Source organism: Chiloscyllium plagiosum, unplaced genomic scaffold (genome assembly GCF_037043375.1).
Source record: "Chiloscyllium plagiosum isolate Xiang-an unplaced genomic scaffold, Cpla_swu_hap1 HiC_scaffold_35, whole genome shotgun sequence".
In the NCBI taxonomy this organism is placed as follows: Eukaryota; Metazoa; Chordata; class Chondrichthyes; order Orectolobiformes; family Hemiscylliidae; genus Chiloscyllium; species Chiloscyllium plagiosum.
The window spans coordinates 31,185,726-31,257,814 of NW_028270173.1; the positions used below are offsets into that span (position 1 = coordinate 31,185,726).

Genomic DNA, 72,089 nt, shown 5'->3' on the forward strand with positions numbered 1-72,089 from the left:
GGGAGGAGTGTATCAGCAAAGTGAGGCAGAAACTGGGCAGATGGAAGATACGGTCGCTCTCCATCGCGGGAAAAAACCTGGTCATCAGGTGTGAGGCACTGTCATTGCTGTTATACGTGGCACAGGTCTGGCCTATTCCCAGAACCTGTGCCGCTGCAGTCACCCGGGCCATCTTCCAGTTTATATGGAGGTCAAAGATGGACCGGGTCCGAAGGGACTCACTGTACAAAGATCTAGGCAATGGGGGAAAAAATACACCCAATGCCACCCTCACCCTGATGGCCACCTTTGTGTGTGGCTGCATCAAGCTGTGCGTGGATCCCCGGTACACAAACACCAAGTGTCACTACGTACTGAGGTTCTACCTGTCCCCGGTGTTGCGAAGGATGGGCCTGGCCTCGCTGCCGCGGAACGCTCTGAGTAGTTGGACCGTTCCGTATCACCTGTCCTTCGTGGAGAAGTTTATGAAGAAAAACACCTTTGACCACAAGTCCATCAGGAAGAGGTCAGCACGTAGTGTCCTTGAGACGCTTCGGGAGAAGGAGAGGGTGGATCCTATCGAGCGGTTCCCTGAGCAGACTGTCAAAGCCATTTGGCAGAATGCCTCATCGCCAGAACTTTCCAACAAGCACCAAGACATGGCTTGGCTGGTGGTGAGAAGGGCTCTGCCTGTGAGATCCTTTATGCACGCCCGGACTCTCAGCCGCACCGCACGCTGCCCTCGAAGCGGCTGCGGGGGGGGGGACGAGACTGTCACACACCTCCTTCTGGAATGTGCCTACGCAGAGGAAGTCTGGAGAGGAATGCAGTGGTGTCTGTCGAGGTTCGTCCCGAGCAGCGCCGTGACGCGGGACTCCGTGCTCTACGGTCTGTTCCCCGGGACGCACACCGAGACGAACATCAACTGTGCCTGGAGGATCATCAACTCGGTGAAGGACGCTCTCTGGGCGGTCCGAAACCTGCTGATCTTCCAGCTGAAGGAGTTGACCCGGACTGAGTGTTGCAGACTGGCACATTCCATGGTCCAGGACTACGTGTTGAGGGACGCGCTGAAGCTTGGGGCAGCTGCCGCCAAGGCGCGGTGGGGAAAGACCACTGTGTAAAGTCTGCCTGCCTAAAGAAGAACAGGGGGCCCATGTCCAACCGTACAGACCATTAAAGTATTTTATGAATAAAGTATATTTTTGAAATAAAATAAAATGAGGTTCTGATGCTCGTGTTCAGCACACGGTGCTTTCAGAGTGCTGTGGAGAATAGGACCATAAGACCCAGAATTTATAGCAAAGGTTTACAGTGTCATGCAACTGTAATGATATATTGAACAAACCTGGATTGTTGTTAAGTCTTTCATCATTAGAATATTTCAATTCATTAATATGTAAATCGCAGAACTTCTTTCAAGTCACCTTTTCAAGATAACTTAAGGTTTCATAACAAATGGTGATAACTCAGCTCAGACAATGCATTAAAGGTGTGAGGTTAGTGTCTGTCTGTATCCCAAACTTTCCTGAAGAAGGGCTTTGATTCTATTTCCAACATGGAATTTACAAAACATACATGTATTGACTGCCTGCAGATTGTGCATTTTTTGAGCAAAATAGAATGTATCTGCAAATATAATTCTACCAATATAACTTCACCCCGTAGACTAATATGTGTGTGTGTGTGTGAGAGAGAGAGAGGGAGGGAGGGAGTTGGTATGTGCATGTGAGTGGGTGAGTGTTGGCATGTGTGAAAGCTTGGTGAAAGTGTGTGTGAGTGTGGGAGGTGTATGTTTCTGTGTATGAGAGAGAGAGTGTGTATGAGAGAGGGTCTGAGTGACTGTGTGAGTATGTAAGAGTGTGTGTGTATGTGTGCTTGTGTGTGAGGGAGAGTGTGTAGTGTAGTGGGGTCACCTGTAGTGTGACATGAACCCAAGGTCCCAGTTGAGGCCATCCCCATGGGTACCGAACTTGGTTATCAGCCTCTGCTCGGCCACTCTGAGTTGTTGTATATCCCAAAGTTCACACTGGAGGATGGTCACCCGATGGTCTGAGGCCACATTTCCCTGACTGCTGAAGTGTTCCCCAACTGGGAGGGAACACCCCTGCCTGGTGATTGCTGTGCGGTGTCATCTGTTGTTGTAGCGTCTGCTTGGTCTCACCAATGTACCATGCCTCGGGGCATCCTTGCCTGCAGCGTATGAGATAGACAACGCTGGCCGAGACAAAGATTGGGATACAGCCAGACCTGCTACGTACACGGTGGGTGGTGTCCCCACGTGTAATGGTGGTATCCGTGTCCACACTCTGACATGTCCTGCAGGGTTCCCATGATAGGGATGTACAGTGTTGTGGTCGATGTTGTCCTGAAGGCTGGGCAGTCTGTTTAAGGTCTGGTGGTTGTTTAATGGTGAGAACTGGAGGCATAGGGAAGGTCTTGGCGAGATGCTCATCCTCATCGATAACATGTTGCAAGCTGTGAAGAACACGGTGTCATTTTTCAGCTCCCAGGAAGTACTGAACAACGAAGGGTACCCTGTTGGTTGCAGCTGGTATCTGTCTCCTGAGGAGGTCATTACAGTTTCTCGCTGTGGCACATCGGAACTGGCAGTCGATGAGTTGATCATCGAACCCTGTTCTTTTACGAACATCCTTGAGCACCTTCAGGTGTCCGTCATGTTCCTCCTCATCTGAACAGATCCTGTGAATGTGTAGGGCTTGTCCATAGGGGATGGCTGTTTTAATATGTTGTGGGTGGAAGCTGGAGAATTGTAGCATGACGAGATTATCTATGGGTTTGGGGAGAGTGGGATACTGAGGTCCACATCCTTGATGGAGATACATGTGTCGAAGAATGAGACAGCTACTAAGGAGCAGTCCATGGTCAGTCTGATGGTGGGATGAAACCAGCAATTGGTGTTTTGTTTATGATTTACAGCATCCAAAGTTCTTTCAGTTCCCTCCATAAACTGTCTGCCTTTCCACCCATTTTTATGTTGTCTGTAAGTTTGGTGATGGTACATTCCCTTCCTTCCTCCAAGTTGTTAATAGAAACAGCACTGACCTCTGGAGAACCCCATTGGTTACAGGTCACCCACCTGAAAAAGAAGCCCTTATCTCCACTCGGTGTTTTTTGCCCAATAGCCAATTCTGTAGCCAGGTCAATGTGTGCCAATGTGCTTACGCCCCAGGAAGACCCCTCTGTAAGACAGGATTGCCCTATTTCTACATCAGATAATTAACCAATTCTCCTCAGAAAGCCACAACTGATCAAGCCTCCTGTGTGATCTCAGGCAATGTATTCCAGATCCGAACCACATGTGCTGTTTCTCGTGTCAGCATTGCGTGTTTTGCCAGTGGGGATCCCCAGTCTTCATATTAAATAGACATCATTGGAGAAAATGTGGGAAATATTGCACAGAAACCATAGAGTCCCTACAGTGTGGAAGCAGGTCATTAGGCCCATCGAGTCCATACTGACCCTCCAGGGAGCATCCCAACCAGACCCACCCCCTACCCTATAACCCTGCATTTTCCATGGCCAATCCACCCTAACCTGCACACTATTGTACATGGGGAGAATGTGCAAGCTCCACACAGACAGTTGCCTGAGGGTGGAACCGAAACTAGATTCCTGGTGCCATGAGGCTGCAGTGCTAACCACTGAGCCACCGTACCACCCGTGTTTCCATATCATTGATTCAGGTTAAGGAGCTGCCACAGCCAGGAAATGATGTCAATTTCGGACTTTATCCTGTGGAGTGTTGGGGACAACAAATGGGCATCTTTAAATTTGGGAAGGAATTTGAAGAAGTGGGCATGCAGAAACCATTCCTGTTTTCCAGAGGAAACACTTACAATTGTTGGATGGGAATGAGCATGGAACTTTGGAGGATTGGTTTCCATGTCGTGTTGCAGGTAGGGAATTCCCCACAGAATGGAACGTTTGAAGCAGTCTCCATCCATCCCTTTGACAGCAAGTTTGATCCATTCGTGACATAGAAGGGAAAAAGAGCGTGGCTTGTTGGGGAGGCGATGGGATATTGGGACTAACCACAGCTCAGGAGATGTTCTGAGGTGCAGGTTCCAATCCCATTGCGACAGATGCTGGAATTTGAATCCTAAGAAATCAGGAATTCCCTGTCTTTAAAGTTTAGAGTTTTAGGTATCATTGGTGAAAGGGACTGTGGGGATAGTGCGAGTAAATGGTAACTGTTCAATCAGTCATGGCTACATTAAATGGCAGGATAAATGGTCTGCTGTCCCTGTGTCCCTGGGGATGAGAGGTGGTGATCAAAACAGGAGCAGGTACATTGAGGTGGACTGACAATAACGTAGGAGAATGTGAGGACTGCAGATGCTGGAGAGTCAGAGTTGAAGAGTGTGGTGCTGGAAAAGTACAGCCGGTCAGGCAGCATCCGAGGGGCAGGAGAGTCGACGTTTCAGGCATAAGCCCCTCATGAGGAAGGGCTTTTCGCTTGTTTTTGGGCTGGACCTTCAGCCGAACCTAATGTGCAGTGCAGGGGCTACTCCAGCAGAGGGAGGCAGTGATCCATCTGCTGGGGTCTGTGGAGCTGACCGTTTTCCAGCATTAAGGAAGATATTCACCCCAGCTGCCTGCACAGTTACAATGGTCCCCTCACAAGGTAGCAACAGGAGTCGACCATTCAGCCTGTAGATGCTGCCCCACTGCTCATTTAGGTCATGGTTTTTCATCATTTATATCAATGATGTGGATGTGAATACAGGAGATATGGTTAGTAAGTTTGCTGATGATCCCAAAATTGGTGGATCCTGTCTCTCTCTTTCTTTCTCTCTATCCCACCCATCTCCTGATTTACAATCCATACAGAAGACAATTCTGTATTTGTCCAGCAGAGGGAGCATCCTTGAGGGTGTGAGTGAACTTCTGCCATTTTGCTCTGGCCAGTCCCATGTTTATTGAGCTTTCGTTCACTCACCCCACATATACCCCTTTCAATCATCACTTCCCCCCTTTCACATTGTTCCATATCGCAGTAACTGCCACGTGATTGTCCCTACCCTACATAATTCCTACACTGGGGGGGGGGGAAGGCAGCTGGGAATGCGGTAGGTCGATGAAGGTGGAGGGTGAAGGTGACAGAGTGGAGCGTGGAACAGTAGGTGGAAAGGAAGATGGACAGGTGCGACACTTTAAGAAGGGCGGTAAAGACAAGCCAGGGAACTATAGACCCGTGAGCCTGACCTCGGTGGTGTGCATGTTGTTGGAGGGAATCCTGAGGGACAGGATGTACATGTATTTGGAAAGGTAAGGACTGATTAGGGATAATCAACATGGCTTTGTGCATGGGAAATCATGTCTCACACACTTGATTGAGTTTTTTGAAGAAGTAACAAAGCAGATTGATGAGGGCAGAAAGGTAGATGTGATTTATATGGACTTCAGTAAGGCATTCGATAAGGTTCCCCATGGGAGACTGATTAGCAAGGTTAGATCTCATGGAATACAGGGAGAACTAGCCATTTGGATACAGAACTGGTTCAAAGGTAGAAGACAGAGGGTGGTGGTGGAGGGTTGTTTTTCAGACTGGAGGCCTGTGACCAGTGGAGTGCCACAAGGATCGGTGCTGGGTCCTCTACTTTTTGTCATTGACATAAAGGATTTGGATGTGAGCATAAGAGGTACAGTTAGTAAGTTTGCAGATGACAAAATTGGAGGTGTAGTGGACAATGAAGAGGATTACCTCAGATTACAACAGGATCTGGACCAGATAGGCCACTGGGCTGAGAAGTGGCAGATGGAGTTTAATTCAAATAAACTCCATTTTGGGAAAGCAAATTTTAGCAGGATTTATTCACTTAATGGTAAGGGCCTAGGGAGTGTTGCTGAACAAAGAGACCTTGGATTGCAGGTTCATAGCTCCTTGAAATTGGAGTCGCACCTAGATAGGATAGTGAAGAAGGTGTTTGGTATGCTTCCCTGTATTGGTCAGAGTATTGAGTACAGGAGTTGGGAAGTCATGTTGCGACTGTGCAGGACATTGGTTAGGCCACTGTTGGAATATTGCGTGCAATTCTGGTCTCCTTCCTATCGGAAAGATGTTGTGAAACTTGAAAGGGTTCAGAAAAGATTTACAAGGATGTTGCCAGGGTTGGAGGATCTGAACTATAGGAAGAGGCTGAACAGGCTGGGGCTGTTTTCCCTGGAGCGTCGGAGGCTGAGGGGTGACCTTATAGAGGTTTACAAAATTATGAGGGGCATGGATAGGATAAATAGACAAAGTCTTTTCCCTGGGGTTGGGGAGTCCAGAACTAGAGGGCATAAGTTTAGGGTGAGAGGGGAAAGATATAAAAGAGACCTAAAGGGCAACTTTTTCATGCAGAGGGTGGTACGTGTGTGGAAAGAGCTGCCAGAGGATGATGTGGAGGCTGGTCCTATTGCAACATTTAAGAGGCATTTGGGTGGGTATATGAATAGGAAGGGTTTGGAGGGATATGGGCTGGGCGCTGGCAGGTGGGACTAGATTGGGTTGGGATATCAGGTTGGCATGGACGGGTTAGACCGAAGGGTCTGTTTCCATGAATAGGAAGGGTTTGGAGGGATATGGGCTGGGCGCTGGCAGGTGGGACGAGATTGGGTTGGGATATCAGGTCGGCATGGACGGGTTGGACCGAAGGGTCTGTTTCCATGCTGTACATCTCTATGACTCTATGACTCTATGACAGTGCAAGATGGAGGTGCTGAGTTGGAAAGTTGGATCTGGAATTGGAGGGAAATGTGGAAACTGGTGAAATCGACATTGATTCTGTGTGGTTGGAGGGTCCCAAGGCAGAAGATGAGGCATTCTGCCTCCAGGCGTCGGGTGGCCAGAATTTGGTGGTGGAGGAGGCCTAGGACTTGCAAGTCCTTGTGGGAGTGGGAGGGGGAGTTGAAGTGGTCGACCACAGGGCGGTGGGGTTGTTTGGTGCAGGTGTCCCAGAGATATTCCCTGAAACATTCCGCAAATTGGCGTTCTGTCTCCCCAATGTAGAGGAGACCGCTTCGGGAGCAACGGACACAACAGATGATGTGTGTGTGGAAGTGCAGGCAAATCTCTGCTGAATGTGGAAGGATCCTTTGGGCCCTTGGACAGAAGTGAGGGGGAGGTGTCGGCGCAGATTTTGCACTTTGTGCGGTGGCAAGGGAGGGTGCTGGGTGTGGAGGGTGGGTTGGTGTTGGGGTCATGGACCTAACAAGGGAGTCGCAGAGGGTATGGGACGGGCAGTGAATGCTGGGCCCAGCCAGCAATGCCCACATCCCATGAGAGAGTGAAATAAAATTGAGACTAAGAGGTATCCAATTTAAAAAAGTAATGACGGGAAAGTGCTTCCATCAAAGTGCTGTGAATTCATTAGCCCAGAGTGTGGTGGATGCCAGGACATTGATTCACGTTAAGGAGGAGATAGACAGATGTTTAATGAGGGATGGGTTGAAGGGATATGGAGAGTGGGCAGGAAAGTGCAGTTGAAGCCAAGATGAGTCCAGCCTTGGTCATATTAAATCAAGGGGTTCAATTGGTTAGTCCCATTCCCACTTCTTGTGTTCCTACATTGTTCTGTTAGTGTGATGCCTTCAGTAATAGCAGGAGAAGGTGACATGGAAGGGAGAGAAAGACAGTTGAGATCTAGGGGCAGCACTGTGGCTCAGTGGTTAGCACAGCTTCTGGATCAGTGGTGCTGGAAGAGCACAGCAATTCAGGCAGCATCCGAGGACAGGCAAAATCGACGTTTCGGGCAAAAGCCCTTCATCAGGAATAAAGGCATAGAGCCTGAAGCGTGGAGAGATAAGCTAGAGGAGGGTGGGGGTGGGGAGAGAGTGGCATAGAGTACAATAGGTCAGTGGGGAAGAAGATGAAGGTGATAGGTCAGGGAGGAGAGGGTGGAGTGGATAGGTGGAAAAGGAGCTGGGCAGGTCGGACAAGTCCGGACAGGTCAGGGGATCGAGTTGCTGGAGGTTAGAAGCTAGGATGAGGTGGGGGAAGGGGAAATGAGGAAACTGTTGAAATCCACATTGATGCCCTGGGGTTGAAGTGTTCCGAGGCGGAAGATGAGGCGTTCTTCCTCCAGGCGTCTGGTGGTGAGGGAGCGGCGGTGGAGGAGGCCCAGCACCTCCATATCCTCGGTAGAGTGGGAGGGGGAGTTGAAATGTTGAGCCACTGGGCGATTTGGTTGATTGGTGCGGGTGTCTCGAAGATGTTCCCTAAAGCGCTCTGCTAGGAGGCGCCCAGTCTCCCCAATGTAGAGGAGACCGCATCGGGCGCAACGGATACAATAAATGATATTAGTGGATGTGCAGGTAAAACTTTGATGGATGTGGAAGGCTCCTTTGGGGCCTTGGATAGAGGTGAGGGAGGAGGTGTGGGCACAGGTTTTACAGTTCCTGCGGTGGCAGGGGAAAGTGCCAGGATGGGAGGGTGGGTCGTAGGGGGGCATGGACCTGACCAGGTAGTCACGGAGGGACCAGGGTCTTTGCGGAAGGCGGAGAGGGGTGGGGAGGGAAATATATCCCTGGTGGTGGGGTCTGTTTGGAGGTGGCGGAAATGTCGGCGGATGATTTGGTTTATGCGAAGGTTGGTAGGGTGGAAGGTGAGCACCAGGGGCGTTCTGTCCTTGTTGCGGTTGGAGGGGTTGGGTCTGAGGGCGGAGGTGCGGGATGTGGATGAGATGCGTTGGAGGGCATCTTTAACCACGTGGGAAGGGAAATTGCGGTCTCTAAAGAAGGAGGCTATCTGGTGTGTTCTATGGTGGAACCGCTCCTCCTGGGAGCAGATACGGCGGAGGCGGAGGAATTGGGAATACGGGATGGCATTTTTGCAAGAGGTAGGGTGGGAAGAGGTGTAATCCAGGTAGCTGTGGGAGTCGGTGGGTTTGTAGAAGATGTCAGTGTCAAGTCGGTCGTCACTGATGGAGATGGAGAGGTCCAGGAAGGGGAGGGAGGTGTCAGAGATGGTCCAGGTAAATTTAAGGTCAGGGTGGAAAGTGTTGGTGAAGTTGATGAATTGCTCAACCTCCTCGCGGGAGCACGAGGTGGCGCCAATGCAGTCATCAATGTAGCGGAGGAAGAGGTGGGGAGTGGTGCCGGTGTAATTACGGAAGATCAACTGCTCTACGTAGCCAACAAAGAGACAGGCATAGCTGGGGCCCATACGTGTGCCCATGGCTACCCCTTTGGTCTGGAGGAAGTGGGAGGATTCAAAGGAGAAATTGTTAAGGGTGAGGACCAGTTCGGCCAAACGAATGAGAGTGTCGGTGGAAGGGTACTGTTGGGGATGTCTGGAGAGGAAAAAACGGAGGGCTTGGAGGCCCTGGTCATGGCGGATGGAGGTGTAGAGGGATTGGATATCCATGGTGAAGATGAGGCGTTGGGGGCCGGGGAAACGGAAGTCTTGGAGGAGGTGGAGGGCGTGGGTGGTGTCTCGAACGTATGTGGGGAGTTCCTGGACTAGGGGGGATAGGACAGTGTCGAGGTAGGTAGAGATGAGTTCAGTGGGGCAGGAACATGCTGAGACAATGGGTCGGCCAGGGTGGTCAAGCTTGTGGATCTTGGGAAGGAGGTAGAACCGGGCAGTGCGGGGTTCCCGGACTATGAGGTTGGAAGCTGTGGGTGGGAGATCTCCTGAGGTGATGAGGTTCTGTATGGTCTGGGAGATGATGGTTTGGTGATGGGGGGTGGGGTCATGGTCAAGGGGGCGGTAGGAAGAGGTGTCCTCGAGTTGGCGTTTGGCTTCAGCGATGTAGAGGTCAGCTCGCCAGACTACCACTGCGCCCCCTTTGTCCGCTGGCTTGATGGTGAGGTCAGGATTGGAGCAGAGGGATTGGAGGGCTGCGCGTTGTGAGGGTGAGAGGTTGGAGTGGGGGAGGGGGGTCGACAGGTTGAGGCGGTTAATGTCCCGGCGGCAGTTGGAAATGAAGAGGTCGAGGGCAGGTAATAGGCCAGCGCGGGGTGTCCAGGTGGATGCAGTGTGTTGGAGGTGGGCGAAGGGGTCCTCGGAAGGTGGGCGGGAATCCTGATTGTGAAAGTAAGCTCGGAGGCGGAGGCGACGGAAGAATTGTTCGATGTCACGGCGTGTATTAAATTCATTGATGCGTGGACGGAGGGGGACGAAGGTGAGTCCTTTGCTGAGGACTGATCGTTCGTCCTCAGTGAGGGGGAGGTCTGGGGAGATGGTGAAAACTCGGCAGGGCTGGGAGCTGGGAGCTGGTGTGGGTGTAGAGCTGGGAGTGGGGTCGGAGCCAGTACCTGGAGTGGGTGTGATGGTGGGGGGAATGGGGGTAGAGTCATGAGCAGGGGTAGCTGCCTCACAACGGCAGGGACCCGGGTTCAATCCCACCCTCGGGTGACTGTCTGTGTGGAGTTTGCACATTCTCCCCGTGTCTGAGTGGGTTTCCTCCAGGTGCTCCAGTTTCCTCCCACAGTCCAAAGATGTGCAGCTTAGGTGGATTGCCCATTGTGTCCAGGGATGTGCAGGTTCGGTGGATTGGCACAGTAAATTGCCCAGAGTGTTCAGGGCTGTGGGTTAGGGTGGATTGGCCTGTGTTAAATAGTGCACAGTATCCAGGGGTGTGCAGGATGGTGCATTAGCCACGAGGAGGGCAGGGTTAGGGTTGAGGATGGGTGTGGGTAGGATGCTCTTTGGAGGGTTGGTGTGGACCTGTTGGGCCGAATGGCCTGTTCCCGCACTGTGGGGATTCTATCTCTTCCCTAAATACACAAAGATTAATCTTGGTCTGCCCCATTCCCGGGGACGCTGTGAGTTGCGAGCAGAGATCTGTTTAAGCGACAGACCCAGGGATACAGAGGTGTTCAAAACGGCACCATGAATTCTCTATCATGTGGCCTCTCAGTGTGATATACATGAGCCTGTGTAACAGAGGGAAAGTACAAACCCGCTCATCTCCATGCTCTGACTCAAAACAGCAAGCAACCAGCTACCAGTCCAGGCCCCACACTCTGGGCAGTATTCATAGAGTAGAATCCTCACAGCACGGAAACAGGCCATTCAGCCCAACAAGTCCACACTGACCCTCTGAAGAGTAACCCACCCTATTACTCTACATTTACCCCTGACTCATACACCTAACCACATCCCTGAACACTGTGGGGTAATTTAGCACAGCCAATCCAGCCTAACCTGCACATCTTTGGACAGTGGGAAGAAACCCACACAGACACGGGGAGACTGTGCAAATTCCACACAGCCAATCGCCCGAGGCTGGGATCGAACCCGGGTCCCTGGTGCTGTGAGGCAGCAGTGCTAACCACAGGACCATCGTGCTGCAGACTCAGGGGTGGGTCTACAGAACTGTCTGCCCCAGGCTGGGACTAGCCCACACACAAAACAAGTAGTGGCTCTATTTTGGTGTCCAATAAGAAACAATTTTCCTTTCCAGCTGTGACTCCTCAATTATTACAGAGAGCAAAATGGGCTGTCGCAGATTAACAATTCACTTCAGTACAGGCGTTGGAGGTCATGTTGTGGTTGTACAGGACCTTGGTTAGGGCCCTTTTGGAACACTGTGTTCAGTTCTGGTCTCCCTGCTATAGGAAGGGTGTTGTGAAACTTGAAAGGGTTCAGAAAAGATTTACAAGGATGTTGCCAGGATTGGAGGATTTGAGCTACAGGGAGAGGCTGAATAGGCTGGGGCTGTTTTCCCTGGAGTGTCACTGAGTGTATGGAAAGAACTGCCAGAGGAAGTGGTGGAGGCTGGTACAATTACAACATTTAAAAGGCATCTGGATGGGTATATGAATAGGAAGGGTTTGGAGGGATAAGGGCCAAGTGCTGGCAAAAGGTACTAGATTAGGTTGGGATATCTGGTCAGCATGGACAAGATGGACTGAAGGGCCTGTTTCTGTGCTATACATCTCTATGACTGTACGACTCTAATAGCGAACATGGTTAAACCATTCAGTTATTCATATTAATCTGACAGTTTTCGCACAATTAGGTTTCTTTGGAACTAGACCGACCAGTCTGACTTGGCTGTGTGAAACCTGCCAAACAAACAATTCAGAGAGAAATGCGAATTATTGCAAGATTCGGGAACATGGTTTAATCATTCAGTCATTGCAATGCATCAGTTCAAATAACTCAATGAATGTAATGCTCCAAAAAGCAAGGATTCTCCTCAAAATGAATCAGTCAGACAGGATTGGAATGGGGTCTGAGTTAATTTGCAAAGAGCATTCAAACCCTCAATGAAATGTCTGCCTCCTTTTGTAATGGGAGAACATTCTCAGTTGATTCCCTGGAAACATTATCGTTACAGAAGTGAAGGTGGGACGATATAGATTTGTACGAAGAGTAAATGATTGTGTGCCACGTCACATAGAGACAGGGGAATCCGGTTCTGGTGCTGCCTCACACTTGGTGCTGCAGCTCCCACCTTTAGAAACCCAGCAGTGAAAGACCGACTGGGCCTGTCGCTGGGTCCCTTCAGCGAGACACAGCACAAACCCGGTGGGGTTTCGGGTTGGACACTAAGCCGGTTCTCGGGCTGGTGTCCAGGTCGGTCACCCCTGGTGGGGCCTGGAAGTGGAACTTCTGCAGCAGGGTGGTGAAGAACAGGAAAAGCTCCACTTTAGCCAGTGCCTCACCAGCACACACCCTCCGACCTGAAAAAGAACAGGGGACGGTCAGTACCTCACCCACACACACAGACACACACACACCAACACACACAGACACACACACACACACACACACACACACACACACAGACACACACACACACACACCCATACACACACAGACACACACAGACACACACACACACAGACACACAGATACAGACACACACACATACACACACACAGACACACAGACATACACAGACACACACACACACAGACACACACACAGACACACAGACACACACAGACACACCCACACAGACACACACCCACACAGACACACACACACACACACACACACACAGACACACACACACAGACACACACACATACACACACAGACACACACACACAGACACACACACACACAGACACACAGATACAGACACACACACATACACACACACAGACACACAGACATACACAGACACACACACACACAGACACACACACAGACACACAGACACACACAGACACACCCACACAGACACACACCCACACAGACACACACACACACACACACACACACACACAGACACACACACACAGACACACACACATACACACACAGACACACACACACACACACAGACAAACACACACACAGACACTCACACACACACAGACACTCACACACACATACACACAGGCACACACACACAGACACACACACAGACACACACCGACACAGAGACACACGCACAGACACACACACACACACACATAGACACACACACAAACACACACAGACACACACACACACTCACGCATACACACTCACAGACACACACATACACACACACACTCTCACACACACACACTCACACACATACACTCACACACATACACTCACACACATACACTCACACACAGAGACACACACACACTCACATTCACACACACAGACACACACACACACAGACACACACATACACACACACACTCACACACACAGACACACACATACACACACTCACAAACGTACACTCACACAGACACACACACCAACACACTCAGATCCACACTGAACCCCCCCCCCCACACACACACACAAACAGACACACACACATACACACGCACAGACACACACACACACACATGGTCCGTTCATAGACTCACCAACAGACTCACCAACACACACACACAAACTCACACACAGACACACACATCATACACTCACACACAGACACACACACACCAACACACATAGGCATACACACCAACACACACACACCAACACGCACACAAACACACAGACACTCACACACACTCACAGACACACACACACAGACACTCACAGACACACACACACAGACACTCACACAGACACACACACAGACACACACAGACACACACACAGACACTCACACACACCAACACCAACACAGGCACACACAGGCACACACACACATCAACACACAGACGCACACACAAACCAACATACACACACAGAGCAACACAGACACACACACAACACAGACACACACACACCAACACACGCACACCAAAACAGATATACACACAGACACACACACACCAACACATACACACCAACTGACACACACACCAATGCAGACACTCACACACCAACACACACAGACACACACAGACACACGCACATACACACACAGGCACACACACACAGACACAGACACTCACACATACACACAGACACATACACACAGACACACACACGCAGACACACACACTCACAGACACACACACACACACCAACACACACAGACACACGCACACAGACACACACACCAACACACACACAGACCCACACACACACACCAACACACACATATAGACCCACACACATACAGACCCATTCACATACACAGACCCACACACACACTGACATACACACACACCAACACACAGAGACACACACACACCAACACACACAGACACACACACCAACACAACACACACACACCAACACACACAGACACACACACACCAACACAACACACACACCAACACACACAGACACACACGCACAAACACGCACAGACACAGACACACACACCAACAAACACAGACACACCAACACACACAAACGCACACACAGACCCACACTGAACCCCCCAAACACACACACCCACTCATACACATCGACCCACACACACACACACAGACACACACCCACACAGACACACACACAGACACACACACACAGAGACACACACACACAGACACACACACATACACACACAGACACACACACACAGACACACACACACTCACAGACACACACATACACACACAGACACACACCCACCCACTCACACACACACACAAACAGACACACACACACACACACACTCACACACAGACACACACATACACACACACTCACACACACAGACACACACATACACACACTCACAAACGTACACTCACACAGACACACACACCAACACACTCAGATCCACACTGAACCCCCCCCCCCACACACACACACACACACAAACAGACACACACACATACACACGCACAGACACACACACACACACACACACACACACACATGGTCCGTTCATAGACCACCATCTTCCAAACCCCCATCACTGAAACCATCCCAATGGTCACCAACTGCAAGCAATTCCATTCCCACAGTGTGTCTCTCCATCCCTGTACAGACAGAACCCGAACAGCTGGGAGTACATTCGGCCCTTCAAGCTCTTTGCTCATTCACCCCACCTTCCCAAACCTTCCCCATTCCTATCCATTTAACTCAGATCCAATAACTTGGTCCTGAATCTACTCAATGACTGAACATCCACAGACCCTCAGGGCAGGGAATTCCAAAGCCACACCCCACTCTGAGTGAGAGAACATTGTCCTTCTCCCCATCCTAAATGGACACTCCTTTACTGTGAGGCTGTCCATTGAACAGAAATGATGGAGTTTAATTCAGACAAAGGCGAGGTGCTGCGTTTTGGGAAAGCAAATCTTAGCAGGACTTATACACTTAATGGTAAGGTCCTAGGGAATGTTGCTGAACAAAGAGACCTTGGAGTGCAGGTTCATCGCTCCTTGAAAGTGGAGTCGCAGGTAGATAGGATAGTGAAGAAGGCGTTTGGTATGCTTTCCTTTATTGATCAGAGTATTGAGTACAGGAGTTGGGAGGTCATGTTGCAGCTGTACAGGACATTGGTGAGGCCACTGTTGGAATATCGCGCGCAATTCTGGTCTCCTTCCTATCGGAAAGATGCTGTGGAACTTGAAAGGGTTCAGAAAGGATTTACAAGGATGTTGCCAGAGTTGGAGGATTTGAGCTATAGGGAGAGGCTGAACTGGCTGGGGCTGATTTCCCTGGAATGTCGGAGGCTGAGAGGTGACCGTATAGAGGTTTAAAAATTCTGAGGGGCATGGATAGGGTAAAATAGGCAAAGTCTTTTCCCTGGGGTTGGGGAGTTCAGAACTAGAGGACATAGGTTTAGGGTGAGAGGAGAAAGATATAAAAGGGACCTAAGGGGCAACCTTTTCACCCAGAGGGTGGTGCGTGTATGGAGTGAGCTGCCAGAGGATGTGGTGGGGGCTGATACAATTGCAACATTTAAGAAGCATTTGGATGAGTATATGAATAGGAAGGCTTTGGAGGGATATGGGCCGGGTACTGGCAGGTGTGACTAGATTGGGTTGGGATATCTAGTTGGCATGGACGGGTTGGACCAAAGGGTCAGTTTCCATGCTGTACATCTCTATGACTCTATGACACATCCCCTCTCCAGGGCCTGAAGAATTATCCATATTTCAATGTCTTTAAGGAATAGAGCACTGAGACCCTGTTCCAGGAGACAGCTCAGTGACTCTCTCTAAGGTAACTTTACCCTTCCTTGGGTGGAGAGACCAAAACTGTGACTGAGTGTGGTCCCACCAAACCCCAATGGGATCGCAGGACCTGTGGCACCTCCTGAGCCGAATTAATTGACATTACTGGTCATAGCCTTTGTATTTAACTTCCCTTTTCTTTATTCACTCATGGAACATGAACGTCACTGGCTGGGCCCAGCACTTATTGCCCATTCCCGATTTGTCCCGTTGGGAAGGTGGTGGTGAGCTGGCTTCTTGAAACTCTACAGTCCCTCCGAGCCACTCACCATCCTGACCGTAAGACCACGAGAAATAAGAAGTGGAGCAGACCATTCGGCCCCTCGAGACTGTTCTGCCATTCAATGGGATTATGGCTCATCCCACATTCTTCACATCCACTGGCCTGCTCTTTCCATCTCCACATTCCCTTCAGCGTCGCTGGCTCAGAATCGTGGCGTTCCCTCCGTAACAGCATTTCTCTACAGCGCATGGACTGCAGCGGGTCAAGACACCAGCTCACCACCACCTTCTCAAGGAGTGACTCGGGAACGGGCAATAAATACTGGGCCCAGCCAGTGACACCCACATACCGTGGATGAAGTAAGAGCCAAATGGGGGAGCTCAATCTATTGTGAAAGTTTGGAGCTCGCTCCCAGTTCAAATCAGAGCTGGCTCTCCACAGTCAGTTGCCTCATTTCAGAAATGGGAATATTTTAGTAACGGAACACACGGCCCCTTTTACAACCGGTTACCTGCGGAGAAAGGCATGAAGGCGTCTTTCTTCACAAAATTCCCATCAGTATCCAGGAAGTGAGCTGGGTTAAACTGGTGGGGCTTTTCCCATTGGGTTTTATCGTACAGCACCGAGGTCAGTAAAGGAATAACGTACGTTCCCTGAAAAACACGGAAAGCCATTCTGAATGTGTTACTGTGCCTGCGTTTAATGGAGAGTGAGTCATGCAGGATGTGGAAAACCCAGTTTTCTCCCTGATCCTGTTAGTTTCACTAGACACCTCAGGTTATAACGGGCTCCACCTTATTGTCAAATGTAACGGCTCATCCCCACGATTAAAGAAACTCAATTCCTAAAATCCAAATTGCTGTTTGGCCTGCAGTGGGACATATTTACCTGCGGTGGAGGCTGGGTAGATTAGTGCACAGGGCCCTGCTGCTTGCTGACAGAAGGAACACGTACACAGATTGTGCCGTTCAACTCAATGAAATAGGTGACTGCCTCTCTCCAGTTCACCCTTCAGGGCAATCATAGTCAACCTGCCCAGTTTTAAACTTAAACAGAGCTTGGCAGTTAAACGCCAGTCATCATTAACTGGTGCATTTGCTTTGACCTCTGATAATCAGAGTCTACTGGCCAACCAATCAGCACTCTCCTCTCATTCATTACCAATAATGTCACCCTTTACATTGACATCATCCTGATGAGTGCAAAGTGTTTGTAACAGGATTGAGAATCAGACAGCACAGTTTAACCACATTTTGAAAAAAGCATGTATGAGGTGCGATTTGACGCATTTTAAAAAACACAAGTGTGAGGTGAGATTTAAAATCAAACCTCTTCCCACAGTTAGTGACTGGGTTTGGAATGAAGTACGGTCAAGGCAGGGTCACATGAGGCATTCAGGAGAGCACTTGATGATTATTTCAATAGGACCAATGGCTTATGGGGGAAAGGCAGACGTTTGGTTCTGTCAAAACACTAAAGAGAGCTAGTACAGATGAGATGGGAGAAATGGCCTCATTTTTCACCGTTGAGGTTGTGTGATGGGAACCTTCTATGTGACTTTTTATGAGCAATTCTCAACATTGAAATTCCCCCTTTTAATTTGTTTCCTTTCTAACTCAGTTCCTGTATTTATTCAGAAAGCACCATAATATTATTACCATGGCAACAATGTTCCAAGTAGAACTCTTCTTCAGGACCGGGGGTGGGGGTGAGGGGAGCTGCAGATAAAGGTGGGGGGGATGTGGAGGAGGGTTTTGGGTGGGAAGTGGGCCGGGTAGCAGGGAGCAGTGGAAGGGAGGGGGAGGGTCTGGGAAGGGAGGTTGTTTGAAATTGGAGAGCTCAATGTTGAGGCGAAGGATGATGGACATGTCGGAGAGGGTATGGGAAGGGGAATTGAAATAGGCGGTGGTTGGGAGGTCAGGTTGGCCAACTCCAACTAGACCCAACCCCAAGAACATCTCCCCCTCCTCACCCCTCTCTGCCCTCCGGAAAAAACCGTTCCCTTCGGCAGTCCTTGGTTTGTGCCATTCTCCCCACCAACATCTCACCGCCACCCCACATCCAACCCACGGTACATCCCCTGCAGGCGGAAAAGGTGCAAAACCTGCTGGTACACCACTTTCCTCACCTCCCTCCAGGGCCCCAAACAGTCCTTTCAGGTCAGACAGAGGTTCACCTGCCTCTCCTCCAACCCAGTTTACTGCATCAGGGCCTCCCAATGTGGTCTTCTCTACATCGGGGAGACCAAATGTAACCTTAAGGAACTGTTCACTGAACATCTCAGCTGCAGGGGCCGACCTGACCTCCCAGTCACCGCCCATTTTAATTCCCCTTCCCACTCCCTCTCCAATATGATCATCCTCAGCCTCCTCCATTGCCAGCCCACAAGTTGGAGGAACAGCACCTCATCTTCCACCTGGGCAGCCTACAGCCGGGAAGACTCAACATTGAGTTCTCCAATTTCATTTAACCTCCCTCCCCATCCAGCTCACTTCCCAGCCCCTCCCCCTCCCTTCCATTCCTAGGATCGACCCTCCCTTCCGCCTACCAACTGGATACATTCCTCCCATCGACCAACCAGATCGTGCCCTCTCCCTGTGTTCACCTATTCCTACCTCACCACTCTGACCCCCATCTCCCACCCCACCCCCTCACTCCCACCCCTAGTCCCAAAGCAGGGTTACACCCGAAACGCCCACTTCCCCACCTCCTGGTGCTGCCTGACTTGCTGTGTCCTTCCAGCCTCCTGTTTGTTTACTTTGGTTTCCAGCATCTGCAGTTTCTTTTGTCTCTAACAATGCTCCAAGTGGCACAAATTGTGAAAAGTAAGCCTTGTATCTCTGATACCTTTGGAAGGAAATACCCTCTGAAATGCGTGTCCTCGGTTGTCGAATGAGGAAGGTTCATGGGGACAATGTTGGCAAATCTCTGGATTTCGTGAATCACAGCCTCAGTGTAGGGCATGTGTCTCTGGTCTTCTGTTCTCGGGAATCGACTAGCTCCTATCACCCGGTCAATTTCATCTTGAACTTTCCCTGAAATAGACAAAAGGTAAAGATCTTTGGATGGAGGGAAACAGTTTACAGCAGGATGAACTGAAGTGGAGAACTTTGTGTTGTTGAGTGACATGGAATGGGCTCTATCAGTTCCGTTGCCAGTACATTCCCCTCTCAATACTTTGCTTCATCAACTCTGACAGGCACAAACATCAAACTGCCCCAAACACACAGCTGATGTGATACCACCCACTGTGTGCTAACCTCCAAGGTCAATTTTTATTGTTCACTACTGAGGACAATTTGACAATCTATTTAAAATAATTCCATGCCACTATTCATATTTATTACCCTTGAGAAGGATGCGATTGAAAGTGCTTATTTGTCGAGCCGAAATTTCCACAAAATAAGCGTTGGGCAGGAAACTCGGCAGGGTCAGGATGATCCCAGGAGGGACATCCCCTCAACCGAGATCGAAAGTATAACAAATCCATCCAAGAGGCCCATCCCCTCTGCAGTGACCTGTTTATTGGGATAACTGTTCACCTCAACCTACATAAAGCCTTCTTGCCTTCAGTCCAATTGGGAATCAGACAGTGAGGTAATTATTTACCCAAGTGAATCAGACTGACAGAGCATCTGCCAATTCTGTTGGATTCCCGATGTCCCTGAGGGAGGCTTTGTCTCTCTGTCAGAGAGCGAGAGAGGTCTTGAATACAACTTGTTCGAGGCTTATCAATGTTCTGTCTCCACATTCCATGCTGTTGGTTCCCCTTGACCACAACGATCCACAAGATTGGAAGATTCACTGTGCAGCTACTGGGGTGTTCACCTGGGCTTAAACTAAGGTAAATTGTGATAAATTGGATAATTCTCCGAACATCGATCCAGGTATGGAGCTCAGTGCTGGACTGCAAGGCTCCACCTAGAGGGATTGGTGTGTAGATGCAGGAGTATGACTGTGCCACACTGTTAACAGGTTACAGCTCTGCTCTCCTTCAAACCTGCACTCCCAGGTCTAGCATTTTCTCTGGTGCTTAATAAAGTTTTTGTGCTCCAACTCCAGGGCAGAAATCAAATACAGAATTTAAAATGTAGATTGGTGAGATGTGTCAATATTGATTTTGCGTCTTTATGTACGTCACCCTGGGTATCATCCCAGAACCTGCAATGAAAGTTGTCTCCTCTGTGCCCAGAGGTGTCACCTTGGGCTCAAGCTCAGGAAGACTCCACGTGCTGGCTCACTAATGATCAACTCTTTCTGATCACAACCATTGGAGAGGTTTCTGATTGAGATGGCCAATATCATGCTGAGCCCAGAGCTGTTTCAGTATTGCTCTTGATGGTCACTGGGTTCCTGGCTGACAATGTCTTGTTTTATTCTCAATCAGATTGTTACAGGGATCAGTATTTTACCCCGAGGGGAGGGTGGGTTTGAGCACCAGATGTAGATATGAAATGCCATGTGCCAAGACACTCATGACAGGAACAAACCTCCCTCAGGGAACATAAAGGACTGACAAAAACAAAACAAAGGAGAGTAGAGCCCAGGAACAGGCCCTTCGGCCCACCAAGACTGTGCTGACACGTGATGCCTTTCTAACTAAAACCCTTTTGCCTCTACGTGGTCAGTATCCCTCTATTCCCTGTCTGTTCCTCTATTGTCGAGATGCCTCTTAAACGCTACTATTGTCTCCGCCTCCACCACTTCCTCCAGGCACTTACCACCCTCTGGGTAAAAAAGACTTGGCTCTCATATTTTTGTTAAACTTACCCGCTTTTACCTTAAATTGATGTCACCCAGGAACTGTCATTAAGGACTCCATTTATCCATGCCTTTCATAATTTGTAAACATCGATCAGGTCACCCCTCATCCTTTGAAATTATAGTGAAAACAAACTGAGTTTTTCCACTGTCTCCTCATGGCTAGTGTCCTCTACACCAGGCAACATCCTTATAAACCACTTCTGAACCCTCTCCAAAGCCTCCCCGTCCTTCTGTTAGTGTGGCGACCAGAATTGTACACAATATTTCAAATGTGGCCTCACTAAAGTACCACACCACTGCCACATGAGTTGCTAATTTTTCATCCTCCATCCCTGCCCAATGAAGGCAAGCACGCCCAGATGTCTTCTTGACCTCCGTATCAACTTGTGTTGTCACTTTCAGGGAACTGTGGCCCTGCACACCAAATGCCTCGGTATGTTGGTGCTACGAAGGTTTCTGCCATTTACTATGTGCAGTACTTCCCTCCGGCATTAGATCTCCCGAAATGCATCACCTTCCATTTGTCTGGATTAAACTCCATCAGCCATTTCTCCACCCATCTCTCCAGCCAATCTCTATCCTGCTGAATCCTCTGACAATCCTCCTCGCTATCCACAGCTCCACTGAACTTTGTGTCATCCACAAACCTATCCATCAGGCCATGTCTGAATTCCCCTCCCAACCATTTATATACATTACAAGCAACAAGATACAACTATACAAGTAATAATATTAGATTAGAATCAGATGCCATTTTAGACACAACCACCAAACTAACAAACACAGAGTGAAGGATTCCTTACTCTGGATTTCTGGGTAGTTTACCATCAGAAGAAGTCCCCAGCAGATGGTAGTGGAGGTGGTTCCTGTGCCAGCACCAAACAGGTCAGTGATTGTAACCACGATATCCTTTTTCTTACTCTCTAAATCTTCACCTCCCAGCTCCTTCAAGACAAAATGAAACAAAGGAGAGTGTGACGCCTCCTTCAGGAAAATATCCAGATCTGTCAATGTCTGGACAGGGGTCTGTGTTCCCGAGGATAGTGATCCTTCCAGCCTCTGGTCATGAACGTCACGATGACAATGACAGACTTGGCAGATGGAATACAATGCAGGGAAATGGGAAGTGGAGGGAGGAGAAATACACTCACTCATGGTCAGGCTTTGGGGAGGCAATAGACTTCACGAATTTGAAGGTGGAGGGACAGGTCGAGAAGTCCTTTAAAGTAACTTTATAGCTTTTGTAGGTCAGAGTACATACATCAGGAAGTTAACCCACACCGTTCTGTTTTATACACAAATATATACAAAAATCTGGTGAGGCCTCAGCTGGAATATTGCATCCAGTCGTGGTGTCACACTTTCGGGAAAATGTCAATGCTGGGGGGGGCGGGGACGCGTGGGTGCAGGACAGATTTACTGAAGGGGAGAAGATCAAGGGGAGATTCGATAGAGCCGTTGGAAATCATGAATGGGTTTGACTGGATAAGTAAGGAGAGACTGATTGCAGGAGCAGGGTGGGTCAGGGACAAGTGCAGTCAGACAGGCAACAAGGAACACTCTAGTGCAATGTGATGCTGAGTGACTGGAATTCCTGACACAGACACAAAGCCACGTTCACACGAGAGTCGGGGATATACTTGAAGAGAAATAAGTGACAGGACAGTGGAGAAAGAATAGGGGAGTGGGATAGCTCTACCAGGAAGCAGCCATCGATATGATGGGCCGAGCGACCTTCCTCTCTGCTGTATCACCCTACAATTCTCTGAAGGAAAGTTGCCTCTCCTGTCTGAGTTCACCATTAGGTTTCAATTCACAGCAGAGATGAAGGGGCTGGACTTAATGAATGTGGGGTTTAAATTCATTAAAGAGATTGATTTTCCAGTCAAAATGAGAAGAGTGTAGCTCCAAAGCACTGAACAACAGATCCAGGTGTAATTTCAAGGGCAGTGTTCGGGGAAAATAATGTGTAAAATAAGGAAAGACCTCTCCTCAGTTATATTACTCATGAAACTTTCCCTGATGACTTTTGCAAGATTGAAGCTCACACACCATCAATGCTATATTCTGGACACATTGAGCATCCACATGATGTCATGAGCACTACGATGAGATAAATAATCAGATACAGTGAGCGCTTGAAGCTACACATTCGTAGTTCCATCCAGAGAGTAGGGGCAGCACTGAGCGACATATTAACAGATGTTTAACACAGAATCTTCCTCCATCACAACCCACAAAGTCCTGGTGTGGAGTCTGAAATCTGGGGAGATTCCCCTTACTGCTGAAGAGGTGTGTCTCTGTACCTGCTGATGCCTCAGAATTAAGGCCTCGCTGAGTGTCTGGATGCTGTTCTCACTCAACGTCTCTTTGGCAGCTTTGAAGAAACCTTCAAAGATTTCATGCATCTTCACTTGATTTTGAATAATCTTCCTGCGGCTCGGAATCAGAAATCCCAGAGATGGGTAAGCGTTGTACAGCTGGATTGGAACAAGAACATAAGGATCAGGCCTTTGTAGGATCCAGTGATTGCTCCTCCATGGTCAGTGCAGCAACTACTTACCTTCAGTAATGCTCCATGGGAGATAGGAGATTGTCATGGCAACACCACACTTCCTCTCCTCTCCTCAGTGCCCCCACCCCAACCCACCAACCCTCCAAATTTTATGTTTTTATTTGAGTGCTTTGGTTATCGTCCAGGGTGGCCTATCCGCAATCACCTACTATACATGGATTCCAAAAATCAGATGCAGGTCAGGCCAGCAGATTTCCTCCAAATTAGTAGACCAGCTGGGCTTTTCTTGCCAATTATATTCATCATTATACTTTTAAATCCAAATTTGTATTGTTAAAACGAATTGAAACAGTAGGATCATGTTCAGTGCCAGGCCAGGTTAATTTTGTCAGTGCTGAAGGAGGGCCATTGGACCTGAAACTTTCTCTCCACAGAGGCTACCAGATCTCCTGGGTCTTTCCAGCAACTTCCCAACCATTTTCTGATTGCCAGCACCCCCATTGTTCTTTGCTTTATTTTAAAATAGTTTTCCACGTTTATTTTCTCACCAAAAGTTTTCCAGTTTAGCCCACGTAAGCCTGTCGCACATATCAGCATTTATGACTGAGACACAATGTTAGCAAGAGTCTTCAACCTGTAACAAGTCAGGTGCGGAAATAGTCACACACACCAAATTGCAAATGACCTCAACACTCAGCCTGAGTACAATACCACAAAACGACAATTACATGTATTGGGGCTGTTCCAATCAGTCTCGTGTTCTCATTAACCATGTTTGTTAGATGGAGAAATACTTCATTGTTATAATCAAAACGGTCTCCAAATATGATGGAACAGATGATATTGCTCACAGCCAAATATATAATCTGTGCAGTTTCAAAAGGCTGACCTGTGAATAAACACAGAATTCCATTACAAAAAGGCCTCTAAACAGTAATAATACTTCAGTCATTGTCCTCTTTTACAAAGCACAAGTTACTCGTATAAAACAAAGAACCGCGGAGGCTGCAAATCTGAAACAACAACAGAAATTGCTGGAGAAACTCAGCACATCTGGCAGTATCCCTGGAGAGAAAGCAGAGTTAGTGTTTTAACAAACAACAGTACATTACTGGAACAGGCCCTTCAGCCCATCGAGCCTGTACCGATGCATGAAACCTTTCTGAACTAAAACCCTTCTGTCTCCACACGCTCCATATCCCTCTATGCCCTGCCTCTTCAGGAATCTGACCAGTTCCCTATTCAATGTTCCTGGGTCATTGCTGGGTCACACAGCTGTACAGGGTCACTGCTGGGTCACACAGCTGCACAGTATCATTGCTGGGTCACACAGCTGAACAGGGTCATTGCTGGGTCACACAGCTGTCCAGGGTCACTGCTGGGTCACACAGCTGTACAGTGTCATTGCTGGGTCACACAGCTGTACAGGGTCATTGCTGGGTCACACAGCTGTACAGGGTCACTGCTGGGTCACACAGCTGTACAGGGTCACTGCTGGGTCACACAGCTATACAGGGTCATTGCTGGGTCACACTGTTGTGCCGAATTACTGCTGGGTCACACAGCTGTTTAGTGTCATTGCTGGGTCATACAGCTGTACCGGGTCATTCCTGTGTTGTTCAGCTGTGCAGGGTCATTGCTGTGTAACTCAATTTGCTCACCTCAACATTCATGCTGGGGCACGCAGCTGTACAGGGTCATTGCTGGGTCACACAGCTGTACAGGGTCATTGCTGGGTCATGCAGCTGTACAGTGTCATTGCTGGGTCACACAGCTGTACAGGGTCATTGCTGGGTCACACAGTTGTACAGGGTCATTGCTGGGTCACACAGCTGTACAGGGTCACTGCTGGGTCACACAGCAGTACAGGATCATTGCTGGGTCACACAGCTGTACAGGGTCACTGCTGGGTCACACAGCTGTCCAGGGTCATTCCGGGGTCACACAGCTGTACAGGGTCATTGCTGGGTCATGCAGCTGTACAGTGTCATTGCTGGGTCACGCAGCTGTACAGAATCATTGCTGGGTCATGCAACTGTACAGGGTCATTGCTGGGTCATGCAGCTGTACAGTGTCATTGCTGGGTCACACAGCTGTACAGGGTCATTGCTGGGTCACACAGCTGAACAGGGTCATTGCTGGGTTACACAGCTGGACAGGGTCATTGCTGTCTCACACAGCTGTACAGGGTCATTGCTGGGTCACACAGCTGTACAGGGTCACTGCTGGGTCACGCAGCTGTACAGGGTCATTGCTGGGTCACGCAGCTGTACAGGGTCATTGCTGGGTCACACAGCTGTACAGGGTCATTGCTGGGTCACGCAGCTGTACAGGGTCATTGCTGGGTCACACAGCTGTACAGGGTCACTGCTGGGTCACAGCTGTACATGGTCATTGCTGGGTCACGCAGCTGTACAGGGTCATTGCTGGGTCACACAGCTGTACAGGGTCATTGCTGGGTCACACAGCTGTACAGGGTCATTGCTGGGTCACACAGCTGTACAGGGTCATTCCTGGGTTGCTCAGCTGTTTAGGTTTGATGTCTCCATTTCTAACCTCCCATGTGGTATCTGCTTTGTCTCGCTTCATCAGTTTTTTAAACCATTGTTGTTTTGATTTCTTCCCAAAACAAACAAAGCAACAGCTTATAAAATAGTAATTACTGTTCCAAAGATTCGAGGAAATCATCTCCAACACTGAAATATCTCCAATATGGAGCAGCTGTTACAGCCACAATTTTTTCCCGTCCTCCACCTCAGGTTACACAGAATCCTTCAGCTTAAAATGACTTGGCAGCGGTGGGACTCAAACCGACATCTCTGAAGAGACTGGAGTGTGGGAGGAAGAAATGTATCATTATTTAACATCACTGAATCAAACTCCTGGAATTCCCTCCATTAGGACATTGTGGGTCAACCTACAGCATGTGAACCGGAATTATTCAGGTAGACAGCTCACCATCTCCTTCTCAAGAGGCAACTAGACACGGGCAAAATGTTGCTGGCAGTCAGCAGTGCATGCCATGCGTAAAGTTTTGAACATATAGCATGGTCTCAATTCTCACACTGGCTGTGATTGCTATAAAAGTCCCACCTTTTCAATCTCATCCCTTACCTGAGGCATGTTTAAGGTTAAACTCAGGACCAGTCATGTCTACTCAGTGAGAGAGAGGACGACGGTGATTTCACCTGTCAATTATGTCAGACCAAGTCGAGGAGGAACAAACAGATCTTAGGGGTGAAATGGACCAATGGCTTGAACAAACAAATGCCTAAATTGACCCGAGAGTTGGGAAGAGCATGAGAAAGGCTGTTAATGCACCATCGCACCTAACTTTTAGCAACCACCATCCGCACTGAAGGAATGGAAGTAATTCAGTAAGCTTTGTGCAGGAGCAGACAACCAGACACAGACCATATTGTGTCCGTGCTTACACACCAGAGTCTGGACTCAAATTACCTTCAAACTCCCTTACCACTGCACCAGTGTCACACCGTGTTGTGTCCTGTGGGAATCGGTGTGCACGGACCAGCCCACATTTTATAATAAGAAATCCCACAAGGAGGCTTTGTATTGTCTCCAAGTTGTATTGGGACCTGGAACCTGAGGGCCCCCAATGGGCCACCCCAACAGTGACTGACCTGGGAGTCTCACCACTGCCATAGCTCAGCAAGTCTAGGTACCTCGACACCCACATCTCTGCCGTATACACGAGAGTCTTTGGCACCAACACGTGGAGACGATGGTCAAAGGACCAAAGTGGCAGAGTCTCTGCTGATCAGGCAGGACCGAGTTAAACTGAGGGGAAGCATAGTCCTGAACCTTCACATCAGCAGCAGCATTGGTATGTGGATGCTGCCCTGGAACATTCTCTTGAAGTTGGTGTTGGAATCTTTTATTCAAGTGAAAATCTTTTCTGTAGATGTCAATTTCGAGGGAACCATGAATCCCAGCATGTCATGACCCACCAAGCACTCACCCTTGTGACTCTCAAACACATTGACAAGAAAGCTGGCCTCTTCACTGATCCTGTCTTCAATGGATTTCTTGCCCATGCCAAAGCCTCGGAGAGCTGAGATCACAAACTTTCGGTTCTCCCGCCACAACTTCCCGTCACTGAATATCACACCTGAAAGTGACACACGAAAAGCTGATCAAATATTGTACACGGGTTCTGCTGTGAGTGCTGCCAAACCCCAGGTTTCTAACACCCTTTCCTTTCCTGAGAATTACACCATTCTACAACCAAGAGGAAGGTCATTGTATCCATGAGTGCTCTTTGGGGGAGTGAGCTCATTGGTCTGACTTCACAAAATTCCTCTTGATGTTGTCATTCTCAATTCCCCTTTAGATGTTGCTGTTGACCCTGCTTCTAGAACCATCCCAGGTACTGCATCCCAAATGATAATGAGAGCCGTAAAACCAAATCTCATCTTCCCTCTGATTGGTTTTTGTAACCAAGCAGCCTCTTTTGGAGTCGTCTGTCCAATTCTGGTCTCCCTGTTGCAGGGAGGATATAGGCTGCAACGTTTTTCACTGGAGTGTGGGAGGTTGAGGGGTGACCTTGCAGAGGTTTATAAAATCATGAGGGACATGGATAAGGTGAATGGCAGGTGTCTTTTCCTCCCGGGATGGAGGATTTCAAGGCAAGGGGCATATTCTTTAGATGTGAGTAGAAAGGTTTTAAAAAAGACATGGGGGCAGTTGTTTTATACAGAGTGCGGTTTGTGTGTGGAATGAACTTCCAGTGGAAGTGGTAGAAGTGGATATAGTTATAATGTTTAAAAGACATTTGGATAAGTACATGAATAAGAAATGTTTGGAGGAATGTAGACCAAGCGCAGCCAAGTGGGATAAGTTTAGTTTGGGATTATGTTCAGCATGGACTGGTTAGACCAAAGGGTCTGTTTCAGTGTTATATGACTCTATGATCTATGTTTATCAGTTCATATTTTAGGTTGTCCCACTGTAAAATGTGCCCTTTTTATTTGTTGAATTAATATTGACCAGCTCGAATATATCACATGAAGATTAATGTTCTGGAGCTTGAGCAACATTTATGGAGTGAGACAAATTGTTGATACAGGGGATTGTCCCAGGTATTCAATGACTCCCATTATATTGAGGGAGGTGAGGAAGAAATGCAGTACCTTGAGACAGCAAGGTATTGGCAAGTGGCCAATTGGCAGGAAATAAAAAGTAGGAAGGTAACAGGGTCTGACTGCCAACCCAGCAGCTTAACCAAGGGAGGGGTGTGAGGTCTGTTAGCAGCTCGGGATCTGATCGCTGCCATTTAATATGACAGCAGGAAGCTCGAGCGAATTGGGGTTTTGAATGAGATGTCGAAGTTGCACTATGTATTTCTGTGGATGTGAAATGTAATGATTTTAATTGCTAGTAGCCCTCCTCTCATGCAGCACAAGTTTTGGTTGACAATACTTTGGCATTTTCTAGCACATTGCAAGAATTCAGATTGACAAAATGTGTGTTTCTTCAGCAAAACCAAAGGAAGTTATGTTGAAATTTAATAAAACATTTGTTTGGCTTCAAGTATTCAATTCTGAGCACCACATTGTTGGGAAATGCTTGAGCGAAGGTCACCATCAAAGCTGGTGTTGTTCACCTTGCAGAAGGGAAGGCTGTGTCAGCTTTTGGATGGAAATATCCAAGATCATAAGGGATCTTGTCAGAGTCAATGAAAAGATACTGTTTCCCATTGGCTAGAGGACTGAGAATCAGATGGCACAGAGCTCATAGCATTGGCAAAAGAAACAAAGAGGGTTTTTGGTGATGATCAGAAGTGCCTGATCAATGGAAATTCAATGGAAGTTTTCAAAAAAGATTTGAATAAGTGCCTGACGAGGGAAAGACTTTTCAGGGGTGCAGGGAAAGGGTAGGGGAGCAGAACCATTTCAGTTGTAATCACTGATAAACAGTGGCCTAACCCAGGAGTATTGGGAATGAGAAGCTTGGGTATTGATAATTGAGGGAAGTAGTGGCTAAAGGCTACAGTTTAATTCCAGAACATTTTGTGTCACTTTAACCAGCATGATCGGGTGAGCTGAGTTGAAGACAGAAATGACCAAAGAGTAACCCAGAGATGAAAGAGGGAAATTACCACTTCGGAATGAAATTGCGTCATATATCGGTAAGTGTGGCCTCCCAGTGAATTGATCAGCGTGATTCACAAGAGCTTCTTTCACTGCATCGTAACCAGTCAACACCACTGCCTTCAGTGGGCCGAGCTCCACTGAAAATACACTGCCATATTTCTCTGCAAGCTAACAAAGAGAGATTTATTTCATTAAGGTTTCATTTCTAGTCAGCTGTAGCACAAGTCAGGGGCGAAAAATGAAGGAAAGAATATTATTCCCCAATTCCTAAGAATTTGATGCCCATCTGTGTTTTCCCTTCAGAAGGTGGTGGTGAGCTGCCTTCCTGACCCACTGCAGTGCAGGTGGGTAAACCTTCAATGGTGTTGGGAAAGGAATTATAGAATGTTGAACATAGGAACAGAAGGAGGCCATTCAGCCCCTCAAGCTCCCTCCACAACTCAATGACATCATGAATGATCTTTGGCCGAACTCAATGTTCCTGCCTTTGGCCCATATCCCCTCGTGGCTTTGCTTCATAAAAATGTATCTACCTCAAGTTTAAAACTAATAACGGATCCCACACCCACTGCCATTTGTGGAAGAGTGTTCTACCACCCTTTCTCATATCTCCCTCCCGAACGGTCTGGCCCAGACTGTGTCCTTTCGTTCGAGACTCTCCAAACAGTGGAAATAGTTTATCTTTATCCACCCTTTTCATGTTAACAATCTCGAAGATTTTGATCAGATCACCCCTTATCCTTCTAAATTTCGGAGAAAATGGGCCTTATTTGGATCATCTCTCTTCATAACCTAACCCCTGAAGGACATGTATTATTCCTGTAAACCTTCGCTGTGCTCCCTCCAAGGCCATTCCATCCTTCCTGAGGTGTGGAGCCCAGACCTGCTCACAGTGCTCCACGTGGGCTCTGATCAGGGTCCTGTCTAACTGCAGCATAATTTATTCATCCTTTTGTACTCCAGGTATGAAGGCCAACATTCAACCAACTTTCTTGATTATTTTCTGAACCTACTTACGTTATTTCGAAGATCTGTGCACCCAAACTCTCAAGTCTCTTTGCACATCCACTGTTGAGCCAGTGACACTGAAGGAACAGCAATACTTTCCCCTTGTAGATTCAGGTCTAACTTATTTCCATGTGGTCATGTTCCCATGTGGCTGGCTATCTGCATCGGCGACTCACCAGTATCATTGACCACACTCCATGCATTCACAGGCAGGCCCAGTGATGATCATTTAGACCTTACTGCCGTTCCTCTTACTCAGAATGTAAGTAACCTTTTTCACTCTCTTGCTAGCTGCCTCTTCCAATTCCTGGCTTTTCCTCTCTAATGTTATCTCCTCATTCCCATTCCCCCTGAACAAATAATCTGAACCCTCCTCAATAACATTAATATACTATCCCATCAGGACGCTGGTCTAGCCTCTATCCAGGCGTAAACCATCCGGCCTGGACAAGTCTCACCTGCTCCAGAATTGTTACTAACCTCCGGGGAGCCTAATTTCCCCCAAACCCCCCCCACCCCCACCCACTAAGTGCCATATCCCCTGGCACGTATCCATCTGCTTATCCTCCATCTTGTTTCCTGACCCGTGTGTGGCACTGTGGGTAATCTGGAGATTGTTTCCTTTGAGGTTCTGCTATGGACAAGCAGGAGGTGGCTGGAAGAACACAGTAAACCAGGCAGTGGAGAGGTCAACATTTCAGGAGAAACACTTCTTCAGGACTGGGGTGGGTGTTGGGAGTGGTGGGGTGCAGACAAAGTGGGAGGTTGGGGCAGGGTGGTGAAGTGGGGGATAGGTGAAGACAGGTAGAGGGTATGACCTGGTTAGTCAATGGGAGGAATGGATCCAGTTGGTGGGAGGGAACAGTGCAAGGGATGGGGGAGGGGCTGGGAAGGGAGTCGGGGGATGGGGAGGGAGGTTATTTGAAATTGGAGAACTCAATGTTGAGTCCAGCAGGCAGGAGGCAGCCCAGGCGGAAGATGAGGTGCTGTTCCTCCAATTTGTTATTGGTTTCATTTTGGCAATTCAGGAGGCCAAGGATGGTCATGTCAGAAAGGGAGTGGGAAGTGGGATTAAAGCATCTGGGGACCCAGCAGAGATGCTCGGTGAACCATTCCCTAAGTTTACATTCAGTTTCCCCGATGTAGAGAAGACCACATCGGGAGCACCTGATGCAGTAAACTAGGTTGGAGGAGAGGCAGGTGAATCTCTGTCTCACCCGGAAGGACTGTTTGGGGCCCTGGATGGAGGTGAGGGAGGTGGTGGACTGGCAAGTTTTGAATCATTTCTGGTTGCAGGGGAAGATACCTGGGGGTTCGGGGGTGTTGGTGGGGAGAGTGGTGCAAACAAAGGACTGTCGAAGGGAACTGTCCTTGCAGAAGGCAGAGGGGGGGTGTGCAGGGGGAGATATTCTGGGTGGTGGGGTCTAGTCGGAGTTGGCGGAAGTGTTTATGAATGATGCATTGGATACAGAGACTGGTGGGATGGTAGGTGAGGACAAGGGGGACTCAGGCTTTATTGCGTTGGTGGGGGTTTAGAGCATTGGAGTGGGGAATGGAGGTGGTGCAGCAGAGGGCTCTCTGGATGATGGAGGGAGGAATAGCTCGTTATTCAAAATAGCTGGACATCTGGGATGCTTGGGAGAGGAATGTCTCCTCGTCCGAGCAAATGCGGCAGAGGCAGAGGAATTGGGAGAATGGGATGGAGTTCTGGCAGGATACTGGGTGGGAGGAGGTGTAGTCCAGGTAGTTATGGGAGTCTGTGGGTTTGTAGTAAACATCCGTCTGGAGACTGTCGCTGGAGATGGAAATGTTGAGGTCAAAAAAGGGGAGGGAGGTGTCCGGAATGGACCAAATGAATTTGAGGGAAGGGTGGAAGTTGTGGGTGAAATCGCTGAATAGCTCCAGTTCAGTCTGGATTCAGGATGCTGCCCCAATGCAGTCATCGATGTAATGGCGGAAGAGTTATGGCACAGTGCCTGTATAAGTACTGAAGAGGGACTGTTCGATATAGCCAACAAAGAGACAGGTGTAGCTGTGGCCTATCCGGGTGCCCATGGACGCCTCCTTGATTTGGAGGAAATGGGAGGGGTTAAAGGAAAAGTTATTGAGGGTGAGGACCCTTTCAGCGAGGTGGAGGAGGGTATTTGGTGGAGGGGGGACTGGATGGGTCTGTTGGACAGGAAGAGGAGGAGGGCCTGGAGGCCATCCTTGTGGGGTATGGATGTAAATAAGGACGGCAAGGCCAGAGAGTAGATCAAGCGCTGGGGGCCAGAGAACTGGAAGTTGCTGAAGAGATGGAGGGTGTGGTTAGTGTCGCGGGTGTAGGTGGGAAATGCCTGATCCAAGGTAGGACGGGATGAGTTCAGTGGGACAGGGGCATGCCGAGACGATGGGTCAGCTGGGGTAGTTGGGCTTGTGGATCTTGGGGAGCAGGTAGACCGGGCAGTGTGGGGCTGGGGGACTATGGGTTTGGAGGCAGTGGAGGGGAGATCACTGGAGACAATGAGGGCACAGACAGTGTGAGTGAATTTAGCCTGATGGGTCACGAAGGTGGGGGGGAGGGGGTCGTGGGCAAGGGGGGGTAGGACGTGGTGTCGGAGAGCTGGCATTCAGCCTCTGGAACATTGAGGTCCGTTGTCCAGACAACTATCTTTGTCAGTGCGTTTGGTGAGGAGCGAGTGGTGTGCTGCATGTTCGGAGGGGGTGAGGTTGGAGTGGGTGGGGGGAGGGTTGGAGAAATTGAGGTGGTGGATGTCATGTCAGCCGTCTGGAATGAAGAGGACAAGGGCGGGTGGTGACCAAGTGGAGGAGGAACCTTAGAGGTGGAAGAGGGGGTCGCCCGAGGGAGGTTGGGAACTTTGGGGTGGAATCCCAAGGTGGCTGATGCGGGGGAGGGGAGAAGGGTGATGGCATGTCATGGGTGAGGTTTGGATGTGGTGGTGTGGTAGGGGGTAGTGAATGTGGGGGAGAAAGGAGATTGGGAGGGGAGTGGGCTGGGGAGTGTTGTGGGGGTGTGGGGGGGGAGGGGTGCTGGGGTGGGAGGGGTGAGGTTAAGAGGAAGAGGTGGAGGGGTAGGGTGCATTGTGGAGGTGGATGGGTGAGGAGGGAGACTGGGTGCACTGGCTGACAGGCTGAGGGTTGGCAGTAGGACCCAGGGGTGACCCTGGGAAATGTAGTCCGAGTCTTGCTTGCAGAGTGGGCGGAGCCAGAAGTGGAGGTGGGAGCTGGAGGGAAGTCGAGGCTGGTCTGAGTGCTGTTGAAGGAGACGTCCGGAGCAGAAGGGGAGGTTACGGGTGTGTACTTGGGGGGGGGGGGTGGTCCCGGGAGGGTGTCGTGGTGGCACAGGTACCAACCTGGAACACAGCTCCCTCAACTCAAACTGCCAGGCCCCACCCATCTTTCTCCTGATGGGACTGGTGCATAGCCACTAGCTGGTCACCTTCTGAATGTTCTGCATTCATTCAGTGACGTTCTTGAACAAGGATTTTTTTATTATTTTAAAAATACACTTTATTCATAAAAATATTTTGATGATCTGTACAATTGGTCATGCCATACATACATAAACATTCCATTTCTTTGCATACAGAGATCGAGTAATCATTCATATATACAAGTCTGTACATTGACCCTCCACATATTTAGCTGAGGCCGACGTTACACGGTGGTCTTTCCCCACCGTGCCTTGGCGGCAGCTGCCCCAAGCTTCAGCGCGTCCCTCAACACGTAGTCCTAGACCTTGGAATGTGCCAGTCTGCAGCACTCAGTCGGAGTCAACTCCTTCAGCTGGAAGATCAGCAGGTTTCGGACCGCCCAGAGAGCGTCCTTCACCGAGTTGATGATCCTCCAGGCACAGTTGATGTTCGTCTCGGTGTGCGTCCCGGGGAACAGGCCGTAGAGCACGGAGTCCCACGTCACGGCGCTGCTCGGGACGAACCTCGACAAACACCACTGCATTCCTCTCCAGACTTCCTCTGCATAGGCACATTCCAGAAGGAGGTGTGTGACAGTCTCGTCCCCCCCGCAGCCGCTTCGAGGGCAGCGTGCGGTGCGGCTGAGAGTCCGGGCGTGCATAAAGGATCTCACAGGCAGAGCCCTTCTCACCACCAGCCAAGCCATGTCTTGGTGCTTGTTGGAAAGTTCTGGCGATGAGGCATTCTGCCAAATGGCTTTGACAGTCTGCTCAGGGAACCGCTCGATAGGATCCGCCCTCTCCTTTTCCCGAAGGGTCTCAAGGACACTACGTGCTGACCACTTCCTGATGGACTTGTGGTCAAAGGTATTTTTCTTCATAAACTTCTCCACGAAGGACAGGTGATACGGAACGGTCCAACTACTCGGAGCGTTCCACGGCAGCGAGGCCAGGCCCATCCTTCGCAACACCGGGGACAGGGAGAACCTCAGTACGTAGTGACACTTGGTGTTAGCGTACCGGGGATCCACGCACAGCTTGATGCAGCCACACACAAAGGTGGCCATTAGGGTGAGGGTGGCATTGGGTGTGTTCCTGCCCCCATTGCCCAGATCTTTATACATCGAGTCCCTTCGGACCCGGTCCATCTTTGATCACCATATAAACTGGAAGATGGCCCGGGTGACTGCAGTGGCACAGGTTCTGGGAATAGGCCAGACCTGTGCCACGTAAAACAGCAATGACAGTGCCTCACACCTGATGACCAGGTTTTTTCCCGTGATGGAGAGCGACCGTAGCTTCCATCTGCCCAGTTTCTGCCTCACTTTGCTGATACGCTCCTCCCAAGACTTGGCGCACGCCCCAGCCCCCCCGAACCAAATACCCAGCACCTTCAGGTGGTCGGTCCTGATGGTGAAGGGGATCGAGGATTGGTCGTTCCAGTTCCCAAAGAGCATGGCCTCGCTCTTGCCTCGGTTTACCTTGGCCCCCGAGGCCCGTTCGAACTGGTCACAAATGCGCATGAGTCTGTGCACGGACAGCGGATCCGAGCAGAAAACGGCGACGTCATCCATGTACAGGGAGGCCTTAACCTGCAGGCCCCCGCTGCCAGGAATAGTCACCCCTCTCAGGCTCGCATCCTTCCTGATGGACTCGGCAAATGGCTCTATGCAGCACACAAACAAGGCAGGAGAGAGAGGGCAGCCCTGCCTGACTCCAGATCTGACTGGGAAGCTATCTGATTCCCACCCATTGATTGAGACTGCACTGACAATGTTGGTGTAGAGCAGTCTGATCCAATTGCAGATTCCCTCCCCAAAGCCCATTTTGGAGAGAACGTCTCTCATATACCTGTGTGATATCCTGTCAAAGGCTTTCTCCTGGTGCAGGCTGATCAGGCAGGTGTCCAACCCTCTGTCCTGCACATAGGCGATCATATCCCTGAGGAGTGCGAGACTCTCAGCGATCTTCCTGCCCGGTACGGCACAGGTTTGGTCAGGGTGAATCACCGACTCCAGACCAGACCTGACCCGGTTGGCGATTACCTTTGACAGAATTTTGTAATCCGCATTCAATAGTGAGATTGGTCTCCAATTTTCGAGTTCCTCCCTCTCCCCCTTCCGCTTGTAGATGAGGGTGATGATGCCTTTCCTCATGGATTCACTCATGGTACCTGCCCGAAGCATACTGACATACACCTCCAGCAGGTCCTGGCCAATCAAGTCCCACAGAGCGGAATAGAGCTCGACCGGTAAGCCGTCGCTTCCGGGAGTTTTATTCTTTCCGAAGGACTCGAGGGCCTTGGTCAGCTCGTCCAGAGATAGCGGCTGGTCCAGCCTCTCCCGTGTTCTGTTGTCTCAGACCTCTGTGATAGAGGACAGGAATAACTGGGACAACACTACTATTACAGGACAAGCCAAACAGAGAACAGCCAGGGAATTCCTAGAGGCATGGCACTCATCCACAGATTCAATCAATAAGCACATTGACCTGGACCCAATATATCGACCACTGCAACGGACAGCTGGAACTGACAACCGGAAGCGGCAGATTCAAACCACTACAAATGCCAGAGGATAGATCACAGAAGCGCTTCACAGGAGGTTCCCAAGCACTGAGGATGTCACCTAGACAGGGGACTAATGTCTGCAACACAAATTCTCAGCTCGGCGAACAGAACCATAACAACGAGCCCCCGAGCTACAAATCTTCTCCCAAGCTTTGAATATATATATATACACACACACTTTCTCATACATACACGCAAACACACACACCACACACACACAGACCCTCTCTCATACACTCACACATACACCCCCCACACTCTCACTCTCTCACATACACTCACATCCCTACATGCACAGACACACACTCAGTCTCCCCTGCGCCCACACACATGTAAGTTTGTGGTAAAAACAATGACTGCAGATGCTGGAAACCAGATTCTGGATTAGTGGTGCTGGAAGAGCACAGCAGTTCAGGCAGCATCCGAGGAGCAGTGGGAGGGAGACATTTCAACTCCCCCTCCCACTCTGCCGAGGACATGGAGGTCCTGGGCCTCCTTCACCGCCGCTGCCTCACCACCAGACGCCTGGCGGAAGAACGCCTCATCTTCCGCCTCGGAACACTTCAACCCCAGAGCATCAATGTGGACTTCAATAGTTTCCTCATTTCCCCTTCCCCACCTCACCCCAGTTCCAAACTTCCAGCTCAGCACTGTCCCCACGACTTGTCCTACCTGCCTATCTTCTTTTCCACCTATCCACTCCACCCTCCTCCCTGACCTATCACCTTCATCCCCTCCCCCACTCACCTATTGCACTCTATGCTCCTTTCTCCCCACCCCCACCCTCCTCTAGCTTATCTCTCCATGCTTCAGGCTCTCTGCCTTTATTCCTGATGAAGGGCTTTTCCCTGAAACGTCGATTGTACTGCTCCTCGGATGCTGCCTGAACTGCTGTGCTCTTCCAGCCCCACTAATCCAGAATATATGTTTGTGGGGTGAGTTTGTATTTGAAGTGTTACATTTTATTTTGTTCAAAAACTGCATGTAAGATTCTTGATTTAGAGATGCCGGTGTTGGACTGGGGTGTACAAAGTTAAAAATCACACAACACCAGGTTATTTTTTTTAGATTAGATTACATTACAGTGTGGAAACAGGCCCTTCGGCCCAACAAGTCCACACCGACCCGCCGAAGCGAAACCCACCCATACCCCTACATTTTACCCCTTACCTAACACTACGGGCAATTTAGCATGGCCAATTCACCTGACCCTGCACATCTTTTGGACTGTGGGAGGAAACCGGAGCACCCGGAGGAAACCCACGCAGACACGGGGAGAACGTGCAAACTCCACACAGTCAGTCGCCTGAGGCGGGTATTGAACCCGGGTCTCAGGCGCTGCGAGGCAGCAGTGCTAACCACTGTGCCACCGTGCACAGGTTTAATTGGAAGCACACTAGCTTTCGGAGCGACGCTCCTTCATCATGTGATTGTGGAGGGCTCGATTGTAACACAGAATTTATAGCAAAAATTTGCAGTGTGATGTGAGCAGAGGCTGATAGCTAAGTTCGGTACCCATAGGGAGGGCCACAACCGGGACCTTGGGTTCATGTCACATTACAGGTGACCACCATTGCACTACACACACACACACAAATATTCCTACACACACACACACTCTCACATACACACGGACACAGGTACACACAGACGTGCACATAGACACCCACACACACCCTTATAGACACACACACTCCCACACATGCACCCCCTCACAGACTTAAGACACTCTGCACTCACTACACACACACACGCTTTCTCACACTCACAACCCCCACCCCAGACAGACACACACACACACACAGACAAAGACCCACATGCAGACATATATTTTGTGTGGTGAATTTGTACTTGCAGAGTTACATTGCACTTTGCTTAAAAACTGCATGCATTCACATAGAACTCTGAGCTCAAAAACTGCATGAATTTATGTAAAACTCTTGTTATCTCACTTTTTAGATTAGAATCAATCTAATCATCAGGTCACAGACAGAGAACACAGGGGGCTAACACCTTCAACATATTGTCTAGCTATCACCATTGTTAATAGCTAACCCGAGAACGCAACTTTAAAAAAAAGGGTTTTGTGATTTACACATGAAAGAAGTGAAACTATCACTGTATTCTAACAGATGAAAGGCTCAACAGACAATCAATTTTTCAATGTATAATTTCAGTTACATAACACTGCAAATTTTTGCTATAAATTCTGTGTTACAATCGAGCCCTCCACAATCACCTGATGAAGGAGCGTCGCTCCGAAAGCTAGTGTGCTTCTAATTAAACATGTTGGACTATAACCTGGTGTTGTGTGATTTTTAACTATGTAAGATTCTATGCACTGGGACACCGACAGATTTTAACCTCACACCTTTAAAGCATTATCTGAGTTGAGATGGTACCTATTGTTTAAGATATCTCGAGAATGTAACTTTAAAAGAAGTTCTGGGATTAACAGATGAAAGAACTGAGACGAACATGATCATTCTAAATGATGAAAGACTGGATCTTTATTTGTTTAATATGACACTCCATGACACTGCAATCCTGTTGCTATAAATCCTGTGTTTTATGAATCTGCTCCACAACCACCTGATGCAGAAGCAGCCCTATTGGCTGGTGTTGTGTGAGTTTTAACTTTGTCCACCCCAATCCAACACCGGCTCCTCCAAATCATGCCTTATCTCCCAAGTCCCAAATTCCTGAGAGCTGTTGCTGTCCCAATCCTCCCCCTACAACCCTGCTCCACCCCACTCCCAACCTTGGGCCCCCCTCTGGTGGTATGGACTCTTGCACCTTAAATTGCTTTGGAAAGCGGTGATTTTATTTGCAAAAAATCAGTCCTCATTTTGTTCACGATGAACGGACTGAATTTTAAGATGTTTTTTCTTTCCCTTGTGACACGTATTGGATGGGCACTAGGCTCTGGGATATTCCTCAAATGAACCCCACCCTCCCTCTCACAGATCAGTCCCTTCCCTTTGCACTGACCTCACTTCGGGTTTTGATCAGGACATGAATTCAGGTGTTTTCCTGAACTTTCACAATGTCAATATCTGGTTATAATGGCCTGAAATAAAACATCCAGGGATTTTCGAGTCTCCCAAATCTTCTTCCATCATTTTATATCGATCCCCTCTCTGCTTTAAATATCTGGTTGTAAGGATCTGATAAGCTCTCAAATAGGCTTCAGGATTCAGACCAAATCCGGCACAGTCAGAGGCCATTCGGTCCATCGTCCGGCGTCGCTCTCGCTTTACTGTCACATGTTAATTAAACTGAACAGTTCCCAGATTGGTCACTCTCTGAGGTGCCATAACTTTGCAATTGCTTTGTTTTTTTTCTGCCTCCCGTTGTGTTTAGAATTAAAGTCCGACCAGAGATCAGAGACTCTCAGAACACAGCCCCCAGGGCTAACAGATTCCTCGGTCAGGGATTAGGGATCTGCTTCGGTTTGTGTCTCTCTCGGTCTCTGTGAGCTTCTCCTTGGGAGCTGTTCCCTCACACCGCCCCATCCCTCAGACAGTCCCCCAGTGAAGGATTCTCACTTACCCCAATGAGAGACCAGTCCAGCCTCTTGAGGTCCAGTTGGTGCAGGTTTCCGATCAGAGGAAGCGGGGTCGGTCCAGGAGGGAAATTCCTGGGAACTCTCCGCCGAATTAGGGACACGACCAGGAAGAGAAAGAGGGCCAGCAGCGATAGGGCCGTGGTGTAGTCTGTGGGGAAGAGCTTGAGGAGAGCCATTGTGTCAGAGTGCTCAGACACCAATGATGTTAGAGTGTGTTATGTCCTTCAGTCCAGTCCCCCACTGGCAAAGAACAGCCTCCTTTTCCTGATTTGTCTCACTGAGTGCTTTTAAGCCCCACCTTGTCTGTGAAATTCCATTAAACATTTGGGTACACAGTAACCTGAGCTTCTTGCACAGAAATGGTGCTGCCCTCTCTTGTAGTCCCACAGCAGGCCAGGCAACATCAGGAGGTGGAGAGGTGAAAGTTTCGGGTGTAACCCTTTTTCAGGACTAGGGGTGGGTGCTCGGGTGGGATGCAGATAAAGGGGGTGGGCGAGGGCAGGGTGGTGAAGTGGGGATAGGTGAAGACAGGTAGAGGATACGACCCAGTTGGTGGGAGGGAGCAGTGGAAGGGATGAGGGAGGGGTTGGGAAGGGAGTCGGGGTGGATGGGGAGGGCGGTTATTTAAAATTGGAGAACCCAATGTTGAGTCCTCCAGGCTGGAGGCTGTCCACAGGAAGATGAGGTGTTGTTCCTCCAATTTGCAGTTGGGTTCATTGTGGCAGTGGAGGAGACCAAGGCTGGTCGTGTTGGAAAGGGAGTGGGAAGGGGAATTAAAATGGGAGGTCCGGTCAGTCCCTGCGGTCCCACCTGAGATGCTCAGTGAACCATTCCCTACGTTTAGGTTTGGTCTCCCCGATGTAGAGTGGTGCAAACCAAGGGCTGTCGAAGGGAATGGTCCTTGTGAAAGGCAGAGGGCGGTGTGGAGGGGTGGGGTCTAGTTGGAGTTGGTGGAAGTGTTTAAGGAGGATGCGTTGGATGTGGAGACTGGTGGGGTGATAGGTGAGGACAAGGGTGACTCTGTCTTTATTGCATTGGAGGGTGGGGTGTTTAGAGCCGTGGAACCTGGAATGGAGATGGTGCGGCAAAGGGCTTCTGGATGACAAGAGGGAGGAAAAACTCGTTGTTCAAAATAACCTCCTGTACCATTCCCTGACTCCCTTCTCAGCACCCCCTCCTCCCTTCCACTCCTCCCTGCCACCCACTGGATTCACTCCTTCCATTGACCAACCAGGTCGTACCCTCTACCTGTCTTCACCTATCCCCCACTTCACCACCCTGCCCCCGCCACCCCCTTTACCTGCAGGTCCCCTCCCAACCCCACCCCCAGTCCTGAAGAAGGGTTACACCTGAAATGTGGACTTCTCCCCCTCCTGATGCTGCCTGACTTGCTGTGTTCTTCCAGCCTCCTGCCTGACTATTTTGGATTCCAGTATCTGCAGTGTTTTTGTCTCTGACTTGTAGTTCCATATTGAAGAACAGCAGGAATCCACTTCGGGAGAGAGAGGTGTGTCAATTCCAGAGCTGCTCATTTGAACCAAAGTCTCTTGTCCCACAATCCTGTCATTCTCTTCAGAGTTGCTCATGCCCCTGCTCTGTTGCACTTAAAGTGCAAGGTTTGCATAAAAGTGTTAAGCAAATACATTTGGATCTGTAAGCATTGCAACACCAGTGTTTGACTCGTGTGCGATGTTTTGTAACTTCTGGCTGAAGAAAAATGAAGAACAGTTTGTGAAGTTTTGACAATTTGGAATGCCTCCTGGTCCCACAATCAGTCCCAGCTTGTTTGATGAGGCTGCTCCTGCCCTGCCAATTTATACGGGGCCATGCAATACTTAACACAGTAAATCCAAAATGCTGACATGAAATTGGCTTCCCATCACGTAGCAGTGATATCCCTGTTTTTGTGGAGGTCATGGCTGGGTCCACGTTCATTGGTGTTACCTCCTTGTGAAACTGAATATGCAGTTAAAGTTTAGTGTGTGGAATGAACTGCAAGATGAAGTGGTAAATGCAGATAGAGTCACAGCATTTAGAAGACATTTGGACAGGTACATGCACAGGGGAAGGGTTAGAGGGTCAAATCCAAGCAAATGGGACTAGTTCAGTTTGGGAAACTTTGTCAGGATGGACAGGTTGGACCAAAGGGTCTGTTTCATAGAACATAGAACATAGAACAGTACAGCTCAGTACAGGCCCTTCGGCCCTCGATGTTGTACCAGTCTTTTATCCTATTCTAAGATCAAGCTAACCAACATGCACTTTATTGTAATATCTTCCATGTGCCTATCCAAGAGTCACTTTCATGTCCTTAATGTATCTGACCCTACTACCACTGCCGGCAGTGCATTCCACACCTCCACCACACTCTGTGTAAAGAACCTACCTCTGACATCTCCCCTAAATCTCTCTCCAATTACCTAAAAATTATGTCCCCTTGTGATAGACATTTCTGCCAAGGGAAAAAAAATCTGGCTATTCACTCGTTCAAGGCACCTCTAATCCTCCTTCACACAAATGAGAACCACCTCGGCTCCTTCAACCTTTCTTCAAAAAATAGCCCTCCAGTCCAGGCAGCATCCTGGTAAATCTCCTCTGCACCCTTTCTGAAGCTTCCACATCGTTCCTATAATGAAACAACCAGAATTGAACACAATATTCCAAGTGTGGTCTAACCAGGGCTTTATAGAGTTGCAGGGAGAAAGTGAGGACTGCAGATGCTGGAGATCAGAGCCGAAAAACGTGTTGGTGGAAAATCGCAGTAGGTCAGGCAGCATCCAAGGAGCAGGAGAATCGATGTTTCGGGCATAAGCCCTTCTTCAGGAATAACCTCGCAACTCTTAAACTCAATCCCTCTGCCAATGAAGGTCAATGCACCATATGCCTTCTTAACAACCCTATCAACTTGGGTGGCAACTTTGAGGGATCTATATACATGGACCACAAGATCCCTCTGTTCCTCCACATTGCCAAGAATCCTGCCTTTAATCCTGTATTCTGCATTCAAATTCGACCTTCCAAAGTGAATGACTCCACACTTGTCCAGGTTGAACTCCATCTGCCATTAATTGGCCCAATTTTGTATCCTGTCACTGTCCCATTACAGCCTACAACATCCATACTATCCACAACTCCAATAAACTATGTGTCATTGGCAAACTTACTAACCCACCCTTCCACTTTGTCATCCAAGTCATTTATAAAAAATCTCAAAGAGCAGAGGTCCCAGAACCAATCCCTGTGGAACACCACTGATCACTGAGCTCCAGGCTGAATACTTTCCATCTACTACCACCCTCTTTTTTCTATGGACCAGCTAATTCGGTATCCAGACAGCCAGATTTCCCTATGCCTCATGCCTACTTGCTTTCTGAATGAGCATACCTTGGTAAAATCCATGTACACCACATCCACTGCTCTACCTTCATCAATGTGTTTTGTCACATCCTCAAAGAATTCAATAAGGTTTGTGAAGCATGATCTGCCCCTCACAAAGCCATGCTGACTATCTCTAATCAAACTATGGTTTTCCAAGTAATCATATATCCTGCCTCTCAGAATCCACTCCAATATTTTACCCACTATTGATGCAGGACTGACTGGTCTATAATTCCCACGGTTATCCATATTCTCTTTCTTAAACAAGGGAGTAACATTTGCCAGCCTCCAAACATCTGGCTGTCAGCCAGTGGACAGTGAGGATGCAAAGACCATCACCAAAGGCACAGCAACCTCTTCCCTTGTTCCTGTAGTAACTTTGAGTAGGTCCCACCTGGCCCATGGGACTTAATCTATCCTTATGTTTTTCAAACTTTTCTGCACATCCTCCTTCCTAACATCAACTTGTTCTGGCATATCAGTCTGTTTTACACTCTCCTCTGAAATGTCAAGGTCCCTCTCAGTAGTGAATACTGAAGCAAAGTATTCATGAAGGACCTCCCCTACCTCCTCTGACTCCAGGCGCAAGTTTTCTCCACTATCCTGATCGGCCCTTCCCTCACTCTGGCCATCCTCTTGTTCCTCACATAGGTGTAGAACACCTTAGGGTTTTCCTTAATCCTACCTGCCAAAGCTTTTTCGTGTTCCCTTCTAGCTCCCCATTCTTCAGTTCCTTCCTGGCTAATTGTAACCCTCCAGAGTCCTGTCTGATCCTTGCCCCTCAACCTTAAGTAAGGGCCCTTCTTCCTCTTGAGTAGATGGTCCACATCCCTTGTCACTCAAGGTTCTTTCAACCTACCGTCCCTTCCGTGCCTCAGTGGGACAAACCTATCCAGCACTATCAGCAAGTGCTTCCTAAACAACCTCCACATTTCTGTTGTGTATTTCCCTGAGAACATCTGTTCCCAACTCAGGCACCCCAGTTCCTGCTTAATAACATTGTAATTCCCTCCTCCCAATTAATTACTTTCCCACACTGTCAGCTCCTATTCCTCTCCATGAGTATAGTAAAGGTAAGGGAGTTGTGATCACTATCACTGAAATGCTGTCTCACTTCGAGGCCTGACACTTGGCATGGTTCATTGCCAAGCACCAAATCCCTCTTGGCACACCTGACAAAAACTGCTCCATCCAAACTATTTGAACTAAGCAGGTTCTAATCAATATTGGAGCCATTAAAGTCACCCATGACAACAACCCTGTTACTTCTGCACCTTTCCCAACTCTGCCTACCAATCTGCTCCTCCGTGTCTCTGTTGCTGTTTGGAGGCCTGTAGAAAACTCCCAGTAAAGTGACTGCTCCTTTCCTGTTTCTGACTTCCACCCATCCTGACGCTGTCAATAAATTCTCTTCGACAGCCTCCCTTTCTGCACCTGTGATACCCTCCCTGAGCAATGCCACTCCCCGTCTCTTTTACCTCCCCCTCTTATTTCTTTTGGAACATCTAAACTCTGGAACATCCAACAACCATTCCTGCTCCTGTGATATGTCAGTCTCTGTAATGGCCACAACGTTGTAGCTCCAAGTACTGATCCATGCTCTGGATTCGCCACCCTTATTCCTGATACTTCATGCATTAAAATACACGCACTTAAACCCATCACACTGACCACACGTTGCCCTATCAAGTTCCTATCCCTCCTCACAGATTCTCTGCAAATTGTATCTGGCTGTTCACTACTGACTCCATCATCTGATCTGTAGCTCAGTTTCCCACCCCCACCCCCCCTCACCTGCCAATCTAGTTTAAACCCTCCCGAAGAGCTCTAGCAACCTCCCATCCAGGATATTGGTGCCCCTCCAGTTCAGGTGCAACCTGTCCTTCTTGTACAGGTCCCACCTTCCCCAGAAGGTATCCCAATGATCCATGTATGTGAAGGCCTCCCTCCTACACCAGCCCTGTATCCACGTCTTCATCTGTACTCGCGCTCTGTTCCTAGCCTCACTAGTACGTGACACCGGGAGCTATCCTGAGATTACTGCTCTGCTCAAACTGCCTTGTGGCTTCCAACCTAACTCCCTATACTCTCTCTCCAGGTCCTCCTCACTTTATCTACCTATGTCATTGGTACCGATACGTATCACGGCTTCTGGCTGCTCTCCCTCTGCTACAGGCCCAATCCGACACATCCCTGACCCTGGCACCCAGGAGGTAACATACCATTTGGGAGTCTCACTCGCGACCATAGAATCTCGGGTCTGTTCCTTTCACGATTGAATCTCCTATCACTATCTCATAGAATCATAGAATCATAGAGATGTACAGCATGGAAACAGACCCTTCAGTCCAACCTGGCCATACCGACCAGATATCCCAACCCAATCTAGTCCCATCTGCCAGCACCCAGCCTATTTCCTTCCAAACCCTTCCTATTCATATACCCATTCAAATGCCCCTTAAATGTTGCAATTGTACCAGCCTCCACCACTTCCTCGAGCAGTTCATTCCATACACGTATCACCTTCTGCGTGGAAAAGTTGCCCCTTAGGTCTCTGTCATATCTTTCCCCTCTCAAACTAAACCTATGCCCTCTAGTTCTGGATTCCCTGATGCCAGGGAAAAGACTTTGTCTATTTATCCTATCCATGCCCCTCATAATTTTGTAAACCTCTATCAGGTCACCCCTCAGCCTCCGACGCTCCAGGGAAGTTCAGCCTGTTCAGCCTCTCCCTATAGCTCAAATCCTCCAACCCTGGCAACATCCTTGTAAATCTTTTCTGAACCCTTTCAAGTTTCACAACATCTTTCCGATAGGAAGGAGACCAGAATTGCACTATCTCTCTCCTATTCTCCCCCTTCCTTTCTGAGCCATAGAGAGAGAGCCCAGTGCCAGAGGCCTGGCCACTGTGACTTTCCACTGGTATGTCATTCCCCACTAACAGTGTCCAAAGCGGTATACTTATTGTTGAGGGGAATGGTCACAGGGGCTCACTGCACTGTCTGCCTATTCCCTTCCCTCTCCTGACGGTCACCCAGCTACCTTTATCCTGTAACTTAGATGTGACTATCTCCCTATAACTCCTCTCTATCATCCCCTCAGCCTCCCGAATGATCCGAAGGTCATCCAGCTCCAGCTCCAGTTCCCGAATGCGGTCTGTGAGGAGCTGGAGATGGATTCACCTCACACAGGTGAAGTCAGCAGGGACACCAGTGGTGACCCTTACCTTCCACATCCTGCAAGAGGAGCATGCAACTGTCCTAGCCTCTGTACCGACTGCTCTGAATTGCCAAGAGAGATTGAATAAATGAGAAAACAACAAAAAAATGGCTTAACTTATCAACCCTCCCACACACAGTCTTTTTTTTGGTTAGAGGAGGAGGATGGGTGGGAGATGCTGCACGGACAGTGTCTCGGGTTTAGCCACAGCTCGAATATATCGGTTCACGTGCCCAGCAATCCCTGTATCCATGTCCACCCCTGTTTGGCCTTGGCTCTGCCTGTTCACGAGGTGGGTATTTAAGAGGAGAACTGACCTTCCCAGTAACCCCCTGGTCCTCGCTCTCACTGCTCCCACTGTTGCTGCAAATGGAGGGCAGTATGACTGAGCTGAGATGGTTTCTTGGCTTCGGTCGGGATCCCAGGATAAGTGCAATGCCACCAAGTCACCCGTCCTTAGTAATCGGCTGCTCACCAATGCCCCCAGTTTGGGTCATGCCAGGGCCACTCAGTTCCTGAGCTCATTCTCCCCTTTTCGGTACCAAACACCTGGTACAACACCACACAGCTGAGCTGGATTACAGCCCAGAGTTTGCAATCGAAAGAAACAGCACGGAAAATCTGCCCAGTGTCACAGCCAATATTTATATCACAATCCAAACTGTAAACCCAGAACACAAATAATCTGATCTTTACCACGTCGCTGTGTGTGGGAGCTTATGGAGCACAAATTCATAGAATCCCTACAGTGTGGAAATTTGGCCCAACAAGTCCACACTGACCCTCTGAAGAGTAACCTACCCAGACTCATTCCCCCTACCCTATTACTCTACATTTACCCAAAAATAATGCATCTAACCTACACGCCCCTGAACACCATGGGACAATTTAGCATGGCCAATCGACCCTAACCTGCACAGCTTTGGACTGTGGGAGGAAACCGGAGCACGCAGAGGAAACCCGCGCAGACACAGGGAGAATGTGCAAACTCCACACAGACAGTCACCCGAGGCTGGGATCGAACCTGTGTCTCTGGTGCTGTGAAGCAGCAGTGCTAACCATTGAGCCACCATGCTGCCATATGCTTTCAGTGATGTTAGTTGTGATGTTTTCTTCGTTGCAACAGTGGATTCACTGAAAAGATTGCCTTGTTTGGTTGTAAGTTGCTCAGAGTGGTCTGGTGACGGAGAATGTGCTGATTGTAACGAGGTCAGCCGGCTCGACCTCATAGAATCTGGGTTCCCTGATTGGGGCTGTCTAACCAGGGAGCCCTGGCTGACAGATAAAAAGGGTAAGTTTCTGACTCTGTGTGAGACTGCACATTGCTTTTTCATTCATTGGATAAGGGCATCACTGGCTAGGGCAGCATTTATTGCCCATCCTTAATTGTTCAGAGTTGGCGTCATGGTGGCCCAGTGGTTAACACTGCTGCCTCACAGTGCCAGAGACTGGGTTCGATCTCACCCTTGGGTGACTGCCTGTGCGGAGTTTTCACATTCTCCCCGTGTCTGTGTGGGTTTCCTCCAGGTGCTCCGGTTTCCTCCCACAATCCAACGAGCTGCTGTACCAACCTAAATTGCCCGTAGTGTTCAGGTTATGTGCTTTAGTCAGGGGTAAATATGGAGCAATAGGGTAAGGGGAAATGGGTCTGGGTGGGTTCCTCTTCTGAGGGTCGGTGTGGACTTGTTGGGCCGAAGGGCTTGATCCCGCACTGTAGGGAGTCTAACCACTGGGGGTTGGGGGTTGGGTGTGGGGGAGCGATGGGCTGGAGTCACATGTCGGCCGGACCAGGTAAGGATGGCATGAGTGAACAAGATGGGATTTTCCCCCCATTATTGACAATGGATTCCTGATCATCGTCAATCTTTAAATTCTAGCTTTTTTTAAATTGAATTGATATTCTAACATCTGCCATCTCAGGATTTGAACTCAGGTCCTCTGGATTAACAGTCCAGTGATAATATCACTAGGCCATCACCCCCCCACGTTTTACAGTCAAAGACTGCTCATGTGTAAATAAAGGGTGACTTGGTGATGGGATACCAACTTCCAGGGAGTTATATCAGTGACACCGAGACTAAAGCACACTCTGAAAAAACTCGCTCACAACAGTCATCTGGGATAAGCATTCCCAACATCAGGCCTTTGTTTGGCAAGTTGGACTTGTTCGATTCTGCCAACGAGGACTGGCCCAGGAGGCAGAAAGAATACATTATTTTTTTTCAAACAAATGACATTGTGGCAGATGGATACAGCAAGTAATTCTCCTGACAACCTCTGTAGCTGTAGCTCTCGAGACATAGAGCTGTACAGCACAGAAACAGACCCTTCATTCCAACTCGATTAGTCCCTAGACTGTCCTGGATAACTGTTGGATTCCTTTAAAAACAGGAACGAGTCCACGATCTATTTAAGTATCTGGCTTTGACTCGGCAAGATGGCAGCGATTCTGTAGAACTGTTGTGGACAGCTCTGCCTAACAGCCAAGGCACACCGGTGTGTTTTGCCATCCCTGGCCAACTTATGTGGCGGAAATATTAGTTTAAAACCTTACAGAACACATATTTGTTAAGATCTGGGAGTGGGAAGGATGGCAAACTGCAGCAGGGAGGACACGCCCCTGCAGCACCTACAACACCAGAGACTGCAGAAGCAGCAGCAGCAGCCTCTCCTGACTCCCCCCCGCCCCGGGGACCTGACAGACTCACAGGAATTGGCTGCGGTGATGGGGAGACTTACCTTGAAAGTTGCGGCTGTGATTGAGGAAATCCGTGGGGAGATTCGTGCCCAGGTCCAACCTATAGCATCCATGCTGCAGAAGCACGAACAGGAAATCCAGGGACTTGGGGAGAGGCTGGAGGAAGTGGAGGGTCGAACTAAGGCCTCGGAAGCTGCGATGGAGTCCTCATCCAGTCGGATTCAGGTGCTGAAGCGAGAGGTGCGAAACCATATCGATGTCTCGAAAATCAAGGTTGGAAGATAAATCTCCGAATTGTCTGAAAGTGAGGAAGGTGAGCAGCCAGTCAGCTTCTTTGAAAACTGGCTGCCAAAGTTTTTCGGCCTTCACATTGAGTCCAGCAGGCTTCAGAGAGAAAGGGCAGGGCAGGGCCGGTGCAGTATCCCCCCCCCGGTCCTAGTGCACTTTCACTCATATAAAGACAAGCAAAAAGTCATAGAAGCTTCCAGGTCCTGGGAAAAGATCCGCAGGCACTGGTGTGCAAGGGGTCAAAAATCATGTTTTTCCAGGATTTTTCAGCAGCTGTAACCTGAAAGAGGAAGTCCTTCGATGAAGTAAAAAAGAGGCTGAGGAACCTGGGCATCCAGTCCTCTATGAGATACCCCACAGTACTTCGTTTCAGCCACGAGGACTCAGTTTATACATTTGACTCGGCGGATAAGGCTGAAACCTTTGTGGACACTTTAAAATAGACGGATTGGCCTGAAGAATATGGTTAATGTTTATTCTCTTTTCTATTTTTTTTATTCCTTTCTTTCTCCCTAATAATTTCCTTTTTGGAAATGGGGGAAAAGACTTTGGAATAAGTTGTTCCTATTTTTTAATAACTGGATTTTCTGATGGGAAATTTAGTGGATGTTCTTTGTTGTCTCTCTCTCTCTCTCTCCCATGCGTACGCTTCCTATAACGTTTCCCAGGTCAACGCTGCGGAAGCTTATGGGATGGTTTGGTTCCTTTGTCTGGCATCGTGGGCGGCCCCCCCCATCAAACTTACTAAATTGCAGTTGCCTCAAGGAGGGGGAGGAGTAGATTTCCCAGACATCAGGAGGTTTCAATTGAGTTCCCTGCTGTCCTTTGTCTGTGATTGGGTAGGTAACAATCCAAACTCAACATGGCTGGATATTGAGGCCTCCCAAGCAAAGTGCCCTCTTATTAACCTGTTGTTCATGGATAAGATGAGGCCAGTTATGAACCACTGCTGGAACCCCATTGTCATTAGTACAGTCAAGGCATGGAGGGAGATGCGTCAGAGTGAGGGTTGTTTATCCAAGACTTCGCCACTTACACCTATAGTTGGCATGCCAGGGTTCCCACCAGGGATGATGGACTCAGGGTTCAAACTATGGGCAGCAAGAGAAGTTTCTAGTTTGGGAGACTTGTTTGAGGGGGAGGTTATGATGTCTTTTGAGCAACTGAGCCACAAATACGGGTTGCCCAGCAGAGACCTTTTCCATTTTTTTCAGGGTGGAGCACACAACAGACCATTTTTACCATCTTTAGAACGGGCATGGGAAGAAACTATTTAATATTCTCGCATCCTGTGCACAGAAGAATATTCTGATGAATTGGGTGTCTGAGAACCTGCCGGGCTTGATGGGATGGGAGAAATTAATTATGGAGCACATTCCCTTGGGCTTTTTCACAAACATGGTGGACCACACAACAGACCATTTTTATAAGACATGTCAGCCCTACTTGAGTTATTTGGATATAGATTTATCAGTTATCTTAACTAGGGCATTTGTTTAACCAGGATGATTTGATTTGTCAAGCCCTGGGCCCTGGAGGGGGTCTCCCGAGTTAATACGGGTCTGTATACAATGCTCCCGTTCCTTTGTTTGGGAGCCTTGTGCCGAGCATAGCTGTTCTGTATTTTGTGGGGTTTTTGTTTTTTTTTTGCTTTTTCTTTTTTTTTGGTGTTGCTTTGCACAGTGTTAGGGTTTGCTTTGTATTATAGAGTAGGTTAGTAGTTAGGAGATAGTAGTTGTATTGTCATTTGTGTTTTTTTCTTTTTATTATACTGATATTTGTGATTGATTTTTTTTCCAATAATTTTATATGTTTGTAAAGTTAAAAAAAATTGCTAATAAATATATTTACAAAACAAAATCTGGCTGTATTTCTTTTTGTGTGGCGATTACTCGGTTGCAAGTTAGGACCGCAGTGGCAACAGCCTTTTCTGTGTTTTTGTGCACTTTTTTCACTCGATCCTCACTGAAACGACACCCTGTTCACCCTCCCTAACCACAAGGTCTGGACAACAGGCTGTTTGTCCTATACGGCCATGACTGCTTCGACCTGATCTCAACCTGCTTTTTGCACACGTGTTTACAAATGTAACCCTCGTGATGCTGCGGCGTAATCTCACAATGTTCGATGTACTTCGCAAAGACTTCCCGATCTTTCATCAGGACTTCACCGGAACTGAAGTTGTAACCTCAATCTGTAAACTGGTCCGGTCACTTATGAAGAGCTGCTGGCTTAGTAACCAGTGATTGCAGTAAAAGGCTGGGGCCCAAGCTTGCTGGGGGGAGATTGGTTGAGAGAGAATCACCTGGACTGGCCGAACATTTTTCAATGAGGAAATGGCTGCCTGAGTGAAGTCCTGATGAAATGCCTGGAAGTCTTTGTGGAGTACATCGAACATTGTGTGATTACGCCACAGCATAACGAGGGTTACATTTGTAAACACTAGTGCAAAAGCACCTTCTGGAACATAGTTACATACGCCTTTCAGTCTCTCTGATCTCATTGACAGTTAAACCAAATTCACAAGCTTCTGCCAGTCATCTTAATCTAGTCGAAAATCCTGGTTCCCCTCGTTCTGGAATTGCTGAGTAGAAGTGACAGCATCTCAGCATCAGAGGAGAATTGGGACTGTAATATTCCTTCCCAAGTAGACAGGATAGTGAAGAAGGCATCTGGTCTGCTGACATTTATTGGTCAGTGCATTGAGTATCGGAGTTTAGGAGGTCACACTGTGCCTGTACAGGGCATTGGTTAGGCCCCATTTGGAATACTGCATTCAATTCTTGTCTTCCTCCTACTGGAAGGCTGTTATGAAACTTGAAATGTTTCAGAAAAGATTTGCAAGGATGTTGGCACGGTTGGAGGATTTGAGCTATAGGGAGAGGCTGAACAGGCTGGGGTTGCTTTCCCTGGAACATCGGAGGCTGAGGGGTGACCTTATAGAGGTTTATAAAATCATGAGGGGCATGGATAGGATAAATAGACACAGTCTTTTCCCTACGGGAATCCAGAACTAGAGGGCATAGGTTTGGGGGAAAGATATCAAAGAGATCTGAGGGGCAACTTTTTCACACAGAGTGTGATACGTGCATGGAATGAGCTGCTAGAGGAAGTGGTGGAGGCTGTTACAAATGCAACATTTAAAAGGCATCTGGATGGGTACATGTATAGGAAGGGTTTGGAGAGGAGGAAGATTTTAAAAAGAGGCAACTCTTTTACACAGAAAGTGATTTGTGTGTAGAATGAACTTCCAGAGCAAGTGGTGGACATGGGTACAGTTACAAAGTTTAAAAGGCATTTGGATAAGTAGATGAATAGGAAATGGTTTGGAGATATGGACAAGCGCAGGCAGGTGGGAATATGGTCGGCAAGGACTGGTTGGACCGAAGGATCTGTTTCCATGTTGTATGACTCTACAACTTGTACAAGTCCTCAGTAGAATGTCTGTTTTATTATGAATACTCAAGACTGAACTACCAAGCAACAATTCATCACATGGATGTCAATAATCTTTAAGGTGTGCTTTGGAACAGCAGACCTGCGGAGATATAATTCCCTGCTTTGCTATATGTGTGTGAGGTGACTAGATATCCTTACATCTCATCGAAACCCGTATCCTGGGAATGAGAGACTTACCATAAAATAACGTCAGGTTAACCTGTCCAGACAAGCTCAGCCAGAGTCAGCTGTGAAAATTGACAGCACTTTCTCTGAGTGGAATCTTGCTGTGCCTGAACACCACTCCCCGCCGGGAATGTACACCGACCTGTTTAATTAAATAGCCCAGCACACAGCAAGGTGGGGGTTAAAGAGACACAGGCGATGAAGCAAAATGAGGCGGTTCTTTGAGAACTATTAAGTGGAGGGTTGGAGTGAAGGACGGCCCACATTATAACATCAGGAACACCAGTGGCTCCACTTAGTGTGTGGGCACTTGGGCACAATGGCTCTCCTCAAGCTCTTCCCCACAGACTACACCTCGGCCCTATCGCTGCTGGCCCTCTTTCTCTTCCTGGTCGTGTCTGTAATTCGGCGGAGAGTTCCCAGGAATTTCCCTCCTGGACCGACCCCGCTTCCTCTGATCGGAAACCTGCACCAACTGGACCTCAAGAAGCTGGACTGGTCTCTCATGGGGGTAAGTGAGAATCCTTCACTGGGGGACTGTCTGAGGGATGGGGCGGTGTGAAGGTACAGCTCCCAAGGTGAAGCTCACAGAGACCGAGAGAGACGTAAAAGGAGAGAGCCTGAAACAGATCTGGAATCCGTGATCAGGGAATCTGTTATCTCTGGGCCTGCGATCTCTGAACTTTGCTCAGACTTTGCTCCGGGACTGAGTGGGAGGAAAAACAATTGCAGAGGTATATCGCCTCACAACAATTTACACAGCATGAATAAGCTGGTAATTATTTGATTTAGTTAACTAAAAATAAACCTAGTCACAATAATTGAGATAAAGCCTGGAACCTGGATTAGAGGTCGGGTCACTACCACTGCGCCACAGGAACCCAAAAGCTGACTGGAGCTTTTCTTCAAAGGGAATTGGAGCACGATGGGCTGAATGGCCTCTTTCTGCACTCTTATTTTCCCCATGATTCGAAATGAGGTCAAAGGTCGGGATACAGTGGGCCAGAACTGTCAGTAAAGTGTCACAGCTGTCAGGATCAACTTGTTTAGAGATGGTAGCACACATTCTTGGAACACCTGAGGCTTGAACCCATAACCCCCTGACCCAGAGATAGGGACACTACCCACTGATGTTACTGCACACTCCTGCAGCAGGTGAGGCTTGAACCCAGGCCTTCTGGTACAGGGGGAGGGACACTACAGGAGCCCTAAAGCTGATTTGATGGTTTATTATATCAGTGATATCAGGTTCAAATCCAACCTGCTCCAGAGGTGTGTCCTCATCTGTTAAAGAAATTGATTATTTTCTCTGAATAAGTTGTTAAAAATATCAATAATTGCATTCAAAATTAAGCTAATTACGTACAGGGAATAAAACTAACTGTACGTGACCAGAGCTAACAACATTAAAGCGTGCTGATTTTTTCAACCAGTTAAAACCTGAGACACCTTTGTAGTGAGAGTCAAGTAGAAGATTTGAATAAACCTTCCTGAAAAATAACTTCAGGGCAATGGGAAGGGAAGTGAGTCGCTGGTGGATCTTTATTTGTTGAAGTCTGATTTCTGTGATATACTACCTCATCGAGCTGTGGTGGGACATCTCAGTCTTTGTGGGGTTCACATCCTGTTCCGTGGAGGGAACCCCCCAGGAAATGTTGCCAGCTGCAGCAGCTCTAGAGCTGGAGCAGCAGCCGGTATTACTGTGGTACACGGGTGGGGCTGGGAGCTCCCGGGGGACAGGGGCATTGACATTGTGTGGGTCAGCCTGCAGGCCTCATGCTGCATCAGGAGAGCTGGAGTCTCCAGACAGTCGAGGAGGTCCTGGCGAGCAGTGAGGAAGGCCCCCTGAGGGACTAGTGAGAGCGATGGGGCCTCTGGGAACGCCAGGCGAAGGCTGAACCCAGCACAAGGTGAGGGCTCAGGAGAGGCTGCAGGAGGAGGACTGGGATAACAAGAAACACAAGGAAAGGAGGATTCAGATTCACTTTTCAGGGGGATTAGAATAAGGAGATAACACTACAGAGGAAAACACAAGGTAAACAGAGAATTGGAAGAGACAGCCAGCACGAGAGCAAAAGCGTACCTCACACCAGGTTCCAGTCCAACAGGTTTATCTGAGGTCACAAACTTTCAAAGCACTGATCCTTCATCAGGTGAAGAGGCAGCGCTGTGAAAGCTTGTGATTTCAAAACAACCTGTTGGACTATAACCTGGTGTCATGTGACTTCTGACTTTGTTCACCCCAGTCCAACACCGGCACCTCCACATCATCGAGTAAAAGCAAATGATAAGATATCACTTCCATTTAGCGTGAGAGGGATTGCAGTAAACTACTGTCACTGTGTCTGTCTGTGAATGCAAGATCAGTGAGGTGCTGGTGCAGAAAGCCATGTGAGAATATGGTCTCATGGTAATGTGAGGCAACTGAATCTAAAATCATGACTGGGTATCAAATATTTGTGGATTGCAGGGAAAGACAAGGAGGGAATGGAGGAGGAATGGAGAAGGTTATGTGGGTTTTTGTCATCGAGTCATACAGCACGGATGCAGACCCTTCAGTCTAACCAGTCCATGCTGACCATAATCCCAAAGTAATCTAGTCCCACCTGCCTGTTCCCGGCCCATCTCCCTCCAAACGTTTCCTATTCATTCACTTATCCAACTCCAAAGTGGAACAGCATCTGTTGGTTAGTCCCACTGAGCGTGGGGATAACTTATATTTTTAAAGACTTGCTGTCCAATCGATCTGATAACCTTTCCTCCTCAAAGTCACTTATAATTATTTTCACAATGTTGCCAGTGTTTGATTTACATAAATTTTGCTCCCATTTGCTATCGGCAAGGGATCCCAGCCAAAATATCAGATTCGCTGGTCGGGCATTTTTTTAAAAACAGACTAATTTCAATCCGTTTACATGGATTGTAGCGGCAAATGGAATGGATTTGTGGTTTTCAGGGCGTCAAGCAGGTGGAATGCAAATTGTGGGTCACTTTGCTGGAATCGACAACAGAACAGATGTGACCCTGGACCGGATTGGGGAGCTCGGATTTAAAGCTGAAGGAATTGTCCATTTTTCTCTCATCTGTTTTCTCCCTCTTACAGCTGACCAGGAATGAAACCTTAATGAAACAATTCTCTCTTTTTTTAGCTCGCAGAGAAATATGGAAATGTATTTTCAGTGGAGCTTGGGCCGCTGAAGGCAGTGGTGTTGACTGGTTATGACGCAGTGAAAGACGCTCTTGTGAATCACGCTGATCAATTCAGTGGGAGGCCACCCATCCCCATATTTGACGATTACTCATTCCGAACTGGTAACTTGACACTTCGTCTTTTTCTTCGGTCTCCTCCTCATTTCTCTCAACTTGATGCATCACAGGGATAGATTGTCGATTGTTGGAAAAACCCATCTGGTTCACTAATGTCCTTTAGCAAAGGAATCTTACCTACTTACCTGGTCTGGCGTACATGTGACTCCAGACCCACAACAACGTGGTTGACTCTTAACTACCCTCTGGGCAATTCGGGATGGGTAATAAATGCTGGCCTGGCCGGTGACACCCGCATCCCGTGGATGAATAAAGAAAAAAATATATAAATAGGAGGAAATATTTTGGAACAGAGATCTGGCACAGTTCCTCTCTCGATTTGTTATTCTCCAAATTTCTCACCCTTGTTATGAAGATGTGGGTGTACTGTACCTTTAAGAGAGCTGAAAGCCAGCAGAACAATCTGACACAGCACCAAGTGTTCTGAACAAGGTATAATGTAACATTTGCTTGAACAACTCAGAGAGTCAAAGAGTCATAGAGATGTACAACATGGAAACAGACCCTTCGGTCCAACCTGTCCATGCCGACCAGATATCCCAACCCAATCTAGTCCCACCTGCCAGCACCAGGCCCATATCACTCCATACCAAGTTAGTCCTGCGTACATTTTTCTCCTCTCATCTTAAACCTATGCCCTCTAGTTCTGGACTCCCCCAACCCAGGGAAAAGACCTTGTGTATTTACCCTATCCATGCCCCTCATGATTTTATAAAACTCTTTAAGGTCACCCCTCAGCCACAAATGCTCCAAGGAAAACAGCCCCAGCCTATTCAGTCTCTCCCTGTAGCTCAAATCGTCCAACCCTGGCAACATTCTTGTAAATCTTTTCTGAACCTTTTCAAGTTTCACAACATCTTTCCTACAGCAGGAACACCAATTGACCATGGTTTCTTCCCTGCCAAGTAGGTATTGATCGCAGTATTCCAAAAGTGGCCTAACCAATGTCCTGTACAGCTGGAACATGACCTCCCGACTCCTAACCTCAGTTCTCCCAGTTTCTCTGTACTTGCACTTCCTTCAGAATTGCATCCTTTAATTCATTTTGCATCTCCTTTATCATTATCGCTGTTCAGGATACTTCCCAATTTTGGTTTAATCTTCAAATATTTAAATTGTGCCCTGTCCATTTAAGTCTTAGTCATTAATATGTATCAAGAGACGCATTGGTCCCAGGACCAACCCTTGGACAACTCCCACTATCAACTTTCCTGCAATCGCAGCAGTGTCTAATTTCCCACATGGTCAAACTCCACATTGTCATTGTCTCTTTTATTCCATGGGACGTTACTCTGGCAACAAGCCTGTAGCATGACATTTTGTCCAAGGACTTTTGGAAGTCCCTAAATCCACATCAATTGCATTAGCGCAATCAGCCCTCCTATTAATTTTCCATGTTGCGTCTGTCACTCACTGCCATTATTAACCCGACAATTGTCAGATTTGCCCAGTTTGTTGTGTGAGGGGAGTACTGTGGCTTCAGAAATGTGTGACATGATTGGATAGGTGTGTCACATTCTTGAAGAAACTGTCTAAGATGATTGGATAGGCGTGCCACATTCTTGAAGAGACTGTCTAAGATGATTGGATAGGTGTGCCACATTCTTGAAGAGACTGTCTAAGATGATTGGATAGGTGTGCCACATTCTTGAAGAGACTGTCTAAGATGATTGGATAGGTGTGCCACATTCTTGAAGAGGGTGTCTGAGATAAGATGGTTAACCCATTTGCCCGTTTGCTCAGATGGTGTAGAAATAAGATGTTCCCCGGTATCTTTATGAAATATATATCTGCGACAAATATCAGATATCAGAAAGCTCAGCTCAGTTTCTGAATAGCAATGATCCGTTTGCTGTTTCTGAGATAACCCTGGGAACTTCATCCCTCCCGTATTGGTCTGAATCAGTAACAAGCCACTGCACTTTTTTTTGTGCGTGTGTCCAGATGCAGCTCGTGTTTGACTGCATGACGGCTCTGGAGGTGCGGATGGACTCACTGTGGAGCACCCGCGATGCTGAGGAGGTTGTGGATAGCACGTTTGGTGAACTGGTCACACTGCAGGTTAGAATTGCTGAGGGAGACAGTGAATGGGTGACCAAAAGGCAGAAAAAGAGTAGGAAGGCAGTGCAGGTGTCCCCTGCAGTCATCTTCCTCTGAAACAGGTATACTGTTTTGGATCCTGTTGGGGAGATGGCTCACCAGGGGAGGGCAGCAGTTGCCAGGATCATGGCACCATGGTGGGCTCTGCTGTTCAGAAGGGCGGGAAAAAGACTAGTAGGGCCATGGTCATAGGGGATTCTATTGCCAGGGGAGTACATAGGTGGTTCTGTGGCTGAAAACGACACTCCCAGGTGGTATGTTGCCTCCCAGGTGCTTGGGTCAGGGATGTCACCGATTGGCTGCAGAGCATTCTGAAAGGGGAGGGTGGACAGCCAGTTGTCGTGGTGCACATTGGCACCAATGATACAAGTAGAAAGCAAGATGAGGTCCTGAAGGCAGAATTCAGGAAGCTCGGAGAGAAGTTAAAGTGGAGGACCTCAAAGGTAGTGATCTCAGGATTGCTACCAGTGCCACGTGCTCGCCAGGGTAGAAATGAAAGAATAGGCAGGATGAACATGTGGCTTGAGGGATGGTGTAGGGGGGAGGGTTTCAGATCTGTGGGGCATTGGGACCTGTTCTGGGGAAGGTGGGACTATTACAAATTGGACCGTCTACACCTGAACCAGACTGGAACGAATGTCCTTGGGGGAGTTTTTGCTACTGCTGTTGGGGAGGGTTTAAACTAATGTGGCAAGGGGCTGGGAAGCTGAAGAGAAGACTAATAGACAGTAAGGTGGAAAATAGAGACTGTAAGGAACAGGATCATGAAGTTAGCATTACCAAGGGGAAGAGTAGGCAGAGGGCAGATGAATACAAAGGAACTGGTGTTCTAAGGTGCATATGCTTTAATGCAAGGAGTATAGTTGGTAAGGCAGATGGACTCAGGGCTTGGATTGGTGTCTGGGAGTATGACATTATTGCGATCGCAGAGACTTGGTTGAAGGAAGGGCGTGATTGGCAACTAAATGTTCCAGGATAAAGATGCTTCAGACAGGACAGGGAGGGAAGTAAAAGGGGGAGGAAGGAGGAGTTGCATTGCTGGTCAGGGATGATATCACGGCTGTGCTAAAGGAGGACACGATGGAGGGCTTGAGCAGTGAGGCATTATGGGATGAACTGAGAAATAAGAAGAGGGCAGTTACATTGTTGGGGCTGTCCTACAGGCCTCCCAGCAGTAAATGTGAGGTAGAAGAACAAATACGTAAACAGATTATGGAAAGATGTCGAGGCAATCGCATAGTGGGGTTGGGAGATTTTAATTTTCCAAATCTTAACTGGGATACACTCAGTGTCAGAGGTCTGGATGGGGCAGAACTTGTAAGGAGCATCCAGGAAAGTTTTCTAGAGCAGTATGTCAATAAACCAACAAGGGAAGGGGCCATATGGGACCTGGTGTTGGGGAATAAGCCAGGCCAGGTGGTAGAAGTTGCAGTGGGGGACTTCTTTGGGAATAGTGACCACAATTGTGTAATAGAATACTCGTAGACAAAGATGAGAGTGGTCCTAAGGGAAGAGTACTAAACTGGGCCAAGGCCAATTATATCAAAATTTGGCAGGAGCTGTAAAATGTAGATTAGGGACAGCTATTTGAAGAGAATCCACATTTGATTTGTGGGAGGCTTTCAAAGTTAGGTTGAAGATAGTGAAGGATAGGCATGTCCCTTTGAAAACAAGTGATAGGAAAGGCAAGATTTGTGAACTGTGGATGACAGAGAAATTGTGCGACTAGCCAAGAGGAAAAGGGAAGCTGTTCCAGACGGCTCAGATCAGAACACATTTTGGAGGAATATCGGAGGGTAGGCCCAATCCTAAATGAGGAATCAAGCGGGCTGAAAGGAGTCATGAAATAACTTTAGTGAGCAGAATTCAGGAGAATCCCAAGGCCTTTTGTTCATATATAAGAGGCAAGAGAGTAACTAGAGAAAGGGTTGGTCCACTAATGGATAAGGAAGGAAGGTTGTGTGTCGAACCTGAGAAAAAGGGTGAGATTCTCAGTGATTACTTTGCATCAGTGCTCACTGAGGTGAGGGTCATGATTAATGTCGAGATTAGAGGTAAGGAGTTTGTTTACTCTGGATCACCTTGACATAAGGATGGAGGATGTGTTGGGTAGGCTAAAGGATATTAAGGTGGACAAATCCTCAGGACCAGATGGGATCTATCCCATGTTGCTAAGGGAGGCGAGAGAGGAAATAGCTGGGGCCCTGACAGATATCTTTGGAGCATTCTTAAACACAGGTGAAGTGCTGGAGGACTGGAGAATTGCTAATGTTGACCCCCTGTTCAAGAAGGTTAGTAGGGATATTCCAGGTAAGTACAGACCAATGAGCCTGATGTCAGTGCTGGGAAAGTTGTGAGAGAAGGTACTGAGGATAGGATCTATTTATATTTAGAAGAGAATGGGCTTATCAGTGAGAGGCAATATGGTTTTGTGTGGGGGAGATCTGTTACCAACTTAACTGAGTTTGAGGAAGTGACCAAGTTGACAGATGAAGGAAGGGCTGTAGATGTCAGACACATAGACTTTAGTAAGGTGTTTGATAAGGTTCCCCATGGTAAACTAATGGAGAAAGTGAAGTCACATGGTGTGCAGGGTGTTCTAGCTTGGTGGATAAAGAACTGGTTGAACAACAGGAGACAGAGAGTAGTAGTCGATGGAGTTTCTCAAAATGGAGAAAGGGATCAGTGGTGTTCCACGGGGATCAGTGCTGGGGCCACTGTTGTTGGTGATATACATAAATGATCTGGAAGAGGACATTGGTGGTCTGATCAGTAAGTTTGCAGATGACAGGAAGATTGGTGGAGTAGCAGAAAGCATAAGGGACTGCTAAAGCATACAGAAGAATATAGATAGACTGGAGTATTGGGCAGAGAAGTGGCAGATGGAGTTCAATCCAGGCAAATGTGAGGTGATACACTTTGGAAGATCTAATTCTCGAGCGAACTACACTGTAAATGGAGAGAGATCTGGGAGCTCAGGTCCATTGTACCCTGAAGGTGGCTACACAAGTGGATAGAATGGTCAAGAAGACATATGGTATGCTTGCCTTCATCGGACGGGGTATTGAGTATAAGAGCTGGCAAGTCATGTTAAAATTTTACAAGACTTTGGTTCAGCTGCATTTGGAATACGATGTACAGTTGTGGTCGCCACATTACCAAAAGGATGTGGACGCTTTGGAGAGAGTGCAGAGAAGGGTTACGAGGATGTTGCCTGGGATGGAAGGTGTTAGCTGTGAAGAAAGGTTGAGTAGATTAGGATTGCTTTCATTAGAATAAAGGAGATTGAGGGGGGACCTGATTGTGGTCTACAAAATCAAGAAGGGTATAGACAGGGTGGATAGAGAAAAGCTTTTTCCCAGTGTGAGGGATTCAATAATGAGAGAACTGACAGACACTGAAATTGGGTGGGTTATTGTTAAAATTAAATCAGGGGGAGGATGAGATTTTGTTCTGTGTCTCTCATTACCATGGAGAATGCAGAGCCTGGGAGGGTGGTGGAAGCAGGGTCAACAGGAACATCCAAACGGAATAGGCCAGACACTGAGAATGACAAGTGAGAGGTTAGACTAATGGGCTCACTCCCCCAAAGAGCACTCATGGATACAATGACCTTCCTCTTGGTTCTAGAATGGTGTAATTTTCAGGAAAGGAAAGGGTGTTAGAAACCTGGGGTTTGGCAGCACTCACAGCAGAACCCGTGACCAATATTTGATCAGCTTTTCGTGTGTCACTTTCAGGTGTGATATTCAGTGACGGGAAGTTGTGGCGGGAGAACCGAAAGTTTGTGATCTCAGCTCTCCGAGGCTTTGGCATGGGCAAGAAATCCATTGAAGACAGGATCAGTGAAGAGGCCAGCTTTCTTGTCAATGTGTTTGAGAGTCACAAGGGTGAGTGCTTGGTAGGTCATGACATGCTGGGATTCATGGTTCCCTCGAAATTGACATCTACAGAAAAGATTTTCACTTGAATAAAAGTGAGGTTCCTTCAGTTACATTAATACTGTTGGGGCAGTCAAATGTTAGCAGGCCCCAGAGACACTGGCCTTTGACGGACATTAATTATACTAAAGGTTATAGCAGTTCAAAACTGCATCATCAGCTTCACCACACCAAGGATGAGTACTCCCTGTGTGATGTACTCCATTCACAAAGCCTTTCACCACTATTGGACACTTTAAGTTAGGTTAGATTCGAAATATCCTTTGTCTGTTTTAGAGTCACAGAGTCATAGAGATGTACAGCACAGAAACAGACCCTTCGGTCCAACTCGTCCGTGCTGATCAGATATCCCAACCTATTCTTGTGCCATTTGCCAGCATTTGGTCCATATCCCTCTAATCCCTTCCTATTCATATACCCATCCAGATGCCTTTTAAATGCTGTAATTGTACCAGCCTCCACCACTTCCTCTGACAGCTCAATCCATACATGCACCACCCTCTGTGAAAAGGGCACCCCTTAGGCAAGTTTTAAATCTTAACCCTTTCAGCTTGAACTTTTGCCTCCAGTTTCGACTCCCTTATCCTGGGATAAAGACCTTGTCTATGCACCCTATCTATGCCCCTCATGATTTTATAAGCCCCTATAAGGTCACCCCTCAGCCTCCAATGCTCCAGGGAAAACAGCCCCAGCGTATTCAGCCTAACCCTATACCTCAAAACCTCCAACCCTGGCAACATCCTTGTAAATCTTTTCTGAACCCTTTCAAGTCTCACAACATCCTTCCTAAAGGATGGAGACTAGAATTGAATGCAGTATTCCAAAGTGGCCTAACCAATGTCCTATACAGCCACAACATGACCTCCCAACTCCTGTACGCGATACTCTGACCAATAAAGGAAAGCATACCAAATGCCTTCTTCACTATCCTATCTACCTGTGACTCAACTTTCAAGGAGCTATGAACCCACACTCCAAGGTCTCTTTGTTCAGCAACACTCTCCAGGACCTCACCAATAAGTGGACAAGTACTGCCCTAATTTGAATTTCCAAAATGAAGCACCTCACCTTTAACTAATTTAAAATCCATCTGCCACCCCTCGGCCCATCTGATCAAGGTCCTGTTGTACTCTGAGGTAGCCTTCTTCACTGTCCGCTACACCTTCAATTTTGCTGTCATCTGTGCACTTACTAACCATACCTCCTATGTTTAACAAAGCAGGAAAGGAGGGGAACTGGTCAAGGTAATTAAATTCCTGGCCAGAAGTTCTTTTTCAAAATAATTTGGTCACACAACATTTGTTTTTAATGATTCATAAAGAGTATTGATTTATGAACATTACCACAGTGGGAATTGTCCAGGAAGTTTAAAGATTTGATGAGCAATTGTTGTGCTCCCCAGTACCATTTGATGGACCCTCAGTGCAGTCACCTTGGTGAAAGAGAATCTAAGATTTTGGAACAATCAAAAGTAGCAGCTTTGGAGCCGATTTGAACTGAAATCACCCTAATCCTGACCCTGGATTCACATAAAATGCTGGCTCCCAGCACAAAGTGTGTACAATATGTCGTGAGGGATTCCATCACAGATAGAATCTTGTATCAGCAAACTGCATCTTATCCAACTTGATCTTTTTAAAAGACAACAATACTGGAAGTGTTTGTGGTATTTCCAGCTTCAGTTTTTCTCTGAAATACTATGTTTGTTCACAGGTCAGCCTTTTGAAACAGCACAGATTTTGAATTCGGCCGTGAGCAATATTATCTGTTCCATTCTATTTGGAGATCGCTTTGATTATGACGACAAAATATTTAACTCCCTCATAAACATGAACAATGAGATGACAACATTGACTGGAACAGCTTCAATACAAGTAATTATCTTTCCATATTACTGTACTTGGGATGATTATTTGCAATTTGGTGTGCATAATAATCCCCTCATCACTCCAATGCCAAACAATGACCATCTCCAGTAAGACTCCCACAGCTACCTGGATTACATCTCTTCCCACCCTACCTCTGTTGCTCCTGATGCGGTCTCCTTTACATTGGGGAGACTGGACGCCTTCTCACAGAGCGCTTTAGGGAACATCCCCGAGACTCCCGCAACAATCAATCACACCGCCCTGTGGCCCAATATTTCAACTCCCCCTCCCACTTTGCTGAGGACATGCAGGTCCTGGGTCTTCTCCACCACCACTCCCTCACCACCCGCCTGGAGGAAGAACGCCTCATCTTCCGTCTCAGAACACTTCAACCCCACGGCATCAATGTGCACTTCACCAGTTTCCTCATTTCCCTTCCCCCCACCTTACCCAAGTTCCAACCTTCCAGCTCAGCACCATCCCCATGACCTGTCCTACCTTCCTTCCCACCTATCCACTCCACCCTCCTCTCTGACCTTCATCCCCACCTCCATCTACCTATTGCACTATTGGCTACCTTCTCCCCAGCTCCACCCCCCCTCCCATTTATCTCTCCACTCTGGAGGCTCCCTGCCTTAATTCCCGATGAAGGGCTTTTGCCTGAAACGTCGATTTACCTGCTCCTTGGATGCTGCCTAACCTGCTGTGCTTTTCCAGCACCACTCTAATCTAGACTCTGATCTCCAGCATCTGCAGTCCTCACTGTTGCCATCTCCAATAAGAGACAATCTAACCACTGTCCCTTGGCATTCAGTGTTGCCATCACTGAATCCCCACTGTCAAACATCCTTGGGTTCACCATTGATCAGAAACTTAACTGGGCTTGCTACATAAGCACAATGGCTACAAGAGCAGGTCAGAGACTGGGAACAGTGCGATGAGGAACTCACCTCCTGACTCCCCAAAGCCTATCCACCATCTACAAGGCACGAGTCAGGAGTGTGATGGAATACTCCCCACTTGCCTGGATGGGTGCAGCTCCAATGACACTCAAGAAGCTTGACACCATCCACGACTCAGCAGCCCCCGCTTGATTGGTAGCACATCCACAAAACTCCACTCCATCTACCTCCGACGCTCAGTAGCAGGAGTGTGTACCATCTACAGGATGCACTGCAGAAATTCACCAAAGATCATCAGACAGAACCTTCCAAACCCCCAACCACTTCCATTTAGAAGCACAAGGACAGCAGATACATGGGAACACCACCTTCTGCAAGTTCCCCTCCAAGCCGCTCACCATCCTGACTTGTTCCTTCACTGTTGCTGGGCCAAAACCCTGGAATTCCCTCCCTAATGGTATTGTGGGTCTACCTACAGCAGGTGGACTGCAGCGGTTCAAGAAGGCAGCTCACCCCCCACTTCTCAAGGGGGCAACTAGGGACAGGCAATAAATGCTAGGCCCCTGCGTGAATAGAAAAACCTGAGCTATTACAGGTGCAGAGTGTTTTTAACATTATGTTTCAGTCAATTATATTAACATGTGACGGTCCCTGACATGGAATAAATTCACATGTAAATGCTGAAAAAGTAAGATTTATGTAAATCATTTTACATAATTGTTACTTGACTATGACGTCAATGAGAGAGAAGACACCAGTCTAGAATGACGATGTGAACAGAGAGGTCTTAGATACTACACTAGAGAGCTGTTTTAGAGATCCAGTGTGCAGACATAAAGAAAGGAGTGTTACAGTCCATAAGGAGTTGAAAACCCTCAATAGAGATGGGGTGGATGCAGCCACGGGGAGAGTGTTATATACAGGCCTCTCACAGCCACAACTGCTTCTGACTGGCAGCTGAAAGTGCAGGACACTATGTTGGTTTAAAGCACATGGTGGCAGTGAGGGATAAAGCCCTCAGAGACAGGATCTGGTGCTAGGAGAGGGTGCTGGGCACACAACAACATAAAAAGGGAAGACGGTAGGATGTTGTGAAGCTTGAAAGGGTTCAGAAAAGATTTGCAAAGACATTGCCAGGGTTGGAGGATTTGAGCTATAGGGAGAGACTGAATAGGCTGGGGTGGTTTTCCCTGAAGCGTCGGAGGCTGAGGGGTGACCTTATAGAGGTTTATAAAATCATGAGGGGCATGGATAGGGTAAATAGACTAGGTCTTTTCCCTGGTGTGGGGGAGTCCAGAACTAGAGGGCATAGGTTGTGGGTGAGAGGGGAAAGATATAAAAGGGACCTCAGGGGCAACGTTTTCAGACAGAGGGTGATGTGTGTGTGGAATTACCAGTGCCAGAAGGACGGATTGCACCAAAATTGGAAGGGGACTAATATACTGGCAGGGAGATTTGCTAGAGCTGCTCAGGAGAATTTAACCTAGTAAGGTGCTGGGGTGGGACCCAGGGAGATAGTGAGGAAAGAGATCAATCTGAGACTGGGACAGTTGTGAACAGAAGCGAGTCAAACAGTCAGGGCAGGCAGGGACAAGGAAGGACTAATACATTAAACTGCATTTATTTCAATGCAAGGATCCTAACAGGGAAGGCAGATGAACTCAGGGCATTGTTAGGAACATGGGACTGGGATATCATGGCAATTACAGAAACATGGCTCAGAGTTGGGCAGGACTGGCAGCTCAGTGTTCCAGGATACAAATGCTTCAGGTAGGATAGAAAGGGAGGCAAGAGAGGAGGGGGAGTGATGTCTTTGACAAGGGATAGCATTACAGCTGTACTGAGGGAGGATATTCACGGAAATACATCCAGGGAAGTTATTTTCACGGAACTGAGAAATAAGAAAGGGATGATCACCTTATTGGGATTGTATAATAGACCCCCTGATAGTCAGAGGGAAGTTGAGAAACAAACTTGTAAGGTGATGTCAGCTATCTGTAAGAATAATAGGGTGGTTATAGTAGGGGATTTTAACTTTCCAAACATAGACTGGGACTGCCATAGTGTTAAGGGTTTAGATGGAGAGGAATTTGTGAAGTGTGTCCAACAAAATAAAGCAGGACAGGTGACTGAGTGTAGTGGGGGAGCACTTTGGGTCCAGAATATTTTAATTCTATTAGATTTAAAATAGTGATGGAAAAGGATAGACCAAATCTAAACGTTGAAGTTCGAAATTGGAGAAATGTCAATTTTGACGGTATTAGGCAAAAAAGCTGATTGGGAGCAACTGTTCGCAGGTAAAGTGATGGCTGGAAAATGGGAAGCCTTCAGAAATGAGATAACAAGAATCCAGAGAAAGTATATTCCTGTCAGGGTGAAAGGGAAGGCTGGTAGGAATAGGGAATGTTGGATGACAAAAGAAATTGAGGATTTGGTAAAGAAACAGAAGGAAGCATATGTCAGGTATAGACAGGATCGATCGAGTGAATCCTTCGAAGAGTCTAAAGGCAGTAGGAGTTTACTTAAGAGGGAAATCAGGAGGGCAAAAAGGGGACATGAGATAACTTTGGCAAATAGAATTAAGGAGAATTCAAAATGTTTTTACAAATACATTAAGTACAAAAGGGTAACGAGAGAGAGAATAGGGCCCCTAAATGATCAGCAAGGCAGCCTTTGTGTGGAGCCACAGAAAATGGGGGAGATACTAAACGAGTATTTTCCATCAGTATTTAAGGTGGCAAAGGACATGGAAGATACATAATGTAGGGAAATAGAAGGTGACTTTATTGATGGAACAGCACAGCAGGTCAGGCAGCAACCAGGGAACAGGAGATTCGACGTTTCGGGCACAGGCCCTTCTTCACCCTGTCATTCCTGAAGAAGGGCCTGTGCCCGAAACGTCGAATCTCCTGTTCCCTGGATGCTGCCTGACCTGCTGTTCTGTTCCAGCAATAAAGTTTCAACTTTGATCTCCAGCATCTGCAGACCTCACTTTCTCCTCCAAATAGAAGGTGACATCTTGCAAAATGTCCAGATTACAGAGGAGGGAGTGCTGGATGTCTTGAAACGGTTAAAGGTGGATAAATCCCCAGGACCTGATCAGGTGTACCCTGGAACTCTGTGGGAAGCTGGGGAGGTGATTGATGAGCCTCTCGCTGAGATATTTGTAGCATCGATAGACACAGGTGAGGTGCTGATAAACTGGAGGTTGGCTAGTGGTGCCATTGTTTAAGAAGGGTGGTAAGGACGAGCCAGGGAACTATAGACCACTGAGCCTGGCATCAGTGGTGGGCAAGTTGTTGGAGGGACTCCTGAGGGACAGGATGTACATGTATTTGGAAAGGCAAAGACTGTCAACATGGCTTTATGCGTGTCTCACAAACTTGAAGAAGTAACAAAGAGGATTGATGAGGGCAGAGCAGTAGATGTGATCCATATGGACTTCAGTAAGACATTCAACAAGGTTTCCCATGGGAGACTGATTAGCAAGGTGAGGTCTCATGGAATACAGGAACTGGCTCAAAGGTAGAAGACAGAGGGTGGTGGTGGAGAGTTGTTTTTCAGAATGGAGGCCTGTGACCAGTGGAGTGCCACAAGGATCGGTCATGGGTCCTCTACTTTTTGTCATTTACATCAATGATTTGGATGCGAGCATAAGAGGGCAGTTAGTAAGTTTGCAAATGACACCAATATTGGAGGTGTAGTGGTCAACGAAGAAGGTTACCTCAGATTACAACAGGACCTTGATCAGATGGGCCAATGAGCTAAGAAGTGGCAGATGGAGTTTAATTCAGATAAATGTAATGTGCTGCATTTTGGGAAAGCAAATCTTAGCAGGACTTATACACTTAATGGTAAGGTCCCAGGGAGTGTTGCTGAACAAAGAGACCTTGGAGTGCAGGTTCATAGCTCCTTGAAAGTGAGGTTTCAGGTAGATAGGATAGTGAAGAAGGCATTTGGTATGCTTTCCTTTATTGATCAGAGTATTGAGTACTCCGGGAGGTCATGTTGCGGCTGTACAGGACATTGGTTAGGCCACTGTTCGAGTATTACGTGCAATTTTGGTCTCCTTCCTATTGGAAGGATGTTGTGAAACTTGAAAGCATTCAGAGAAGATTTACAAGGATGTTGCCAGGGTTGGAGGATTTGAGCGATGGGGAGAGGCTGAAAAGGCTGGGGCTGTTTTTCCTGGAGCGTCGGAGGCTGAGGGGTGAACTTATAGAGGTTTAGAGAATTATGATGGACATGGATAGGATAAATAGGCAAAGTCTTTTCCCTGGGGTGGGTGAGTCAAGAATTAGAGAGCATAGGTTTAGGGTGAGAGGGGAAAGATATAAAAGAGACCCAAGGGGCAACCTTTTCACGCAGAGGGTGGTACATATATGGAAAGAGCTGCCAGAGGATGTGATGGAGGCTGGTACAATTGCAACATTTAAGAGGCATTTGGATGGGTATATGAATAGAAGGGTGTGGAGGGATATGAGCCGGGTGCTGACAGGTGAGATTAGATTGGGTTGGGATATCTGATCGGCATGGACGGGTTGGACCGAAGGGTCTGTTTCTGTGCTGTACAGCTCTATGACTCTGTGAGTCTAAGTGGGACTAGATTAGACAATAGACAATAGGTGCAGGAGTAGGCCATTCTGCCCTTCGAGCCTGCACCACCATTCATTATGATCATGGCTGATCATCCTTAATCAGTATCCTGTTCCTGCCTTATCTCCATAACCCTTGATTCCACTTTCCTTGAGAGCTCTATCCAACTCTTTCTTAAATGAATCCAGAGACTGGGCCTCCACTGCCCTCTGGGGCAGAGCATTCCACACAGCCACCACTCTCTGGGTGAAGAAGTTTCTCCTCATCTCTGTCCTAAATGGTCTACCCTGTATTTTTAAGCTGTGTCCTCTGGTTCGGCACTCACCCATCAGCGGAAACATGTTTCCTGCCTCCAGAGTGTCCAATCCTTTAATAATCTTATATGTCTCATTCAGATCCCCTCTCAGCCTTCTAAACTCAAGGGTATACAAGCCCAGTCACTCCAGTTTTTCAGCGTAAGGTAGTCCCCCCATTCCAGGAATTGACCTCATGAACCTACGCTGCACTCCCTCAATAGCCAGAATGTCTTTCCTCAAATTTGGAGACCAGAACTGCACACAATACTCCAGGTGTGGTCTCACCAGGACCCTGTACAGCTGCAGAAGAATCTCTTTGCCTCAAACCTCAATCCCTCTTGTTATGATGGCCAGCATGCTATTAGCCTTCTTCACTTCTGCTGTACCTGCATGCTTACCTTCATTGACTGGTGTACCAGAACACCCTGATCTCTTTGTACTGCCCCTTTACCTAAATTGATTCCATTTAGGTAGTAATCTGCCTTCCTGTTCTTGCCACCAAAGTGGATAACCATACATTTATCCACATTAAACTGCATCTGCCATGCATCTGACCACTCACCTGACCTGTCCAGGTCACCCTGTAATCTCCTAACATCCTCCTCACATTTCACCCTGCCACCCAGCTTAGTATCATCAGCAAATTTGCTAATGTTATTACTAATACCATCTTCTATATCATTAATATATATTGTAAAAAGCTGTGGTCCCAGCACTGATCCCTGCGGTACCCCACTGGTCACTGCCTGCTATTCCAAAATGAAGCCATTTATCACTACTCTTTGTTTCCTATCCAAATACTAATCCAAGTTAGTACTTTGTCCCCAATACCATGCGCCCTAATTTTGCTCACTAACCTCCTATGTGGGACTTTATCAAAAGCTTTCTGGAAGTCCAGGTACACTACATCTACTGGATCTCCCTCGTCCATCTTCAGAGTTACATCCTCAAAAACTTCCAGAAGATTAGTCAAGCGTGATTTCCCCTTCATAAATCCATGCTGACTCTGTCCTATCCTGTTACTACTATTCAGATGTGTCGTAATTTCATCCTTTATAATAGACTCCAGCACCTTTCCCACCAGTGAGGTCAGGCTAACTGGTCTATAATTTCCTGCTTTCTCTCTCCCACCTTTCTTAAAAAGTGGTACAACATTAGCCACCCTCCAATTCGCAAGAACTGATCCCGAATCTATCGAACT

The 72,089-nt window shown here is 48.0% G+C and overlaps 2 protein-coding genes across 2 annotated transcripts in view; one reads left to right on the forward strand and one right to left on the reverse strand.

Annotated features, from left to right (window-relative positions):
- Positions 1-12,365: 12,365 nt before the first annotated feature.
- On the reverse strand, positions 12,366-40,937 carry LOC148140603 (cytochrome P450 2K1-like). The gene is made up of 9 exons (XM_087978893.1): positions 40,636-40,937; positions 30,100-30,262; positions 27,961-28,110; positions 24,710-24,870; positions 23,773-23,946; positions 22,270-22,411; positions 19,550-19,737; positions 17,214-17,355; positions 12,366-12,618 (listed from the first exon to the last, which is right to left on the reverse strand). Exons 1-9 carry the CDS (start codon positions 40,825-40,827, stop codon positions 12,440-12,442), a joined length of 1,491 nt encoding a protein of 496 aa, XP_087835019.1. The 5' UTR covers positions 40,828-40,937; the 3' UTR covers positions 12,366-12,439.
- Positions 40,938-54,116: 13,179 nt separating this feature from the next.
- The window catches only part of LOC148140604 (cytochrome P450 2K1-like), a 38,753-nt gene continuing 20,780 nt past the window's right edge, over positions 54,117-72,089 (forward strand). Inside the window, exons 1-4 of the mRNA XM_087979467.1 lie at positions 54,117-54,369; positions 57,008-57,170; positions 63,026-63,175; positions 64,940-65,100. Of these exons, the coding sequence (XP_087835593.1) occupies positions 54,178-54,369; positions 57,008-57,170; positions 63,026-63,175; positions 64,940-65,100 (666 nt within the window). The 5' untranslated portion in view covers positions 54,117-54,177. The remainder of the gene's footprint in view (positions 54,370-57,007; positions 57,171-63,025; positions 63,176-64,939; positions 65,101-72,089) is intronic.

Excerpts from the sequence above, each read along its gene's own strand:
- LOC148140603 (XM_087978893.1), bottom strand. The coding sequence starts at position 40,827 with ATGGCTCTCCTCAAGCTCTTCCCCACAGACTACACCACGGCCCTATCG. Across the intron at positions 28,111-30,099 it reads CGCAATTTCATTCCGAAGTG|GTGTGATATTCAGTGACGGG; the intron begins GTAATTTCCCTC and ends TGTCACTTTCAG. Across the intron at positions 22,412-23,772 it reads TAATTCTGAGGCATCAGCAG|GAGCTGGGAGGTGAAGATTT; the intron begins GTACAGAGACAC and ends TTTGTCTTGAAG.